Here is a 72,089-nt window from a genome sequence, read left to right as displayed (position 1 = left end):
CACCGTGAAGTGAAAGAGTATTTACAAGATCTAATCAACAGAGGTTGGGTCCAAAAGTCGAAGTTGTCTTATTTCTCTCCTATCGTTTGTGGTAGGAAGAAGGACAGTACGTTGAGACTCTGCTGTGATTACCGGGAACTAAACTGAAAGTCAGTAGTGTACCTGATTGGCATCCAATACCAAAGATTCAAGATATGCTGGATAGCCTATCAGGAAGTACCTTGTTCTCTGTCCTCGATCAGGGTAAAGCATACCATCAAGGGTTTGTTGAAGAGTCCAGTAGACCCTTGACAGCATTCATCACACCGTGGGGATTATATGAGTGGATCCGTATACCGTTTGGGCTCAGTTCAGCTCCAGCAGAATTTCAGAGGAGCATGGAGACCTGTTTGGAAGGATTGAGGGACGATATCTGCCAGCCGTACTTGGATGACAATGTGGTACACAGCAAAACCTTCCGGGAGCATGTTGAACACATGAGGACCGTATTACAGCAGTATCAACAACACGGAGTTAAGTTGACCCCAAAGAATTGTGAACTGTTCAAAAGGCTAGTCCGATTTCTTGGGAAAATTGTGTCCGTAAAAGCGGAAAAGGATATACCATGGACCCAGCAGAAATCGCTCAGGTACTGGCCTTAAAATCAAGCAACCCTCTACTGTCGGGGAGTTGAGGCAGATCTTAGGATTCCTCTACTACTATCGTACTTACGTTCGTAACTTCTTGAGGATTGCCGCCCTGCTATACCTCCTCTTGAGGGGGATGACAAAGTCAACAAGACCCACGGAGAAAAAGAACGCGGGTAGGACCGGGCTTAAAAGAAACAACGCCGTTTCGTCCCAACAGCCCATTCTCTGGACAGCAGACCACCAGGAGGTATTGGAAGAACTAGTAGACTACCTGGTAAAACCACCCATCTTGGGATATCCTGATTTCAACTTACCATTTATTCTTCATTGTGACGCTTCTCAAGTTGGACTGCGAGCTGCCCTGTATCAGCATTAAGATGGAAAATTGAGAGTCATCGGTTACGGTTCTAGAACGTTGACAGACGTCGAGAAGAATTACCATCTACATTCCGGAAAATTGGAGTTCCTGATATTAAAATGGGCTATCTGTGAATGATTTAGAGATTATCTCTAATACAGCAAAGAGTTTGAGGTAAGCATTGACATGAACCGTTGATGGTGGAAACCACCATAAAAGCGAGAGAACAAGATCACCCCCTGTCCATTCAACAACTACCAAAAGGGAAAATCCGTAAAGAACAATGGGAGATCAGATAATTGGTAGAATACTACTTTATGTGGACCAAAATCGGTTTCCAAGTAAACGGGAGAGATAATGAGTCACCGGCAGTATCTGTTTTAGTTAAAGAATGGACGAAGCTCTACCTCAGTGAAGACGGTATCCTGTATCGTAAAGGAGGACAAAACCGGCAGTTGGTACTACCCAGAGTATTCCGTAGGTTGGTCTTCAAAGAACTCCATGAAAACATGGGACACCTGGGAGTGGAAAGGACAACCGACTTGATCCATGAACATTTCTTCTGGCCATACATGCAGAGAAATATTGAGAGGTACGTGACCAGGAAGTGTGGGTGTCTGAAAGATAAACGTCCCAACACATCAACCCGGGCACCTATGGGCAACAACCAAACTACGTATCCGTTTGAAATCGACTTTCTACATCTCGAGACGTGCAAGGGTGGTTACGAATACATATTGGTGGTGTGGACCATTTTACTCGATTTGCCAAGCATATGCCACCACCAATAAAGCTGGTCGAACAGAAGCAGAGAAGATCTTCAATGATTTTGCTCTTTACCAAGCTAGGAAAGTACTGATGTTTTAATCAGACATTATTGTCGATGTTGCGCACTTTAACAGTTGAAAAGAAGAAACACTGGAAGAGTTCTGTCAAAAATGGTACATGCCTATAACTGTACAAAGAGCTATGCAACGGGTTACTCACCCTTCTTCCTATTGTATGAACGATCACCAAGACTGCCAATCGACATCATGTTCAATACTCTGGTGTCAGAGAATTACAAAACTTATCCGGAGTACCTTCAGAAATGGAAGGAACGGATGGCAGAGGCATACAACATAGCGTCCAAAGTGGTTGCGCAAAGACAGAGCAAGAGTAAGGAGTACTATGATCGAAAATGTTATGGAGCAGAATTGGCACCGGGAAGCCGGGTGCAAGTCAAGAATGTACGTGAGAAAGGTGGTCCAGGAATACTTCGTTCCTATTGGGAAGACATGGTGTATGTGTTCGTAAAGAGGAAAGCCGATGACAGTCCAGTGTATGAAATCCGATTGGAAAGAGGGGACAAGAAAATCAGAATAGTCCATCAGAATTTATTACTACCCTGTGATTATCTCCCACCACAACAAGACTTCCCAGAAGCAGACCGACATCGACCGAGATCGACTAAGGGACCACCACAGACTGAAGCTCCGAAGGTGGATGTGACCTTGAAAGTTCCGATGAGGAAGAGCACACGGTTGTACTTCTCGGACCATCCTCAGGAGAGTGAACTAAGTCCCGAGGCTCTAGAGTTTGTACCAAGGAGTACAGATGAAGTCCAATTCAGATCTGATGATCGAATACCGATCACTGAAGAGACCGATCGACACTCCGGAGGAGCGGAATTACCAGATCGTATGGAAACAGGCGATTCAAGAGAAGTACAGGAACTTCCAGAGGCAGATCCAAGACCATCTGAAGAAGCACGGGAAATGAATGCGGTGGAAGAAACTCCTGTAACCGAAAAACTCGTATCTGAGGAACAACCCACCAGGAGGATGTCGACTCGAGAAGTGAGGAGGCCCGTGATGCTGACGTACGAGACACTTGGTGAACCGAGTCAAGTGCCAAGGACTGTCGACTGGAAACAGGTATCTCTGCCTGTGAACCAGGTAAGCCCACTGGAGTGGTATTCACCACCGAGCGGCAGTATGGAAGATGTTGCCTGGTGGAAAGTCTTGTTTTCATGCTTGTCTCGCATGAGAGAATCATTGGATGCTTCACACCACTGTGAGCGAGCCCTTATTCTGTATACTGTATATACACTACACAGTACCACTTCTCCTGTCCTATATACTGGGAGTAATTCTCAGTATCTGTATTATTCTGTATATATATTACAAGCCCAGGGGATGGGGATGACTCGACGCCCGGGCCTTGTTGCCTGGTCTTGGGGATGTCGCGGTAGTCGGCTCCCGGGCTTGTTCCCTGGGCCTCTCTTTTAAAGGGTGGATAATTATGTGAAAGTTCGTGACGCCACCTGTGGTGTCTGGTGAGGATCACAAGCGCTGCGGCAGTCCACTGAGGCCGGTGTTAAGGCAGCTTGGGTGGTGTAGCTCCCCACAGGTGGAGCTGGGCCTCAGGGAAGCGTAGATGTAGGGATGCAGGACAAAGGGGACCCAGCCGGGTCAGAGCAAGAATGGGAGCACACACGAAAGTCACTTCTGTACCTTTACTGGTGTTAGTTCAGGAACAACCCGGAGCACTGTAGGGTGAGGGGTGCATGTCTGGATTCTCCCCAGTGAGCAGTTATAGGGCCTCCTGTTTCTTGCCTTTGTGTAGTAAGTTTCTGACCTGCCTGAAGCTAGGCCTAACTTTGTCTCTGTCCTGCACCGGCTGACTTTGTGGTAGGGCCTTCTCCTACACACTCCCTGCTTGCGGGTCCTCCGTGTCTCCTGGCTCTGTTACTTATCAGCTTTTGGGTGATCCTGGGACCTGAAGTCTTCCAGGGGTCTCCGGTTGTCTCTACAGGGGGGTATACGGCCCTGTAGACGCGGACCCAGTGTCCGGTATTTGTTTCTGGGGTGAGCTTGCAAAACTCCTCTGCCCCCAATGCTATTCACTCCTCTAGCCTTTGGCCTACGCGGGGCCCTCACTAGGCTATACACACTAGCGGCAGTTTGCTGCGCTTCACCGCTCTTACTGCGTCGGCACACCTTAAGCTCACTAACCTGAGCTATTTGAGTCTAGACTTGCAGGAGCCTGGTGCTGCACTGCTGAACTATTAGCTGTGTTCTCTAGACTAAACTGCTGTGCTCTGTGGCTGCAGCAGACTAACAGGCTGTGCTTGCAGGAGCTTCCTGCTCTGTTCCTGAAACTGAAACTAGACTGTTCTGCTCTGACTGTGAGCAGGAACTGAACTGAGCTGCCTAACTCCACCCTCCCTATATATGTCCCTATCCGGGCTCCCTCTCATGGTCTGAGGTAGGGTGGAGGTGTGTGTATGCTCTGAGGACCTCTTGTGGAGAAATCTGTCTATGCACCCCTCTGGGATCTGTGGCACTATTGCGCAGCAGGGCGCCACATTCCCCCCTAGCAAAGCTCAGCACTCCCGGGCTGAAGTACATTTTTATCAAACAACAAACATAACAATAAACAATCTTCCCTTTATGGGAGGCACATTTTCTTAAACGTTGCATAAAACATGAATAAATATATATATATATACATTGCTAAATAAGTAGGCAGTGAGCAACCAGAAAGTCCAAGTATCTTCCGGAGAGGTTGCTCAAAGGGGCACTCCAGGGAGTGCAAATATGTACAAAGAAAGTCTTTGGGCTGCACAGCCACAGAGTTCTTAGGTACCCATACGGGTAATGGGAAATAAATGGGGTAAGTGTCCATATCACTTGGATTGTCCATTAGGAAAAATATGAATTAACTGCATATAAAGGCAATAAATACACAAGATAATATACAATACTATACAATGCTATACAACACACTACAATACCCCAGGGGTAACTATCTACATTTGTCAGTGTCTCTACTTTACTCAGTGTACCTGACAGGGGGTTGACCTCTTGTGGTACGTGTTGATCTGCGTAGTGCGGTGGTTTGCGTGGTGTCTGAATCAGCACTATCAGCTACCCTGTCTGTCCTACGTGTGGGTAGGTTGTAAAACTGCCTTAACCTCTCTATGGGACTGGCAAGTGTACCATTGGCTGGGCCTTCCTGCTCCGCTCCTGCCAGGGATCCTTCATCCGGGGATTCTTCTGGAGTTGGCTCTTCTGCGGCACTTACAGGTTCAACTTGCTGTGGAGGGTCTTCTGGCTGTTGGAAGAATTGGAGTACTGGGATTATGACTGCTCCTCCTATTTGAGGCCAATCTGCCGGGAAGTCTCCTAAGTCAGTATGGATTACTGCTTCTTCAGGTTCCTCCTAGATGGTGAGAGGCAATTCTTCTTGGGGTTTTAGCAGATCTGGATGTGGCGCCCCTGAGGGTTCGACCGCCACAGGAATGCTGCACTTCTTCAATGGAGTGTGGTGTTCCTCCTCTGAGGTAAGGCCAGTGTGATGGTTGTGACCTAGCCTTTTGCATCCAACACCACATTTTCTCCACCAGAGGGAGCTAGTATGCACTAGGTGCTGCTCCCCTGGTTACAGGGAGACTGGGGAACACAAAGTGGTAGGAACCAGTTAGTGGGTGTGGGTGGAGGAACAACTAGTGCGTGAGACTTAAAATCTAGGAGTGAAGAGAATGCCATCTTTGGTCCTGGTCCGGTCCTTTTTCTGTCTCTTTGGTCCATCAGTCTAGCTTTGCTAGTCTGTCGGCTGTCTCTGTGCTGTCAAACTACTGTGTGTAATGTGACTTCCCTCCGGGAGCGCAGATCCTGTGTGGGCCTGCACCGGCAAGGGACACAACCCTCGTACCCTGATCTTGGGACGAGAGGTAGGTTGCAGGCAAGGAATGTCTCAACCCGGCCGAGGACCAGGATCAAGAAGGCCCGGGAGCTTTAGAGTGTGGCTCCCTATCAAATGGGTCCCGGGGAGGATGCAGAAGGAGCGGAGTACGCCACCTGTCCTCACCTACCTGATCTATTCAGAGGGATTCCGGCTGCAAGAGGGGTACCGGCCCCTGACACCCGACCTCGTACTCTACGTCCAGGACGGGAAAGCTCGGTTAGGCCCTGAGGATCCCACCGGGCGTCGGTTGGAGAGGAATTGCCACCCGAGCCCTACACCTGAGAGGAGCTCAGAGGGAGACCCGGCCTATCTACACACGCACAGATGGGAAAGGATGAAGTCTGTAGTGCAGGAACACTCTGGTCTAGGGTCGCTACCGAACACTGGACTTCCTCGGAGGTAGTCGGACCCCCGTCCCTGGTGGCCGCAGGACTCCGCGAGGAGCAGGGAGTCGCCTTCCTGCTAACATCTCTGAGTGAGTAAAGCCTTGAAAGTTCACCCCTATGGCCTCCGGACTGTTCATTACGCACCATACCACGCGACGCTGTGCCCGTACTCCCCGCGCTACTACTACCCCCTCTTCATCCTGTTTGCCTGCCCTGAGGCCTTGCTCCGCCTGTGGGGAGCAGTAATAACTTTAGCCGCCATGACACCGGGCCTCGGCGGACTGCAGCGGCGCTGGTGATCCTTCACCAGACACCACAAGTGGCGTAGTCGTTAATCAGCCACTCAACCCGGACAAGCCCACACCATCTCTTTCTAATGTGACGGCCCTGAGCACGGGTCGGGCCCGGGCCACGGCTGCACCCCATCTCTCCATCACAGGGCCCGACACTGAGTCCCCCAACACCCAGGGTAAAACACGGGCTTTCTGAGTAGAGGCGTCACATGGACACAACTTCAGGTGGTCCCTAGATACTGTTGCAGTTGTTCTTCCTCCATCTTTGCTGATCAAACATGTCTTCCTGTTATCAAATCTTGAATTCAACACAGTGTAGGGTTCTCTCTCCCACTGGTCATCAAGTTTGTGGTTTCTCCTCTTTCTTTTTAGCACTACTTCACCAGGTGTGAAGGGTTCTGCTGGTGCACTTCTGTTGTATTGTGCTTCCTGTTTATCCCTCACCCGAGTGAGACTGTCTTCGACACATGCTTGTACTCTTCTGTACTGCTCCTGTCTGGTCGTGTCTCAGTCTTCAGTGGTCATATCTGCTTCTGGTTCTACAACACCAAGCTCCAGGTCCATGGGCAACTTTCCTGGTCTTGCTCGCGTGAGATAGGCTGGAGTACAATTGGTGGAACTCACAGGTATGTGATTGTACAGATCTACCACGTCAGGTAGTAGGTCTGGCCACTGATTTCTCTCCTCAAGTGGTAAGATCTTCAGCAGGTCGATGACGATGTTGTTCATCTTTTCACAGAGACCATTGGTTTGTGGGTGGTACGGTGTAGTTCTTATCTTTTTACACCCGTAAAGATGGCTGAACTCCTTGAACAACTCAGCCTCGAAGGCTGGGCCTTGGTCAGTCAGCACCTGCTCAGTGTATCCATGGGGTCTGCAGAAATACGCTTGGAACGTTTTTGCTGCTGTCTCTGCCATCAGGTCTTTGACGGGGGCGACCACCAGGAACCTGGAGTCGTGATCCACCATGGTCAGGGCAAAGGAGTATCCTGACCTGCTGGGTGACAGCTTGACATGGTCCAGGGCCACTATCTCCAGGGGTCCAGTCGTCTTGATGGGTTGCAGGGGCGCCTTCTGGCTGCTGTAGTCTTTTCTTCTGAGGCTACAGGGTCCACAGTCTATGAACCACCTCTCAATGGAGATGCGCATTCCCACCCAGTAGAATCAACACTTCAACAGGGTTTCTAGCTTTTTCCAGCCAAAGTGCCCCGCCTGATCATGGTAGGCCTCCAACACCATCTGGATGTCCGTCTTGGGGACCACTATCTGCCATACCATCTCATGGGTTTTTGGATTGACGTACCTCCGGCACAGCTTCTCACGGTAGATAAACAGACGGCTCCTCTCGATCCACAGCTGCTTTGCTTGCAGAGACGCATCCTTCTCCAGGGAGGAACCTTCTTGGGTTATCAGCTCCTTGATACGGCTGACAACTGGGTCGCTGTCCTGGGTCTCTTTACAGCTGTGGTGAGGCAAAGGGTTTAACGTCTTACCACGCTGCCTCCTGGAGGCTCGTTGCTCGTGGATCATCCCATTCCGGTGAAAGGCAGGTAGTTCAGTCTCTTCCAAGTCATCCACTTCTTCTTCTGTGTCTGACTGATGAGGCATCCTAGTCAGGGCATCAGCGTTGGCGTTCTTGTGGCCCGCCCGGTACTTTATAGTGAACTGGTAGTTTGACAGCCGAGCCATCCATCGCTGTTCCATGGCTCCTAGCTTGGCTGTTTCAAGATGGGTCAAGGGGTTATTGTCAGTGTAGGCAGTGAACTTGCTGGAGGCTAAGTAGTGCTTGAACCTTTCAGTGATGGCCCAGACCAAGGCCAGGAACTCTAACTTGAAGCTGCTATAGTTCTCTGGGTTCCTTTCAGTCGGGCGGAGCTTCCTGCTTGCATACACAATGACTTTCTCCTGGCCATTCTGCTTCTGACTTAGAACAGCTTCCAGTCCTTTCGTTGCTGGCATCAGTATACAGCAGGAAGGGTTGGCTGTAGTCAGGGTAGGCTAGGATCTCGTCGCCTGTCAGGATCTCCTTCATTTCTTGAAATGATTCAGCCTGTTCTTTACCCCAGTGGAACGGGGGATTTCTGCCTTTGGGGGACTGTCCCACCAGGAGGTCTTGCAGAGGCGCTGCTTTCTTAGTGTAGTCTTTTACAAACCTCCGGTAGTATCCTATCAGTAGCAGGAACTGACGCACCTCCTTGAGGTTCTTCGGCTCCGGCCACTTCTGGATGGCAGTGACCTTCTCCGGGTCTGGTGCTACCCCTTCTGGACTGACAATGTGCCCCAGGTACTGTACCTTTCTCTTGAGCAGGTGGCATTTGGAGGGCTTCAACTTCATCCCATACCGGGACAGTGACTCAAATACCTCTGCCAGGTGCTTCAAGTGGTCCTCATACGTCTTGGAGTACACTATCACGTCATCCAGGTAGAGTAACACAGTCTCAAAGTTGCGGTGTCCCAGGCAGCACTCCATCAATCTCTGGAATGTTCCGGGGGCGTTGCAGAGTCCAAACGGCATACTGTTGAACTCGCAGAGTCCCATCGGGGTGGTGAAGGCCATCTTCTCCCGATCCTCCTCAGCCACAGCTACTTGCCAGTGCCCACTAGTGAGGTCAAAGGTGGAAATGTAATTTGCTGACTTTAAGGCAGCCAGGGATTCCTCAATACGTGGTAAAGGGTATACATCTTTATATGTAATGCGATTTACTTGTCTGTAATCTAAACACATTCTCATGCTTCCGTCCTTTTTCCTGACCAAAACTAGGGGAGCTGCCCAGGGACTACAACTATCCCTTACTACCCCTGCCTTCTTCATGTCATGCAACATCTCCTTGGCTTTCTGGTAGTGTGCTGGAGGTATAGGCCTGTACCGTTCCTTAATGGGGGGATGGTTGCCTGTGGGGATGTGATGTTGTACCCCCTTAATCCTCCTAAAGTCAAGTGGGTGTTTGCTGAATACCTGCGCGTATTCCTGGACCACCCGGTGTACCCCCTGTTTCTGGTGAGCTGGAGTGGTGTCTGTCCCAACATGGATCTGTTGACACCAATCCTCCACCTGGGTTGCCGGGTCATTATCCTCCACTTGGTCTGGGGAGGTTAAGAACTCCGCCGTATGAATAGAGTTGTTATTTACAGCATGTAACTTGGCAACAGTGGCATAACGTGGTAATCTGACCTCGTCTTCCCCATAGTTGAGAAGACGGATGAGCACCCTCCCATTGCGTACATCCACTACCCCTCTGGCAGTTAAGAGTGTAGGTCTGTGCTCTGAGCTAAGGGGTTCTACTACCGCCTGGTAACTCAGTCCTTTAAGACCTATTGCTGCTCTACACCAAATAAGCATTTCACTCATTGGGGGAATCACAATGGGTATGGGGTCTGTTACCCGCACATTACCAATCTCACCACCGGTTAGCTTTACTTGCTGCTGGTACATCAGGGCTCGGATCTCCTTCTGGATCGCTCTCTCCTGCCCTGGTCTGGCAATGTCAGCGAGCTGTTGGAGTAAAAACACAACCTCCTCCAAACAGTTACCAACAATGTTAGTGCCTAGTACCATATTTAGTCCTGAGTCATCAGAGACAGTCTCTGCTATAATGAGTCCCTGGTCCTTCAACTCCACTCTCCCCACCTTTACCATCACATTCTTAACCCCAACTAGGTTAAGGGGAAGGCCGTTAGAGGCATATACTGAAAAGTCTGGGTTTGGGGGTTGGAGACTGTCCATGGACCAGTATCTCTTGTAAAGGACATCAGGCATAATTGTCACCTGAGATCCAGTGTCCAGCAGGGCAGGTATCGCAATGCCATCCAGGATTATGGACAGGAAAGGTCTTCCTCCCACGAGCCTGCTGTGCCAGTCTGAGGGGCCTGTTGAGTCTATTCCTGGGTGTTGGCCCTCAGACCCAGGGTTTGCTCGTTTAAAGGACACTTGTGCACTGTGTGGCCTGCCTTCTGGCAGCGGTGGCAGACAAACTCTTGTTGAGGGTGGCGCTGGTTGTTGGTCCTTCCACGGGGTGGCGTTGTCCTCCTCCGGGGCGGCGACGTCCTCCTCCTTCCTCTCATCCAGGGGACATCCTTAGGGCAGTTGGCTAGCAGGATCTTTCCCTACATCTCTGGCTCCGTCCGTAGCTGCAGGGCACTCATTACAGTGGCCAGGTTTTTGGTCAGCTGGAGCACTTCTGAGCCCAGACAGTCCAGCTCAGTAGGGGGCGCTGCTTGCACTTTGGCTTCAGCAGCCAGCGGGGAAAAGGTGGGTGCTGCTGTCGTTGGAGTGGCTTCACCCTGGTAACGTTGGATTGCAGTATCTGCTGTTTCCAGGGGTTGCAGTCCCTTTATAGCCATGTCCTTAAGGGTGTCAAAGGTTGCATCTGGATGATCCAAGGACCACCAACGCACAGTCCTGCTCTCTGCTTGGGACCTCAGCCCCCGGAAAAAATTGTTCTTTTAGCATTTTACTTTCATCAGTTATGCTGGTTGGACTAACCTGTTTCAGAGCTCACAGGGCCCCTTGTAAACGGCAGGCATAGTCCTGAACACTGTCCTCCGGTTTCTGAGAGCAGTGGTAGAACCTCATCCGGAGGTCTGCCTCAGTGCGGTCCTCAAAGACAGTCTGTAACTTTTTAAAGATTACGGACACTGACTCCTGGTCTGCGACCGACCAAGTTTCTACTTCTCTCTCCGCAGCACCAATTGTCCCACAACAACTGCAGCTCTTTGTTTGCCCGTTATAGAATACATGTCCAGTATGAGTATGCTGCATATTTTTCGCTTAAATCCAGACAGGGTGTCTGGCTTGCCGCTGTACTGGGGGAGCCACTTTGCTCCAGGCATGTACTGTAAAGTCAATGGTACAATGGGGGCTACAGGACCCGGTGATGGAGCGGCTATTCCATCCTGCGCGGCGGTGGCCGCGGATGCATCATCGGGGCTGTCAGCCTGGGCCGCGGCGTCGGGCTGTTGCTGCAACATCTTGGCGCACCCCTAGCGAACTGGGGCCTACCTTCTTTCTGTAGGCCACAGCTCCGCAGGTGACGGACTCTTTGTAGGACCTTGCGTCGCTTGCGTTCCACGTCAGCGCGCTCGTTGGGGCTTCCTGCCAGGACCTGACGCTGCGTCAGTGCGTGCCCTGGGTTTCGCGCTTTTACTCCGTTCTTCTTCCCACGAAGCAACAGGAAAAATGGCGGACAATGGTGGGAAACCTCTGAAATGGCGGGAAATCTTCACCACAGTAAGTTTTACAGTCTTTTAAGGCGCACAATACCCGGTGGCAACGGTCACAACCCCTTCCGTTGCCGCGGGCACGCAATCCTGTTTGTGACGCCAGGAAAGAGATGACGAGCCCAGGGGATGGGGATGACTTGGCGCCCGGGCCTTGTTGCCTGGTCTTGGGGATGTCGCGGTAGTCTGTATATTCTGTATATACATTGTTCAGTACCACTTCTCCTGTCCTGTATACTGGGTGTAATTCTCAGTATGTGTAATATTCTGTATATGTACATTACACAGTGCCAATTCTCCTGTCCTGCATAGTGGATGTAATTCTCAGTATCTGCATTATTCTGTATATACATTGCACAGTACCACTTCTCCTGTCCTGTATATATATACTGCACAGTACCACTTCTCCTGTCCTGTATATGACGAGCCCAGGGGATGGGGACGACTCGGCGCCCGGGCCTTGTTGCCTGGTCTTGGGGATGTCGCGGTAGTCGGCTCCCGGGCCCGTACCCTGGGCCTCTCTTTAAAAGGGTGGATATTTATGTGAAAGTTCGTGACGCCACCTGTGGTGTCTGGTAAGGATCACCAGCGCTGCGGCAGTCCGCTGTAGAGATGCAGGACAGAGGGGACCCAGCCGGGTCTGGCGAAGGATAGGCAAACACACACAGTTCACTTCAGTACCTTTTACTGGTGGAAATTCAGGCACATTCCGGAGCACTGTAGGGTGAAGGGTGCATATCAGGATCCTCCCCAGTGAGCAGGTATAGGGCCTCCTGTTTCTCGCCTTTGTGTAGTAAGTTTCTGACCTGCCTGGAGCTAGGCCTAACTTTGTCTCTGTCCTGCACCGGCTGATCTTGTGGTAGGGCCTTCTCTTGGAGATCACTCTCCCTGCTTGCGGGGCCTCCGTGTCTCCTGGCTCTGGTATGTATCAGCTCTTGGGTGATCCTGGGACCTGAAGTCTTCCAGGGAATCCGGTTGTCTCTACAGGGGAATATATGGCCCTGTAGACGCGGACCCGGTGTCCGGTATATGCTTCTGGGGTGAGCTTGCAAAGCTCCTCTGCCCCCAATGCTACTCACTCCACTAGCCTTTGGCCTACTCGGGGCCCTCACTAGGCTATACACACTAGTAGCTGGCAGGCTGCGCTTCACCGTTCTTATGGCGTCGGCACACCTTAAGCTCTAACTGAGCTCACTGAGTCTTCACTCTAGACTCTGAACTGTTCTCAAGACTGTTCTAGTTCACTTTCTACTCAGAACTCTGGAGTAGACTGCTCTGCAGACTTATCTGATCTCACTGCCTAACTCCACCCTCCGTATATATATCCCTATCCGGGCTCCCTCTGGTGGTCTGAGGTAGGTTGGAGGTGTGTGTATGCTCTGAGGACCTCTTGTGGAGAAATCCGTCCATGCACCCCTCTGGGATCTGTGGCACTATTGCGCAGCAGGGCGCCACATATAGTGAATGTAATTCTCAGTATCTGTATTATTCTGTCTATCTACCCTGCACAGTCCAACTTCTCCTGTCCTGTATAGTGGATGTAATTCTCAGTATCTATACTGTTCTGTATATATACACTGCACAGTACCACTTCTCTTGTCCTGTATACTGGGTGTAATTCTCAGTATCTGTATTATTCTTTATATATACACTGCACAGTACCACTTCTCCTGTCCTGTATAGTGGATGAAATTCTCAGTATCTGTATTATTCTGAATATATACACTGCACAGTACTACTTCTCCTGTCCTGTATAGTGAATGTAATTCTCAGTATTTGTATTATTCTGTATATATGACGTGCCCCCTGGGCCGTGGGGTACTCGGTGCAGGCCCGGTCGATGCTGGGGGATGACACAGTGGCGGTGACCCGGTCCGTGACCCAGGGCGGTCAATAAAAGGGGATTCGTGAAAGGAAATTAAGTTTTTTTATATAAATTGTTCATAACGCCACCTGTGGTATGCGGCTATATGGAGCCGCCGCTGCGGTGCAGGTCCTCTGGAGCTGGTGGTGACGCAGCCGAGTTGGTTCAGCTCTCCACAGGCAGAGCTAAGCTCCAGGGCGATGCAGGGATGATTTAATGAGGTAGATGTTGCTGTGCGGTGTGGTGTGGTGCAGGTGATGGCACAGATAATAATTCTAGGACACAGTGGGGTGCAGTCTTCAGATTTACTCACAGTTGTCAGACTCCAGGTTCCCAGTACCAGGGTAACCTCCCACGCCATCCTGTGTTTACCAAGGCAGGGATTCTGCAATCTCCCAGGTGTTTCGGGAGTACATAACGGGACCCCATTGTGTGTGCCTGATTTAGTTGCGGTTGTGAGCAGCTGCACCCTGAAAGTACAGTAGCCTCCGGTTTCTAGCTGAGCCTTGTAGTTCTCCACTAATTAGGGGCCGGTCCCCTTTGCGGCCTGATCCCTCCACGTTCCTGTAGATTCGGGCGCACGGGTGGCTTCTGCACTCGCCGTGCCCCTGGGATCCTCTCACTCCTGAAGCCTTCCCTCTGCTCCTGTCCTCTTTCAGCCTGTCCTCCTGGGCCTCTCAAGTCAGGCCCTCTCCTCTCTCCTCTCCTCTGAGCAGAGCTCCTACAGAGCTCCTGCTCCCACTACTTCTCCTCAGACTGAACTCTCTCTCCCAAGATGGTTCCCCTTTTTATACTCCTACTCAAAGTGCTCCCGTGACTGCTTCCTCCAGCCACACCCACTACATGGTTCCCCCTCTCTCAGTTCCCCCCACTTCCAACCAGGGACAGGGCTCAGCATAAGCCAGTGCATCTTGCTCCATCTGCTGCTCTGGAATGGTGTAGTGTTGGATGCAGGTTGGTGGGTCCCGGGCAGTACTCCCTCCTTACGTGAGAGTGGGGCGCCACACCTCTGGTTGAGATGCAGTACCTCTGTGGCGACTGAACCCGCAGGGGCGGCACATACCCCCCTGGTAAAACACAGCACGTCCGCGGGCTGGAACAGAGTAAAAATAAGGTATTTTAGACATACAAAATTTTTTTGAATGTATTCACTTAGAAGAACTTCATAACTTTTCTTCCCTTTATGGGAGGCTCTTTCTTTAAATGTTACAGGTTTTTTTTATCAAAACATTATAAAACTTTCTCCAATAAAATTTTCTTTACATCAATAAAACATTTTTCATATAAAACAATTTTCAGCTCAATACAGTGAGATCCATAACCGGGTGTCCATCTCATTGAAGAAGGTGCAATTTGAGGGACCCGTCCTAAAACCTTCAACGTAGGCCCTGGGCGTGGCTGCAGGGCATAGGTGATCCAGCTGTTGGACCACGTCTTCGGCCACGCCAAACAGGTTTTTGTTCTGCGGTCTGTATAAAACCAATAAGAAGCACTTTAAGAAGTGCAAACTATTTACAGTTAAAAGTTTTTGGCTGCTCACTGTCCTCAGCCTAACAGTGCTCGACACTGCTCGGTACTCGCCCGAGCATCTCACTACTCGGGATGTTCGGCGAGCACCGAGCATTTTCGGGTTACTCAGGCGGGAGCTCGGGTCTCCGCCCTGCATGTTTGGCGCTCTTTACGGAGCCAATGAACATGCAGGGATTGCCAGCCAGTCACTGTAATGCCACAGCCATGTTGGTTGTGGGCATTACAGTGATTGGCTGGCCGCACAGTGTCACCTCGAGTATTTAAAACCGGGCGCCGCCATCTTGGACACAGTCGCTCCGGATCAGATAGTGTAGGGAGAGTGCTGCTGAGGTAGGGAGAGATTTATACTGTGAAATAGGTAGTGTAGGGTCTGTAAAGCCTGCAAAATCAAACAAACAGTCCTTCTGAGGACTAATATCCATCCCAGATATCAGGCAGGCAGGCTGTATAGGAGACGCAGTGGTTATACCAGCAAACACTGCATTACAGTCCTGTGTGCTCCTGCTGCTCAAATTGCTAGACTTAGCCCCAGGTCTCAGGGGCCAGGAAAAAAACTTTTTTTTTCATCTAAATCCTCTTTTTTTTTTTTTCCTCAGTCAGGACTGTACAAATATCCGTCTTATTAACCTATTGGTATCCCCCCCCCCAAAAAAAAAATATATCTGTTTAAAAGAGTCTGGTTTCGGCCAGATAACTAGAACTGTGGTTTTGCAGTGCCACGCTCAAATCTCTGTATTATCCACTTTTTTGCCTTTTTTCCATAAAAAAAAAAATATTTAAAAAAGTCTGGTGTACGCCAGGAAATTAGAACTGTGGTTTTCCTCTTCCATGGTTCAAATCTGGGGGTTATCCACCTTTTGCCTTTTTTCCATAATAAAAAACAGTTTGAGTGTCTCGCTGACTGTTCAGCCACAAATATATCTGTTTAAAAGATTCTGGTGTAGGCCAGAGAACTAGAACTGTGGTTTTCCTCTTCCACGGTTCAAATCTGGGTGTAATCCACCTTTTTGCCTTTTTTACATAAAAAAAAACAGTTTGAGTGTCTCGCTGACTGTTCAGACACAAATATACTGTATGTGTTTAAAAGATTCTGGTGTAGACCAGAGAACTAGAACTGTGGTTTTCCTCTTCCACGGTTCTAATCTCCTTATTATTACCCTTTTGCCATTGATAATGCGAGTGTAAGCTATTTTACTTAATTTACAATGGGCAAGGCGCGTGGCAAGGGACGTGGAACTGGACGTTCTGGTGATGGTGCGTGCAGAAGACAGGGCCATGGCCAAGGTGAAAATGTGCCACAACCAACAGTCACATCTTCTCGCTCCCAGTTCTTGACCGAATTACTACAGAAGCACACAACAACACCACTATTGCGAACTGATCAGTGTGAACAGGTTATTAATTGGATAGCAGATAATATTTCCAGTCACCTGGGCACCACCACCTCCGGTCTGTCTTCCACACGGTCAAGTCTTAGCAGCCGTGAGTCTCGACCGCATACTCCTCCTCACCCTGATGCTCCTTTCTCCCACCATGCCGAGTGTCGTCAGACAGCAACTGATCCCACAGTTGGACACTCTGAAGAGCTGTTCACTGGTCCATTTCCATATTTGGGCCCCTCGCCTGCTCCGCTTGAAGTGGTGAAAGAGGAGATCCCATGTAGTGATTGCCAAATATTTGAACAGCCACGGCCACCGGAAAGGCGACGCTGGCAATTTGTCACAAGAGGTGGACGATGACGATACACAATTGCCACGAAGTGAGGAGGAGGACCCTGGTGCGGAAGTGGAAAAGGAGGAGGTGGTGGATGATCTAGTAACTGACCCAACATGGCAGGAGGACAAGCAGAGCGAGGCCAGCAGCACACAGGGTGAGGGAGGCAGAGTACCCCAACAGGCAGGAAGAAGCAGTGTGGTGGCCGCAGACAGAAGGCGGGAAACTGCTCCCTGTAACACCAACACGAGGGACGTTGCCAGTACAACCGGTAGGTATTCCAGAGTCTGGAATTTTTTTAAAGACTCTGCTGATAACCCCAAAAAGGCCATTTGAACCACCTGCCAGGCCAGCATCAGCAGGGGTGACAAAACTACCAGCCTGACCACCACCAGCATGATCAGGCACAAGTCAGCAAAGCACCCGACTTTGTGTGGCGAACCCCAGGGTCCACGACCAGTGTCAGCAGGTGTCACCACTGCTTCTTCCGCTGTTGTGCGTGTAAGAGAACCCCCTGTTGTGCGTGCAAGGCTATCCCCTGTCCATACTGCATGTAAAGATGCCCCCTCCCCTCAGTCTTCACTTGTTATGGCAGTTTCTCAAGAAACAGTATCCACGTCCACGTCCCACCGCAGCGTTCAATTGTCCATATCCCAGACCTTTGAACGAAAGCGCAAATTCGCAGCCAAAGCCCCACAGGGCCACAGTCCTAAATTCGCACATTTCACGGCTGCTTGCTTTGGAAATGCTGCCTTTTAGGCTGCTGGAGACGGAATCCTTCCGCAGCCTTATTGCGGTGGCCGTCCCTCGGTACTCGGTCCCCAGCCGACACTATTTTCCCTTGTGTGGCATCCCCGCACTACACAAGCACTTGTCCCAAAACATCTGCCGTGCCCTCAACAACGCAGTTTCTGGGAGAGTCCACCTGACAACGGACACGTGGACAAGTGCTTGTGGCCAGGGACGGTACATCTCCCTGACGGCACACTGGGTAAACATAGTGGAAGCCGGGACCCAGTCGGACCTTGGGACGGAACTCATCCTCCCCACACCGAGGATTGCGGGCCCTATGTCAGTCAGAGTTGCCCCCACAGTGTACAGCTCCTGCGTATCATCCTCCTCCTCCTCGTGTTCAACCTCCATCTCAGATATCACCACATCAGTTACAAGCTGGAAGCACTGCAGTACTGCCTCAGCCAATTGGCAACAGGCTGTGCTGAAACTCATAAGCTTAGGTGATAAACCTCACACTGCTTGTGAGTTGTGGACAGCTGTGAAAGAGCAGGCAGATCTGTGGCTGAGACCGCTGAACCTACATCCAGGCATGGTCATGTGTGACAATGGCCGTAACCTGGTGGCAGCTCTGAGGCGAGGCGAGATCACACACGTACCATGCCTGGCTCATGTGCTTAACCTCGTGGCTCAGCGGTTTCTTAAATCATACCCCGAGTTGCCAAATCTGCTCGTCAAAGTAGGCCGCCTGTCAGCTCATTTTCGGAAGTTGGCTACAGCTTCCGCCGCCCTTGCTGTCTTGCAGCAGAGTTTGCAGCTTCCGTCACACCGACTGGTGTGTTGTTATGCACATGCCCGGACTGACTGGCGTGTGTGTGATTAGTGATCCGAGGAGTGCCTGGAGGGCATAACCAAGTATCAACCCGATCCGACCAAGGTCGCACGGTGGCTCCGTCGACTCCGTGCACTAGGGAGGAACCGAGCAGAGGGACCAGGTGCTACTCCAGGTCAGACCCCGGACACGGCTGTTGACTCACACCGGGGAATGCAGGAACAGGCAGGTTAGGCTGGCATACAGACAGGTGGGTATTGGCAGGCACGGCTAGTATGCAGACAGGTATGTACTGGCAAGCACGGCTGGTATGCAGACAGGTGGGTACTGGCAAGCACGGCTGGTATGCAGACAGGTGGGTACTGGCAAGCACGGCTGGTATGCAGACAGGGGGGTACTGGCAAGCACGGCTGGTATACAGACAGGGAGGTACTGGCAAGCACGCCTGGTATGCAGACAGGCAGATACTAGCAGGTTGGAGCGCAGGCTGGATAGGGACCAGTACAGACTGGGACACAGGAACAGAGCCGCAGATGCGGTAGACAAACAGAGCAGAGCAAAACCACAGGCGCGGTGTACAAGGCAGAGCAGAGCGAAACCGCCGGAGCAGTGGACAAGGCAGAGCAGAGCGAATCCGCCGGAGCGGTGGACAAGGCAGAGCAGAGCAAAACCGCCGGAGCGGTGGACAAGCAGAGCAGAGCAAAACCGCCGGAGCGGTGGACAAGGCAGAGCAGAGCGAAACCGCTGGAGCGGTGGACAAGGCAGAGCAGAAAGGAATCGCTGGTGCGGTGAGCAAGCATAGCAGAGAGAAACCGCTGGTACGGTGAGCAAGCAGAGCAGAGAGAAACCGCTGGTGCGGTGAGCAAGCAGAGCAGAGTGAAACCGCTGGTGCGGTGAGCAAGCAGAGCAGAGTGAAACCGCTGGTGCGGTGAGCAAGCAGAGCAGAGTGAAACCACAGGTGCGGTGAGCAAGCAGGGAAGAGCGAAACCACAAGTGCGGTGAGCAAGCAGGGCAGAGCGAAACCGCTAGTGCGGTAAGCAAGCAGAGCAGGGCGAAACCGCAGGTGAGGTGAGCCAGCAGAGCAGAGAGAAACCGCTGGTGCAGTGAGCAAGCAGAGCAGAGCGAAACCGCTAGTGCGGTGAGCAAGCAGAGCGAAACCACAGGTGCGGTGAGCAAGCAGAGCAGAGAGAAACCGCTGGTGTGGGTGGAGCAAGCAGAGCAGAGAGAAACCGCTGGTGCGGTGAGCAAGCAGAGCAGAACAGGGCAGAAGGCGCAGGTAGAGAGGACAGAGCTCTGTTCACATGGAACAGACTGGAAAATACAGGAAGATGGTTAGAACACAGGAGGTACAGTACAGACCAAAAGTTTGGACACACCTTCTCATTTAAAGATTTTTCTGTATTTTCATGACTATGAAAATTGTACATTCACACTGAAGGCATCAAAACTATGAATTAACACATGTGGAATTATATACTTAACAAAAAAGTGTGAAACAGCTGAAAATATGTCTTATATTCTAGGTTCTTCAAAGTAGCCACCTTTTGCTTTGATGACTGCTTTGCACACTCTTGGCATTCTCTTGATGAGCTTCAAGAGGTAGTCACCGGAAATGGTTTTCACTTCACAGGTGTGCCCTGTCAGGTTTAATAAGTGGGATTTCTTGCCTTATAAATGGGGTTGAGACCATCAGTTGTGTTGTGCAGAAGTCTGGTGGATACACAACTGATAGTCCTACTGAATAGACAGTTAGAATTTGTATTATGGCAAGAAAAAAGCAGCTAAGTAAAGAAAAACGAGTGGCCATCATTACTTTAAGAAATGAAGGTCAGTCAGTGCGAAAAATTGGGAAAACTTTGAAAGTGTCCCCAAGTGCAGTTGCAAAAACCATCAAGCACTACAAAGAAACTGGCTCACATGAGGACCGCCCCAGGAAAGGAAGACCAAGAGTCACCTCTGCTTCTGAGGATAAGTTTACCCGAGTCACTAGCCTCAGAAATCGCAGGTTAACAGCAGCTCAGATTAGAGACCAGGTCAATGCCACACAGAGTTCTAGCAGCAGACACATCTCTACAACAACTGTTAAGAGGAGACTTTGTGCAGCAGGCCTTCACGGTAAAATAGCTGCTAGGAAACCACTGCTAAGGACAGGCAACAAGCAGAAGAGACTTGTTTGGGCTAAAGAACACAAGGAATGGACATTAGACCAGTGGAAATCTGTGCTTTGGTCTGATGAGTCCAAATTTGAGATCTTTGGTTCCCACCACTGTGTCTTTGTGCGATGCAGAAAAGGTGAACGGATGGACTCTACATGCCTTGTTCCCACCGTGAAGCATGGAGGAGGAGGTGTGATGGTGTGGGGGGGCTTTGCTGGTGACACTGTTGGGGATTTATTCAAAATTGAAGGCATACTGAACCAGCATGGCTACCACAGCATCTTGCAGCGGCATGATATTCCATCCGGTTTGCGTTTAGTTGGACCATCATTTATTTTTCAACAGGACAATAACCACAAACACACCTCCAGGCTGTGTAAGGGCTATATGACCAAGAGGGAGAGTGATGGGGGGCTACGCCAGATGACCTGGCCTCCACAGTCACCAGACCTGAACCCAATCGAGATGGTTTGGGGTGAGCTGGACCGCAGAGTGAAGGCAAAAGGGCCAACAAGTGCTAAGCATCTCTGGGAACTCCTTCAAGATTGTTGGAAGACCATTTCCGGTGTCTACCTCTTGAAGCTCATCAAGAGAATGCCAAGAATGTGCAAAGCAGTCATCAAAGCAAAAGGTGGCTACTGTGAAGAACCTAGAATATAAGACATATTTTCAGCTGTTTCACACTTTTTTGTGAAGTATATAATTCCACATGTGGTAATTCATAGTTTTGATGCCTTCAGTGTGAATGTACCATTTTCATAGTCATGAAAATACATAAAAATCTTTAAATGAGAAGGTGTGTCCAAACTTTTGGTCTGTACTGTAGATGCGGAGGAAGGGAAAAGGGACAAGCAGAACCAGATACACACAAGGTACTTACAATGAAGTAGCGAGTGGACACAAAACTCACAAACAGAAGTACAGAGACAATGAGTTGGAGTTAGGTGCAGGTTCAGACACTGCAGGAAGAGGGAAGGTACGGACATAGAGACAAACAGGTAACAGGCTAGGAGACAGTTCAGACAGGAACTTACACTGGAACGAGATACAGGAATGAGCCTGGGTATGTGGCCCCCAGGGTGGCAGGAAACAGACTAGAAGTCACAGATACAAGTATCAGGCCTGGGTATGCGGCCCCCAGGGTGGCAGGAAACAGACTAAAAGTCACAGATACAGGTAACAGGCCTGGGTATGCAGCCCCCAGGGTGGCAGAAACAGACAAGATGCAGAACAGGACCTGGCAACTCAGAGGCAAGGAGGACACTGATAGTTAATGTTGCTCAGGCACCTCCTTCTGGGTGGAGGGGGTTTAAATATCCAGTGACTCACAGCAATAGGCTGGGGACGCATTAGGAGTGCGCTCACTGCAGCTATAAGAATCAGGAAGTAACCGGGCTGCCGCCCTAAGAAATCAGACAAGAGACATGCACACAGCCTGTACTGGAGCAAAGTTTGCAGGCTGAACTGATGGGTAAGATTGTGGTCTTGCTTAGTGGAAGGTGGTGCATTATGCAAGCACGCCGCCAGGGATGTTACATGTGTGATGTCCCCACACGTGGGAACTGTACCCTCCACATGTTGCAAAGGATTTGTGAGCAGAAGAGAGCAGTTGTAAAGTACCAGCTGCAAGAAGGCTGTCGATATTCAGGTCAGACTCCACACATAAGACCTTAGGAGTGGACCTGGATGTCTGACATATGTACCATCCTGACAAACTTTGAGGAGTCCACCAAGATGGTGAGTGGCGATGACGCCATCATTAGCGTCAGCATCCCACTAGTCTGTCTTTTGCAACGCTCTCTGCAAAGAATTAAAGAGGAGACATTGCAGCCAGAGTATGATGAGATGGATCAAGAAGCCGTAGCGGGTGATTACACACAGCCCAGCCTCATCTCATCCCAATGTGCATTGGGGGACAATGAGGGAGAGGAGGAGGAGGAGGAGGAAGAAGAGGAGGTGTTATCATACGCTGTAGACGGTAGTACCTGTACAACTGTCATACCGTCGGTTCAGCGTAGTTGGCCTGAGGACAGGGGGGAGGAGAAGGAGGAGGAAGAGGAGAGCATGGTCAGTCGTCATCTTGGTGAGGACACGGAAGTCTTGCCCGTTACCAGTCTGTCACGCATGGCTGACTTTATGTTACGCTTCCTTAACCGTGACCCTCACATTGTCAAAATGTTGAGTGACAGTCATTACTGGTTGGTGACACTTTTAGACCCCCGCTACAAGGAGAACTTTCACTCTCTTATTCCTGAGGTGGAGAGGTCTACAAAAATGGGGCAGTACCAGAAGGCCCTTGCTGCAGAACTGTTAAAAAAATTCCCATCTGAACACGCTAGCAACAGAGGTCACAGTTCGTTGCCCAACCAAGGCGTACAGGCGAGAGAGAGACGCAACGCCAATCCAGCAGAGGCAGGGGAAACACTGTCAACGTTCTGGGACAGTTTTCTGAGACACGCCCAGCTTACAGGCCCTGAGGCGCGAGGTACTCTCACAAGGAGTGGAAAGTTTCAAAAGATGGTGAGGGAGTACCTTGCCGACCGTACCACCATCCTCCTTGATTCCTCTGTGCCTTTTAATTATTGGGTATCCAAGCTGGACACTTGGAATGAACTCTCTCTGTACGCCTTGAAGGTCTTGGCCTGCCCTGCCGCTAGCGTGTTATCGGAGCGTATTTTTAGTGCCGCAGCGGGAATTATAACTGATAAGCGCACTCGCCTGTCAACTGACAATGCTGACAAGCTGACCCTTATCAAAATGAACAAGGGCTGGATTGGGCCAGACTTCTCATCACCACCAAATGACAGCAGAGTAACAAAGTTAAATCCACTGTGTTATTTCGGGAGGTGTATTCCCATGCACCGCTTCACACCCACACATGGGTATACGCTTCCTCATTTCGTCTGTTTTTTGCTCTTCTCCTTATCCTCAGCCTCCTCCACCACTATACCACCAGGGTGATCGTGGTCCGTGTTGCCAGCACTGCAAGTTGCTCCGTCCTAATTTTTGGCAGCTTTTGCTTGAAAAGCATAGGCAAAGACTATGCGAGACCCACTCCTCAATAATGGGAATAATGTTTTTAATATGCTGTACTGCATGGCTCTTGTAAGGCGCATTGCCACTTCCTTCGTCCTAATTTTTGGCAGCTTTTGCTTGGAAGGCATAGGCAAAGACTATGGGAGACCCACTCCCCAATAATGAGAAAGATGTTTTTAATATGCTGTACTGCATGGCTCTTGTAAGGGGCATTAAAATCGTCTTGTTAAGCTACTGTGACCTCCACGTCTCTTCTAAAGGTCATTGATATTGTCTTTTTATTCCACTGGGACCTCCACCACTCTTCCAAGGGGCATTAAAACCGTCTTATTAAGCTACTGTGAGCTCCACGTCTCTTCCAAGCGGCATTAAAAGCGTCTTGTTAAACCACTCTGAACTCCACAGCTCTTCTAAGGGTCATTGAAATGTTGTTTTTAATTACCTCTAACCTCCACGACTCTTCCAACGGGCATTGCATTTGCTCCTAATTTTAGTCCGCTTTTGATTTTCAATGCATAGGCGAACAGTAAGGGAGACCCACTCCCTAATAATGGGTAGAAGGTTTTTAGTACGCTGTACTCCATGTCTGTTTCAAGGGGCATTGCAATTCCTCATAATTTTTGGAAAGCCTTCCATTCACTGCTTAGGCCAATAGTGCACAGGAGACCCAGTTGCTATAAATGGAAAAAAAGGTTTAGTTAAGGCCCTCTGACCTCCATGTCATTTCCAAGGGGCATTGGAGTGCCTCAAAATTTATGGTTGGCATTCCACTCACTGTATGCCCTATAACTGTGTAGCGAAACCGCTCCTTTTGGTACAGAAACATATCCTACAAGACATATCTGGTTGACTGGCCTGATATTGATGTGAATGGTCCCTGTTCCTCCTGCTCTTTCTCCTTTGCCACTACCTCATCCATCATTTATCACTTGAAGCTTTGTTTTAACAGGAGTCATAGAACTGGGATAGTAGCAGGAAAACATCCAGCAATCCTCGGAGGAGGTAGGATATGCGCCAAAACGCTGACCACCTCAGGCCTAGCCGCTACTACATACATGCGCTTGCATTCCAAGAAAACAAAGCAGATGCTAACTTCTATCATCCTCATCATGCTCCTCACCTTGGCACTCTTAACTCCCCTGATGGAGAAGCCAGGGCCCACCGGAGGAGTCTAGTTCTCTGGTGGGCTCGTCCAATGCTGCCCTAAAGCTGGCCGGGCTAAGAAAAGTGTGTGGGGGGAAGATGACAGGAGAAATAGGGGCGGCAGGGGACCGTTTATGAACACTGGGCCACCCCCAGGCGGCTGGGGACCGTGTGTGGACACCCGGCCGCGGGGCGGCTGGGGACCAAGTGTGGACACCCGGCCGCCAGACGACTGAGTATGGATACCAGGCCGCCAACGCAGCCATGATGTGGTTTCCAGATTCCGCCTCGACATGCCTAAAAGGCCCAATTTCAAGTGCAAGCAAGCAGTATGGTATTTCAGCCTTTGCAGGCTGCATACTTGCGCTTGCATTGCAAGGAATAGGAGAGGTACAATTGAACACTGCCCTGGGACAAGGACTTGAACGGGGATAGTTGCAAGTCTGCAACGACAGGTGCAGGGTGGGAGGCATCTTCGCATGTACCATGAACAGGGGGTTGGCATGCACACACTACAGTGGAATAGGCTGTCCTTCCCACTAAATGCACTGGGGAGGGCACAGGTAATGTTTTGGTATGCGCGCTTAATCTGATGTATAAGGCACACCGGGACAAATAGGGGCGGCTGGGGACTGAGTATGGATACCTCGCTGCCGAAGCAGCCATGAGGTAGTGGCCAGCTTCGGCCTCCTCCAAACTAAAAGGCCCCATTTCAAGTGCAAGCTAGCAGTATGGCATTGCAGCCTGGGGGTGGGTGGGTGGCAGGCTGCACACTTACGCTTGCATTCCAAGAAAACAAAGCAGATGCTAACTTCTATCATCCTCATCATGCTCCTCACCTTGGCACTCTCAACTCCCCTGACGGAGAAGCCAGGGCCCATCGGAGGAGTCTGGTTCTCTGGTGGGCTCGTCCAATGCTGCCCTAAAGCAGACCGGGCTAAGAAAAGTGTGTGTGGGGAAGTTGACAGGAGAAATAGGGGAGGCTGGGGACCATTTATGGACACTCGGGCGCCCCCAGGCGGCTGGGGACCGTGTGGGGACACCTGGCCGCGGGGCGGCTGGGGACCGAGTATGGACACCCGGCCGCCGGGCGGCTGGGGACTGAGTATGGATTCCAGGCCGCCAACGCAGCCATGACGTGGTGGCCAGATTACGCCTCCACATGCCTAAAAGGCCCAATTTCAAGTGCAAGCAAGCAGTATGGTATTGCAGCCTGGGGGTGGGTGGTTGGTTGGCTGCATATTTGCGCTTGCATTGCAAGGAATGGGGGAGGTACAATTGAACACTGCCCTGGGACAAGGACTTGCACTGGGATAGTTGCAAGTCTGCATCTTCTGATGCAGCAAGGATGACTTCTGAAGGGCACACTTTTAGGCAGTGACCTGGGTATCAGAGATGCTTCCAGGGGTCTTCCCCATGCTGTTCCCATGTCTTTTCAGCACTGTATGCATGTGCATGTGTCACACAGCATATGGCCGGATAAGGTTGTAAAATGTTAAAATGACATTTCCTGGTGAATGCATTTGTCACGGTTGAAAGCAATACAAAAGTGCAAAAACGCATAAAAAAATGCTACTTGTGAACATAGCCCAAGGTGTGGAGGAGTATTTTTGTTTTTGGTTATTTATTTTACCTTATACACAAGTCTTTACCCTGGAAAAGAAATTCCTTAACATATTTCACAGGAAAAGTTTCACTTTCGTTTTTGAACGTTTTATTATGAGCCTGTAAAAGTGGCTTAATACCTCTGACCACGTTGTTGACAGCAGTGACCTGGGGGTCAGAATTGCTTCCTGGGGCGATCCCCATGCTGTCCCCATGTCATTCTCACTATCGTTTTGGGCACTTGTTAGGTTTTTAAAAGACTGCCGGGGGTGCCGCCGCAAAAATGCTTGGGTCTCCCATAGACTAACATTGGGCTCGTTGCTCGGGTCGAGCACCCGAGTATCACGGCGAGCTCGGCCCGAGCTTCGAGCACCCGAGCATTTTAGTGCTCGCTCAACACTAGATTTGACCTTTCTATAGAGAGAAAACATGGCATGGATAGCATCATCCATTGGATATTAAGTTGCAGGGGTTAGAATTTCCTTGCAGTAATGTAAGTGAATGATGCCGAAAATATGTCTCACATAAATATCGCATTGATGAAAACCCCAATATTCTGTGGTTCAATATTCTAAGGCTCACATTGGCTTCAAAACGTCTGGGACCCGTGCTTTGATCACAGGAAACCGCTGCACTTCACTTCTGAATAAATGAATCCCAATCGGGGTGTCTGGTTCCCAGAGTAGATCTTTTGTTGTAATTACCTGGTCACTGCAGGATGTTCCTACTTTAACGGAGCCTGAAGTGTCAGTTAATTCTCACTTCCCCAGTTATAATTAATCCCATATGTTCAATGTGAGGGTGATATGTCCCTTCTCTGGAGATGTCTTTATGGATTTTCATTTTTCTCTACAACAGTAGTGTAATCATTACTACAGTAATTTCCCCTATATATCCACTTAATTTCTGAAACTATACTACCGTATTTTTTGGACTATAAGACGCACTTTTTTCCTCCAAAATTTTGGAGGAAAATGGGGGGTGAATATTATAGTCAGAATGTTGGGGGGGTGTATATTTATGTGTGGTGTGGGGGGGAGCGGTATCGGTGGAGGAGCGGGGCACAGGAGGCAGCAGCCGCCTGCTGCAGCCTACACTGTCCCCGCTGCTAAAGAAAATGAATATTCACTGCTCCCCACACCCATGGGTGTGTGGAGGGGTGAATATTCATGCCCTTTAATGAGCGGGCACAGGAGATAGCCAGCAGCAGCAGGAGCTACAGCGCGGCTCCGCTGTGTGCCGGCTATGAAAGAGAGTGAAGTCACTGCTCCCCGTGCACACAGTCCCGGCATGGGTGTGGCACCCCAGAGGGTCCGGTTGCCACAGTGGTATTGCCTCCCTCAAAAGAGGTACAGCCATGTCTGGAAGCAAGCAAGGGTCCTTTTAGTCAGGTACACTACACATGCAACACTTCCTGGCTCCAGACCAGCAAGGGGAGGGTCCTCCCCTTGGCAACTGGGATCTGGAGGCGGGGTTAGTTAGTCTTAGTGTCAGAGAGTTGAGTTTAGGACATCTAGGAGAGAGGAGCTAGGGACTGGAGCTGAGGTAGCTCGTCCTAGCTGAGTTACACAGAGAACCGGACACCGGAGTCCGAGGCTGTGGGGCACTGCAGGCCCAGCAGCAGATACCGCAGGGCAGGAGATTGCAGGTCTCCTGGCCCCCATCAGACGCCCGGAGGCTCAGCAGCACAGAAGGACCAGCACCGCCACGAGAGAGCGACGCATCCACAAGGCCCGAGCTGCCAGCCATACGGGTGAGCACAGAACGTTACACTCAGGGACGTGGGCCACAGCACAGCTACAAGCAGCAGGGCCAAAGAGTATAGTGAGAAGGGGAGGCCTACAACTTCACCTGGCAAGGAGGACTCTATGTTTGCTTCCAGGCTGGCCGGACTCTTACTTCCAGCCAGTACTCCAGTCCAGGCTTGTCTAATTGTCATCAGTAAAGACCCTGGGACTGCACTACACTGACTCAGTGGTTATTACTGACACCCTGCACAACCACCATCATCCACACACTGCCCTGAAGCTAACTGTTCCTGTGGGGAGTCATACCACCCTTGCTGCCAAACCACCAGCTTCAGAGGACTGTTCCGCAGCTGCGGCCTCCATTAGCCGCACTCCACAGGTGGCGTAGTCGGACATTAAAACCTATACATATAATTCCCCTTGGATTGACCGCCCTGGGTCACGGACCGGGTCACCGCCACTGTGACTACAACCCCCAGCATCTACCGGCCCGGCACCAGGTACCCCACGGCCCAGGGGGCGCGTCATGGGGAGCAGTGACTTCCGGCAGCTGATCTCTCCTTGTCAGCTGCGCATGGCAGTGACATCATACGCGGCTCACATGGAGAGATCAGTGCAGGCAGACAGGATGCAGCGCTGGAGGAGAGAAGAAAGGTGAGTAGGAGTGTTTATTTTTTTTTAATGTGCAGCATGATGGGGATTAGGGGTGCCATGCATACCAGGATAGGGATTAGGGGTGCCATGCATACCAGGACAGGGATGAAGGGTACCATGCATACCAGCACAGGGATTAGGGGTGCCATGCATACCAGGACAGGGATGAGGGGTACCATGCATACCAGGACAGGGATTAGGGGTGCCATGCATACCAGGACAGGGATGAGGGGTACCATACATACCAGGACAGGGATGAGGGGTACCATGCATACCAGGACAGGGATGATGGGTGCCATGCATATCAGGATAGGGATGAGGGGTGCCATGCATACCAGGATGGGGATTGCTGTGCCATGCATACCAGGATGGGAATTGCTGTGCCATGCATACCAGGATGGGGATTGCTGTGACATGCATACCAGGATAGGGATGAGGGGTGCCATGCATACCAGGACAGGGATGAGGGGTGCCATGCATACCAGGATAAGGATGAGGGGTTCCATGCATACCAAGATGGAGGGATGCCAGGCATACCAGGATGGGGATGGGGACCACATATAAAAGGAAGGGGGGGGGGGGGGCATATATACCAGGATGGGGGATATTGTCAGAATTGGGGGACATTACCCCTATACCAGTGTCAGCAGAAGACCCCCTCCCCCTTAAAAGTGCATCATGACCACATTTTTTGCTTACATTTTTTTTTTAAATTTTCCTCCTCTAAAACCTAGGTGTGTCTTATGGTCCGGTGTGTCTTATAGTCCGAAAAATACGGTAATTATAATTTACAATGCAAAGGTCCATAAAAATAATTCCTGAGTGCCCGCAACTGACGTTAACTGTCATTCTAATAGTAAAAAACACTGTAGTGTAATAGTTACTACAGTAATTTACACTAAGTTTCTAAAACTGTACTAATTATAAAGTACAATTTGGATGCCAGTAAAAACAATTACTATGTGCCCACAACTGACACTAACTGTAATTTAATACGGACTCTGATCAGTGGTGTGCAATACTGACCAGAGCCCTACGGCAGCAGGTTGCACACACATCGGGGTGCGTATAAAGCGACAAAGAAATATCACAATGTATAAAAAACAAAAATAACCTGTAATAAAAATTGAGTGCAGATACCGATAACTAATGTGCGTCACTGATCAGCGTTTTGTGATTGCAGGAGTAAAAATAAAAAATGTTAAAGAATAAAAGTTCTGGCGAAAAACTGATTAGTGCTCAGCGGCCACAAAACAAACACACTGAAGTGACGTGAAGAAAAAAAATGCGCTGGCCCTGCCCTTTTGGCACAAAAATGGGGCTCAGTGGCAGCTGGACAAGGAAGAAGCATGGGGGAGGGGAGGAGGAATTTAAGGGTTTAGGAGGGGAAGATATTGTGGTGATCACAATAGTAAATCATACACATCAGCAGGAGGCGCTGGATAAACAACAGCAGCACAGACTCTGGGGGAGGAGCAGCAGCAGTACTACAAGTCCTAACTGGCCAACAGCGGGACAAAGGTTTCGAAAACCACTCTACACCTCGTTCTTGATTATAATAGAGATATGCAGAGCTTGATCAATATTTTAAATGTAACTATTTGAATGTGATTGGTCAGTCTGCGCAGATCGACCAATCGCAGCGGGTGGGACTATTGCCCGGGCACTGAGGGTCCTCAGAGTGATTGGTTCTGTTACTGACAGCATCATTCACCACTGACTACCAATATTAGAAGCATTTTAGTTTGGCATGCAAAACTTCTGTAATCGGCCGGTTGCATTTGACTGGTCCAATCACAGCGATCACTGATGCAGGGGAGGGGGGAAACAGCATAACGTCCCCCTGGGCATTCAGGGAAGATGGCTTGCTGATGGGGACAGCTGCCTTCTTAACCAATCACCGTTTCTTTTGACACTGTAATAGTTCTCCCGTCGAACGCAACGGTACGTCCGGGAAATCACTTCAAAATGGGATGTACCACCTCTAGAAAAAAACATCCATTACCAACTGAACAAAAATGGTTGCAAATTGGAAAGGAAAGTGTGCATCAGTTTTTGCTCTGTTTGAAATGGACCCATTTTTTAATATTGGATCTATTACAAATAGATGGCAACTGGACATGTGAACAGAACCTAAGGTCATTTTGTATGAAGCTGAACAGTCCCTGATGTCTCCTATAGGAGACAATAGCACCAGATAATATGGAGCTGATAAGAGTAATTGGCTACACACGGTCACATGATGGGTGACACAATATTTACGTCAATGACATCTGCACCCCCCACCCTCCACAATGACCATGCGAGTCTACTCACTGGTCTCAGCAACCCAGTGTAACCCCTTCTTATGTACAGCACCATGGAATCAATGGTGCTATATAAAGAAATAATAATAATAAGTTTGATTTGTTCCTCAAATCGAGGAACATTTCACTGCTAATGAAGACACGGCTCGTACATACCGTATTTTGCGGATTACAAGACACACCTGTTTATAGGACGCACCCCAAATTTTGGAGAGGAAAATAGGAAAAAAATATTTTTTTAAAAATGTGGTGCGTGTTATAATTTGCTTTTACAGTAGCTTACCTGGGGGGCAGCGGTGGTGGAGCTGGGTCTCAGGTGACAGGGTCGATGTTGGCGGCGGCAGGAGATATTGTGGGCTCCAGGCTGGTAAGACAGGGTGTTCGATGGCTGTGCGCCGCAGGCCAGTGAGACAAGGTGCTTGGCAGTGCTGGGGCTCTTCCGGATTTTGTGAAAGCCCGAAGTCCTGCACTTTCCATACTTTCTAATGCGGTAGACTCTGGGAAAATGTCCGCCAGAGGCAGCGCATGCGTAATTGAAATCTCGGGAGCCCGCAGCCATCACCCTAATCCTGCCTCTGCCAGAAGCTTCCGGTAACAGCGACCCTGGGACCCCGCTCCACCACAGCCACAATTCGGATTATAAAACGCACCCCAATTTTCCCCCAAAATTGTGGGGGGAAAAAAGTGCATCTTACAATACGACAAAAATGGTAGTTTGGTCTTTTTGGTGATAACATACGGTGGCGAAACCTGGACAATAAAGAAACAAGACAGAAGAAGATTTGACGCCTTCAAAATGTGGTGCTAGAGTAGGAAACTATCAATACCATGGATGGCAAGAAGAACAAACAAATACATTTTGAAACAAATCAAGCCAGACATGTCACTCAAAGCAAGGATCACCAAGCTACGACTTGCCTATTTTGGACACTTCATACGAAGAGAGCAATCACTGGAGAAGGACATCATTGTTGGAAGAATAAAAGGAACAAGGCGAAGAGGAAGAGCAGCAACTCGATGGCTTGATACTATCAAGATAATGGCAGACAACCCTGGTGGCCCTATCTAGGCTTGCACAAGATCGATCTTCCTACAGAGCATTCATCCAGCAAGTCGCCATGACTCGAGACCAAGCCAAAGGCAGTTAAAAAAAAAAGATAATTAACACCGTCTTATGTGGATCTTTCGGATTGCCTCTAAATTATGAATACATTTGGAGCTTTTGTAAGCCTAGCTAGAGGCTATTCTCCATTGTTGCAGTGTATAAGAGGATCCCAGCCTTTCTTATTTCACCATCTCGTGATCTTTACCCTTTCCCTCCCTAAACTAGATTTGGTCATATGATTAACAAAGGACTTTAGGGAAACCTTTCCAGCTTTACAGGAATTTGTAAAATTGGGACAATGTGGGTGGTTTAACTGGCAAGGCCCGACTATGGTTTCCTTCAAAAACATCTAATCAATTAATGGTATGTAACTTGAAACTCCATCTTTAACAAAGTCTGCTTATGCATCCTTTAGGCTAGGCCTACAAAGCGTCTTTAGACAAGAAGCCAAAAACACTTGTGGGACTTACATTAAAGCTTATGACTACACTGGGTTGTGTCACACAGCATCAGAATGCAACATCGTATCGATTGATAAATCAATGGAGTCACATTGCAACCGTCAAAAAATAGTTGTGCATCAGCAAGTTGCAGACAAGTTACACAAATTCTTTTGGTAGCTAGACCTGAGTCACTTTGTAGCCCTCTCCACTGGGGGCAAAGTCATATTCAACTTGTGACGTGCAACAAAAAGTTTCATCAGAGTTGGATTTTTTTTGTGATGATTGTTCAAGGCAACAATCAGTAGATGTGCTGTACATGGTAAACGGTGATCTTCATGTTGCTGCATGGAGTAGACATCTAGTCCAAGCCTTATAGGAGACAACAACCTTTTTCAACCTCCAGGAACTAGGTTTATAAGGGGATGGTATGCTTGTAACCATGAGGTAATATGCTGAAAGGGCAAAACTTTGTGGCACGGTTCAATTTGAGTGGCCCATCAATGTGCTCAATAGCAATTTGCATGTTTTTAAGCTGGTCACACATTGACAAAACACTTGGTGACTGACAGATCCTCCTTTTAACCATCAAGAGCATGTATATTTTTCCATGTAGAGAAGAGAATAAACAATAGTCAGAAATAAAATAGCGACCATGTTGAAATCATTTCCCAGCTTACATCTGCTGTCAGATGACCAACACACATTGAATGGGCAGCTGCTTCTGCTAGAATTGCTGGTTTGGGTTGGCATTCATCTAATGCGCACTCCCTTTAAGTAGTATAGGTTCAAATTGTATGGTAAGAAGAGTACTTTATGGTTTTGTAAAGCAAAAGTAAAATTAAATCCACAGACACCCCTTATCAGTACAAATAAATTTTACTAAATTCTATACCATGACAAGTTAGAGAATTCAGGGTGAGATACATGTATCATGTGATTAAGTTAATCAGATTTTAAAAATTAAATTAACATCTTAAGAAACAGTATAATGTATGAAAACTACTAGAATATAGTTAAAACAGTTGAAATTGAAACTGTAAAAATAAAAAGTCAAACTACCAAATGAGGACATTTGGTATAGATATCAGTCAACAAAAAGGTCGAAATGCAAAATCACATCATTAGGAACATTTTCTGACTGCACCGTGATTTGCATTATTAGGTTATGTTCCCATGTAGTGTAAACACAGCAGATTTTCCATTGCCGTATTACAGTACGAGCATTGTGAATAAGATTTAAAGGGAATCTGCAGGACTTCAATCCCCAAAAATAATAAAGGGGTATAATAAAATCCCCTTTTATTATACCCACATACATTGCAGTCCAATGGGCGTTTCTGGTTTTCATCTAATGCCTCCTTTCCTCTTATGATCACCGTCCTCCTTCACTGCTTCATGTGAATGATGCATACCGTGTCATGCACATAGTGTCCTCCATCACGCTCCTGCGCAGGCGCACTTCTCTCTGCCCTGCAGAGGGCAAAGGAAAGTACTGTATTGCACATGAGCCGGGAAAGGCCAAAGTGTGCCGATGTCCGGTAAGTAAAGCAGGTGTATGCGCACTACAGTACTTTCCTCTGTCCTCAGTAGGGCAGAGTGAAGTGCACATGCGCAGGAGCACCATATGGGACACTATGTGGATGAAGTAGGATACGAGGACGGCGATTGTGACAAGAGAGGACGGATAAAGACCAGCGAAGTCAATGGGACTGGACCTCAGGGGGGTATAATTTAAAGTTATTTTTATGATGTGCAGGGTGGATTGGGGACTTACATACAGCATTCTAGAATACTGAACAAGAGGATTTAAAGGGGTATTCCCATCTCCAAGACCCTATCTCAATATGTAGTAGGTGTAATAATAATAATATTAGCAAATACCTCCAATTAGAAATGTAGTATAGTATTTTTGATTCGCTAGGTCTCTTACCTCATGTGCAGGCATCGCAGGACCTTCGGTATCCATGGTTACGGCCATTAACTAGCTAACTAACTGTGACTTTATCAGTGGACATAACCATGGATACCTAAGGTCCTACGACGCCTGCACATGAGGAAAGAGAGACAGTGAATCAGAAAAAATATACTACATTTCTAATTGGAGGCATTTACTATTATTATTATTATTACACCTACTACATATTGGGATAGGATCTTGGAGATGGGAATACCCCTTTAAAGGTGGTGGCCATACTTTATATTGGGAAAACCTGATGATAGGTTCCGTTTAAGCAGTGTATAGTAATTATTTGGGTTTTTAACTGCAGTAATAAGTGGAACTATATGTCAGTATTAGGTGGGTTCTCAAGTGAATAGGAGCTGATGTGAAGTACTTGTTAGTATACTGCCAGTTCAACTCCATTCAATATGTACATCCAGCCACCAAATGGAGTTGATGACAGCTGATCAGCGGAGATGCCGGGTGTTGGGTACCCACCGATCTGGTATTGATGACCTATCCTAAGTGAATGACCAGAGAAACCCTTCCTCAATCAAGCTAGAAATGGGTTTAGTACAGTTAATATGGATTTCCATATGTGTTAAAGGGAACGAACAATTAGACTGAAATTGTAACTACAGGATATTATTCAGCAGTCAATTTTATAAAGGTTCTGCAATTGTATCCTTTATTTCCAGTTATACTGTAATGTCCGCAATGTAAGTACACTAATATGCAGAGGTGTAGCTTTCCTTCCTCTGGGCCAAAATGTAATTTTGCTCCTCTACCCCTGTATCTAAATACACTTGCCAAGGCACAGTGGCTTGTTGGCTCCCTCCATGGCAGTCAAAGCAAATATTCCCCACTACACCTCAGCTATAAAGAACTTATTAACAGAGGAGACATTTAGTACATAGGTCTTCAATCTTTTTAACTTACGAGCAAGTAGAGCCACACTCGATATGGAAATAGTCTATTGAGGATATGACGTAACTCTTCCATAGTATTAGCTGTTGATAAAATAAACTTGACGCTAGTGTCAAAGCTAAAAAAAAAAATGACGATATCTCTGATCCCACCAGGATATAAAGTACTTCGAGCCATTGGTTGGGGAACACTGATTTAGTGTCAGTATTATAACAATAGGAATGTATGTGATTTTGTATCAAACTACATTAGTGTTTTCACCAGATAGATTGGTAAAAAGAAACCTTAGAAGAAGTAGAAATATTCTTTTTTTTATTAACCTGCATATCTTGAATAACAGTTTTTTTTATATACATATTATGATTGTAATCCATATTTACCACAGTAACTAAAAAAAAATATGAAAAAAAAGAGTACAAAATTTCCCTTAGAAGTTTGTGTTACCTCTTAGAAGTATGAGACATTGTGGTTTATTTTTCTTCATGTACCTTTACTGCTTTTGGATAGTACTTTATAAATATGTTTTTCACAATATCTATTGTGTTCCCAGTGGGAGTTGAACTATATTGCTTGCCATTGTAGATGAATGCCTTCTCTACGCTGAATACAGCCTGATTGAATTTTTCTTGGTGGAAGGGTTGATCTGTATTCAGGCTTTCAATCAGGCACCAAAGAAATAGACTCCAGCGTTCAGAATAATAATCCTGAACTAGCCCACCAAATTGTTTGTTAGCATAGTCCAAAATGTTGCCAGTTGGACCCCAAAGAGTGATCTGGTTACGAGCATTCATGTCATAAAGGAAAGCCTCTTCTGGAGTTACTGCCATTTTACTGGCATCTTTCAACCATCTGCCAAGCAAAAACTGGGGTTGACTGGAAAGGAGATCATCAAGTTCAGGGAGAAGGTCGTAAACTAATACACCACCTGCAGTCATAAGTTTTTCAAGATCTTCACTCTCATAAAATGTTTTGATGTCTATATAATATTGAGTCACCAACTGCTGCACAGCTTCTCTAGTTACATCCACCAGATCATAAAGAAACGTGGTACTCTTTGACAGGGAGGGAGCAGCAAAATGCATAAACTTCCAAGCTTCAAAGAGGTAGCTTTGATTGTAGCAGACTTCTGTGTTCATTTTAAGAGATGGTCGTCTTACTAGAGGGGCGTGATTATGGTCTTTCCAATGTTGGGTACAGTTGTAGACACTTCTAAGAAGAAGCTGCCATGCAGTCAGAGCATTGAGGTTCTTCTGCCCATAACGTCTAGTGGAATAACCTAAGATCCACTCAGTAAGGTTAAGGGGCTCGGATCTCCAACCTATCTCGTTCATCAGTTCATATATCATGTCATTCTGTTCAATCCCTTCTGGGGTCAGTCCTGTTCCAACCATGGTGGAGCCATTGAATTTCATGGCCTCAAAGGGCCCAGAATTGACAGTGTCAACATTTCCATATAAACCATGGTTGCCACCAAAGTTATGCAACATGCACCAAATAAATGGTTGCCCAAAGAAAGACTTTGTTGATTGATAAACAGGCGAAGTCTCTGCAAACAAGTCAAGGACAATTATTTTACCAATGGGTGCCCCGTGAAGTAGTGCGCGAATCTGTGCTGGCTTCCAGAATGAAGGATTGTTAACAAACAACCAGCCCTGCAATAACCAGATTGCTCCAGGATCCACTAAAAACAGATAAAAACAAAATGTTAGTTTAAGATGTAAAAAACACTGATGGCCGCCATACACATTAGATAGCTGATGGAACAAATGATCATTCGGCCAACAGTTATCTCTTCCGACTCCCCCAGACACATGAACATTTAGCTCAGCCAAATAGATATTAGTTATCAATGGGGAAAGTAGAGAAAGCCTCTGCCAGACAACTCTGACAGCAGCTTATCTCCTGAATAATGAAAGGTTCGGGAGAATAAAAATCTAATTGCCTGACTTATCTCTCCCGAAATCATGTGTCAGGGAGAGTGGGGAGGCCGCCATACTCACTCATTTGACTGTTAGTGATCCCGCCAATATTGGCGCATTCGGGCAATTTTAGTCTAATGTGTACAGAGGCCTTAAGTGTAGTATGTATTGCATAAGGTGATTGAGTAATGACATAATATCTCATATGTTACATATTAGTTATATTTTATCATCTTGCAATTAACAATGTGGTCTAATGCTTCTTGATCCTGGGCTTTAAGGAAGGCAGATTTTTCTCTTTACTAAACCAATACCAATGACCATGCCGAAAAGTACACTCAAATACAGGTAAAAATATACTTTTTACTACTGGTCAACTTTGCCTAGAAAAATGAATCTTTGGGGACAGAATCATTAAGCAGTTTTTACCAGAATTCTAGCATAAAACGGCTTGAAATGTCACAACATTTTTGTGCAAATCCAGGTCGAAAATGTCCATTGGGTGGTCCCAAGCCAAGCAAGTGCTCCAGCTGTCATCACTAAAGCCTCCATTACTCATTCCCATGGGTGTTGATTGACAGCATGTCAGTCTGGACACATTGAAGTCACCGCAGTGCAGGCAAAATCAAGTAACAAGGAGGAGGAAGCTTTTGGCAGATTTTATTGACAACATCCATGGCACTTGCTTTGCTTAGAACCACCCACCAGTCACTGGGCAGATGATTGAGAAACTGATTCTATATTTTTAAAAAAATGTTTTTATAAGTAGAATAAAATCCATTTTACAGCTGAAGTTTTGCTTATGGTTCTTCTTGTCGTTGTGTTCTCGGTTTTAGAACTGGGAAGGACCAGTGAAGTTGTGATCTATATATTGGCCCTGTGGATTTTAAAGAACTTAGGCTGGCCCTCAGGTATGAGTGTGAAATATCAATATGCAATGGTGGAAAAGTTCTCACATTGTGCATACCTATTGATAAATGTGACTGTTTTATGTCTGGCTAACTTCACGGTATTTGCTGCAAGGAGGACTTTAAAGGGAACCGGTTATGTTGAAAATGGTATCTGAGCTGCAGGCAGGATATTATACAGAGGAGTAGCTGATCAGATTGTTATAGATTTTACGGGGAAAATATTCCGTAAAAATTCTATTTTATTCATGGAATTCTGGTGTTTGTAGACATATGAGTCCAGTGGGCGGTCCTATTCAGTGATTGACAGTCTTCTCTGTATGACTGTCAGTCACTAGTAGGACTGTCCACTGGACTCATATGTATACAAGCACCAAGAACTTTAATGGATAAAGTTTCTCCTTTATGCCACACTAGTCATTGATCAGACTGCGTATACAACATGACAGGTTCCTTTGAATGTGAAAAGTGTTTTGCTGTATTGGGAATTTATCTGTATGTACTAAAATGGGAAAACAAATATATATCCTGCTTTTCAAATCTCATAAATATAGTAACTTAAAAAGGGTTATAGAACTATATTGGGCCTAGTAAATGAAATCTGAGATTACAGGCTCCCCTGGTGTAGAAAGGTGTTGTACATGCTTCTAATATTGCTGACCTAGCCCAAGGATAGGTCATCAATGTCATATCAGTGGGTGTCCAGCATCGCTACTAATCAGTTATTTTCAGCTCCAGCTTTTAAGAGTTGAAAACAGCTGACTGCGGAGGATGCTGTCTGTAAAACCACCACAATCTGATACTAATGATCTATCCTAAGGAAAACCCCTTTAGTATCTTTAATTCTTGAGTGGTACACGAGATAAAAAAAAAAAGAAAAAAAGAATATACTAATTAGTAGGTTAAACTCATACCATTAACCATGGACTTAAAGATGGCACTACTGATTGAAGACAAATAGGCTGGATCACAAGAGGTTGGGGTCATCTCGTTGAATGTATCTGCATTATAAATATGGTCAGTTCCAAATTCCCGAATTATCTCAGTCATAAAGAGCCCTCCAATCTTCTGGAAAAGGGGATCCTCCGGGTCTAGTACATAACTGCACGAGTATGTACAATTGAAGTTGCTCCATCCACCAAGTCTTGTCACATTGATTTTAGGAAATATTCTGTAAAAACAATAAAAGTAAAATGAGGAAATTGAACTTTGACCACCCTTTATAGCGTTTTTAATGCCGTGAGTGTGAAAAACGAGAAACAAGAATGAAAGGGAACCTGATTGGAAAAAGAAGACATGGCGTCCATAGGTGGACTTTCTCAGTGTGTAGAAAGAGTCAAAGCCAGGTATGGCAGTCCTTGTTGGCACTACAAGATGAATGGACCATTGGGGCTAATCCCCATCTCAGAGCAAAGAGATAGACGGGATAACAATATATACACGAGTCTTCCCTTTGCAACATGTTAAAATTCCATTAGGTACCTCAACTATCTTACCAGTCATTCTTAAAAAGTTTGTATAGCAACATTTCACAGTCATACTATCATTATTAAATGAGTTGCCCCTTTGGGGACATTTTTTTTTTTACTTAAATGCATGTTTTTAGGACTTGTCCTGAGTTTTACAATCAGGACAGTTTAACAGTAGAGTTTTATCTGTCTTTTTCTGAGCTCTTCTCAGCAGATTTACGACGACAGACCACATCAAAGTTCAATGAGCAGGGAAACTAAGAACCTGTAAAAACGAAACGGTTGAAAACATTTAATGAAGCAAAAAATAATTTTTAGCCCCAAATATATGCACTTAAGAAAAAAAATGTCTGCAAAAGTGGACAACCCTTTAATTATATACATTACTTTATCTTGTCATTTGGCCATATCTGTTATTTCAGAGCAGTGTAGAATAGACAACTCAACAATAAGTGATGAATTACCTTAGCAGACCTTGTGGGATGTGTCCAGCAAATGCAGGCAGCACCGTGATCATTCCGAGAGATCTCATACTCTCTACAATCTTGTTCTAAGATTTAACATGAAATAAATGCATTTATCATCAGGTTCAATTATGCTCGAAGGGTTATCAAAACCCGGCTCAGTGGTTAGCACTGTTGCTTTGCAGCACTGGGGTCCTGGGTTCAAATCCCACCAAGGACAATATCTGCAAGGAGTTTGTATGTTCTCCCCATGTTTGTGTGGATTTCCTCCGGGTTCTCCCGTTTCCTCCCACACTCCAAAGACATACTGATAGGGAACCTAGATTGTGAGCCCCAATAGGGACAGTGTCCATAATGTCTGCAAATTGTCTGAATTGTAAAGCGATGCGGAATATATGTTGGTGCCATATAAATAAAAAGATTATTATCAAAACCTGATACAGTCATGGCAAATAGTTAGGGCAAGTGACGTTATCACTTTATGATCAGCGGGATCAGGCTTGTGAGACCCCCACTAGCGCTGCTTTATAGCTGCGGCCTCTTCATTCTTTCCCTGCGCAGCAATGCCCTAAACAACAAGGACATGACTTTAAAGAGGACACATTGCTAAATCAGTGTTACAACCTCCTCATTCTCGGGATCAGTGTGGGTCCCCGATAATAAAGTGATGATATAGTCTAGCAATAAGCAATCACTTGATCAGATCGGACTGACCCTTTGTAGCATTCCAGTCCAGTGTGCTTCATTTACTTATTAGACTGTCTGATTGTAGGTGTACACAGTCTCATTTAGACAGACCGATTTCTGCCCATAAGTGAGCATTAAAAACAGTGTTCAAGTGGATCGACTCTAGTTTACAGTCTGCTTACACTGATGTCAGTGAAGAAAGTGTCAGGCAGTGTACATTTTAATACTTAGCCTTTGTAGTGCGGCAGTGTTCACACTGTGCAGTAATGAGGCTGTGACCCAAGGAAAGTCCAACTTAAACGGCTTTATTTGGCAAAACTCACAACTTAAAAGCAAAGGCTGTCCTTCGGATCGCAGCCGGGATATCCACACAGTCCGTGTAAACCTATTGCCGTGGGAGACAGCCGCACCGTGTCACTTAGGGTGCATAAGATATGTTGCCTTCACAGGACTGTGTTCAGCTTCACACAAACTTGGAGAGCTTCCTGCTATGCTCCTAACAGTCCCAACACTGACACACCCAAACCTTTACTGCAGGTTGTTAAAAGGAAACTGTGGCCATGAGCCACTTGTAGGACCCGGGCTGGAGGGAGTGGACCGCCCCACTGCCATCCTGTAGCCCACTCCAAGAATAAAAGCCCATGCCGGTTTTTCTTAAATCCAACTTAGACAAATAGCTTGACTAAATTCAAACTTTACTTTTACTCTGCACTGCAATCTCAGCTGTGTCTGTGATTGTAATGCACTCCAGCGGGTTCAAAATGCTTCTATGCTTATCCTGGAGGATATACAGTATACTGTCATTCGCATATGATCCCTCTCACTGCTTCACATGTTGTTATTGCACTCTCCCCTTTAAAAACACATAAGTGTTAAGGGGAGTATGGGTGGAGTCAGGAGAGAAAGCCGACAGTCAAATGAGTGCCCAGCCATCAGTTATTGTATGGTGGCTACACAACTTAAGGTAGCGTCAGGCTGACAGTTATTCGCATTCACACTTCGATGAGAGGAGTAAGAGAAGTAAGTCACTGTTAGACACCATTGGCAGCGGCTTATCTTCCTTAGGAACAAAAGGATTGGACATGTTGAAATCCAATATGCCTATTCTTCTTTCTCATAGGATGGTCAGCAAGCGTTTCTCTAACGTATGTGAGTACCTTAAGCCTGAGGTTGCTTCAAGATGCTTATGATATAAGAATGCCTATATAATTATGGCTTTGGTAGATCACAATTCTTTTAAAGCTATGGAACAATTTTAAATTATTCCTAACAATACTAGTTGGGACCACATTGCATCTCCTAACCTAACAGTTTCTCTATAATATTAATCGTTAGTACATAAAATCTGGAAATAGATTAACATCAAATTTTATCACATTTCTGTTCAGTTTATTAAAAGGCTAGAACACAAATGTTCAGCTTCTGATTTTCCCCAGCCTCAGCATGTCAGCGCACATGGATTATCTACCTGCAGGGAGAGCTGATTCTGCATCCAGTTGGAGGACAACGGACCACCCCAAGTGTGAATATTTCCCATCCGACCCCAGGCAAGAAATGCAGGACCCGTGAAAAAGTCATCAATCTCCGACTGGTTTAATCCCAGAGTCAAAAATACCTAAAATTAGGGGGAAAAAATACCTTTAAGAATAACAGGTCCAATAGTCAAATAATTATCAGGTTCTACCACTTTGCCATAGCTTGTTATATGGACAAAATTTATATATAATGGATATTGGGCCAGAAATTAATAAATCAGAGATTTAATTAATAAACGGAGCTACCAACACTTCTCAAAGTATTGTATACAGTGTGTAAGGTCTTTTGGGAAGTATTTCTATATGAATTAAAAAAAAAACCTGCTCATGTCATACCCCACACATGAGCAAACACCTGGAGACCATCTGAGTCCATATAATCGAGAACAGTCCCAAAGAATAAAAAAATGCAGTAAAACATTTTATCTGAGCTAAATAAGACAGTTGTCAAGATTTGTAACAGATGTGTCTTGAATCAAGAATAATGTACCAGCCATCGGTCAGGAATTAGCAGTATCGGCCATCTACATACAATTCAGATATAATCATGTAGTGCCACCTAGTGGTAAAAAGTGGAGGTGTGTGTAACTTAGAATAATCACATAATGCCATTGTGGTCTATATATACATACATTCACACATATAATCTTTTCTCGCCATTTGATATCAGGATAGGGGGTTTTACCCGTTGCCATATGGCCTCCTGGCCTGTAAATGCGAGAGGCATGTTGATTCCATTCAGCGCCATCCAGTCTATTTCCTTCTCCCATCTAGCCCAGTCCCACCAGACAAATGAATAACTTGAGGTGCAGACATTTTGATAGTAACGAAACCTTATGAAAAAAAAGAAAGTCTGATTTACGTACGATATGATTTACGTACAGTGGAAACAGGCAGTATAGATCTGTGCGATATACACATATAGAAATCCTCAAAACAGCAAGATGCATCCCTCTATAAACAATGCATGAAACTACAAAGAACACTGAAGGAGCATATGATCCGAGAAATGTAAAAAAGTATCATTTTTATTCATAAAGTACTACGATAAAATACATTAAGGCACAAGATACAGAAAACACAGAAAGACAGCCCTGTATAACCACATGAGACAATAGTGTGTACAAAATTAAGGCTGGTAGCCAGAAATATAGTAAAAACTATTGTAGCTTTCAAGTGTAGATCTGAGCGGCAGCCATGTAAGGGTCAGCACAGTTTAGGGGAGTTAGGGTCTATGCTCATGGCAACGCTGTACCCATAGACCTTGTAGGGCAGCACACAGAGTTCAATACTACGGAGCCATACACAGTCTGTATTTTGCCATATGGTACCTCCATGAGGCATTATATGCCACCATAGAGGAAGAGACATCCATAATACAGCATACACAATATTTCCACTCATGAATTCCATGTAATTTGATGTGGACTCCATAACAATGAACATTGCCTACCAAACCCGTTATATACATCCCTAAGAGCGGTTTCATGCAACTTTTTTTATGAAAAATCACAGAATTTTTTCTTCACACTGTGTCTGGACGTTACCCATAATGTGCTTTTTTGTGGTGTTTTTCGTAAAACAATGACTAAAATGGAAAAACCAGTTACTCCGGGCTGTGGAGGGGAGAAGAAATGAAGGAGAGTCAGACACATGTTTGTATGGTACTTTCTATTTCAGCCAATTGCGCATCACGAAAACTATTGTTTGTCTAGTAATCAGTGGGGTTTATAACAGGAATACCCTTTTAAGAGTCATACCCATACTAAGGCCACGGCCCCACTATCAGTATTTGGTCAGTATTCGGTCAGTATTTTTTCTCAGGAGTGGGAAAAAAATGACGTTCTCACCTCTCCTCGTTCCACCCGATGCTCTGGTCTGCTGAGCCTGTGATGTAAAGCGCCGCATATGTCAGAACAGCGGGCGCCCTGTAATGACGTCATCGTGCCCACTGCTCTGAAACTTAGACTCCAAGGCAGAATGATGGGGGTGGAAGTGTCTGCTGACTCTCCCTACTCCAGCATTATTGCTCGCGCTGACAACTGGAGCCCCCCCTCCGGTCATCAGCGCAAGCAATGATGATGAAGGATGGAGTGTCAGCAGACGCTCACACCCCCATCGTTCTGTGCGGGCAGTGCTGGGGCGGAGGAGGAGCCTGATTCGGGTGCTGACATCGGACCCCACTGGCTCACGGGGTGCATAGCAGTGGCGAGGCCTGCCGCCACTGGCGGTATGCCACTGGCAACAGAGAAATACATCATCATAAGGGCTCATGCAGTCAACCATATTTTCAGTCTGAGTGCGATCCGACCAATTATCGGATTGCACTCGGACCAATGTTACTTTATGGGGTGCTGCACATGTCCGATTTTTTCCTCAGACAGCAGCATTCATGATTTCCATCCACTATTTGGATCGCACTCGGCCATGCAAGGAAATGAATCTGTGGGAAAAAAAACAAACAGGCTGCACTCATCTGGACAACATCTGGGTGTGGTCCAATTTTCATGGACTGACAGATATTTTTTTTCCCATCTTCTCATCTGAGAAAATCCGATCACACTCTGATCATGATACCAGAGTGTGATTAGCGTAGTCAGAAAGATTATCTCGGATAATAGAAAATACGGTAATGTTGTGGCGCCCCTGAGGGTTCAGTCGCCACAGGGGTACTGCACCTCAGATAGAGGTATGGTATCTCCTCTTTCAGGTAAAGATGGAGTACTACACAGGACCCCAAACCACACACTCAACACTACACCACTCCAGTTCTGTAGGGGGCCTAAATGCACCGTAGTGCTGCCCCGGGCCTGGATAGAGGAGTTGGGGGGAACCAAAGAGAGGGGGAACCACGTAGTGAGTGAGGGTGGAGGAAGCACTTACCTAAGCACTTAACTAGAATTCTATATAACTGGAGGCCATTTTAATAACAAGGTCTTTGGTTGTGGGCTCTTGGGACGGCAAGTCAGCACAAGGCTGCAGTCGGCTGAGGGTCCACGGTCCCCGGTCTCAGGCCTCGAGACGGGCAGCAGGGCAGAGTTATAACTGGCTCTGTCCCCGGTCAGGGTCCAAGTAAGAAGGCCCAGGAGGGGAGCAGAGGAGATAGGCTCCACAGGCGAAAGGAACCCAGGGGGTACAGACGGAGCGGAGTCGCCACCTGTATACCTCATTGTGGCTTAGCCAGAGGGACCCTGCCGCAAGAGGGGGTACCGGTCCCCGATTATCTGACTTTGTACTTCACGTCTCTGTCGGAAAACTCCGGAGGCTTAGTGGATCCCAGGGGGATACGGACGGAGCGGAGTCGCCACCTGTATGCCCTAATCTGAGTTTATCCAGAGGGACCCGGCCTTACGCCACGTTCTCACCACCAGTCACCAAAAAGGGCACACAGTCGGTCCGGGAACTACACGTTACCCACAAGGGACATCGCAGTACTCGTACGGGACCCAGTGGGGGACACAAGGTGGGAGAAGACAAGCAAGAGAGGTTCACACTAGTGTGGGGTGCTGATAGGTACTCCTGAACTACCTGGAGAGTGCTGAACCCCACCCTGGCGGCCGCAGCTCGCCGTGTGACAGCAGAGAGAAGCTTTGCAGCTGATAAAACATCAAAGTGAGTAAAGACTCGGATGACTTCAACTACTGCCTCTGTCTGTTCTTTCCTCCGCGGCACTGCACAAGCCATCGCTCTACACACCACTACTCTGCCCTGAGGCCTCGCTCCACCTGTGGGGAGTCGTACCAACTAAGCTGTCCGAACACCGGCCTCAGAGGACTGTCGCAGCGCTGGTGATCCTCACCAGACACCACGGGTGGCGTCACGAACATACCCCTTTCCTTTATCCTATAACCCAAAAACTCCCAACAAGCCTTTTTGCTGACCGCGCCGGTCACGGACCGGGCCAGCCACCGTGATATCCTACCCCCCCCCCCTCTAACCATCTAAGAAGGCCCGGGTTGCCGAGTACCCCACGGCCCGGCGGGCGCGTCAATGTGACCCTGGCCTAACACAGTACATTTATTATACATCATCAGGGTGTGCAGATCATTCTTCCACAATCAGTCACGTGCTTCTGCCCTCATCCTACCAGCACTCTCCTTGTTTAATCTGACTTTCTAGTCCTAGTTTTCTACTTGAATTCATGCGATCACACCGCAAACCCTGTATTAGTTCCATTTGCTTTTATGGACTTGTCTCTGTCCCTTCTAATCAGCACTTAGCGCTCCAACGTTCACCCATGTGTCTGCACTGGACTGTGGTTGTGCCCATACTGTGCTTGGCATCTGCTGCTGTCAGCCTTGCGGGGTAAGGGCAGCAATGAGGTTTATCCATATTGGATGACTGCATTAAGGTTTTTATTCATTTAAAGTACATTGTAACTTCTATAATGAACAATCTTAGACTTGCGTGTTTATTGAATGCTTAGTGTAAATTTATAGCTTTAAACCACAGCATTTGGAGAGGCAATATCTGTCTCCAGATGTCAATAAAATCCTTAAAAGACGTCAGGCTATTATGACCAGCAGGAGGCCAGGAAGTTACGGCTAACCCTTCCAGATGTCCCATTACTACAATGGATTTGTTAAATGAATGTGCATACCATAGTTGCAGTGCTTTGGACATATTTTTATCGTGTAAGCCCTGAAGGTTTACAGCCATTTTCAATGGGGCGGCCACAGATATAAGAGGGCCCCTGTGCAGTAACAGTAGATGGGCCCGTTGCAGTCCAATATCTCATCATAATGCACATATATGTGTCAGGGGCTTTTTGGCTCATATGCAGCTGCATTGGTTTGCCAAATCTATGTCCATCCCTTCATCCTCAACCCTCTGGAGTAGCAGAGAAATGACTACTCAGGCATTAGTGCAATGGCTAAAGTGGCTGACTGTAAGGCTAGGGCGAAACAGTGACATGTTTCGCTACAATAATTCTCAGACAAGTAGCACATAAATCGCAATTCTTATGCGGCTTGCATGGAAGAATATGGCAAGTGTGTCGCATGCGACTTACAACAGAAAATCCAACACATTAGAAAACATTTGTGAACTGGTCGCAGTCCCAAGAGGTCGCAGGTCGCAATGCGACACCGTGATTTCATGTAGCCCTAGACCAATATAACATTGCAGGGGTCTGAATCTTCTCTGGTGTTTTTAAGCACCGGACCACGCTCAGATAAAAATCAACTTTGGCAGCATAGATTTAGTGACAATTTATAGGTTAGGAATCATAAAGGTGAACTGATATGTAGATGAGTTTCAACCCAATACTCAACTTTTTTTTTAATGACGTCTTAGGCATTGACAACAGGTCATCATAAAATCCAAGGCATCCAAAGAGATTGGAGTATGCCTACACTATGTATGAATAGGTCTTTATATGTGCATAAAATGATATAACCATAGTAAAAAAATACATATATTTTTTGTTTATTTCCTTTTTTAATATAAACCATACGTCAACAAGTCTGCCTTTCATTAGATGTAACACTAGCTGACACTATGAGGGCATTCTTTACCTTCCCTCAATACCATAGAGGCACATCTGCATTAATTCAGTAAGTGACCCCATGCAATCTTTATTCCTAAATTAAAAGAAGAATGAATATACTTTGATATACTTTGGAGTTCACTTGGGGTGCTAGTCGACCTCAAGGGTTACTGATGTAAGTCATAACCCCTGCCTCCCAGGTCCATTGAATGCCATGGTAGAGATCGGGCTTTGATGTTCTCCCAGTGGACTATTAATGACGTCAGGGGCGGTGGCTGCTAAAACTTGATATCATTTGTTTTATGGATTTCTCATGGGAAACCTGTACTGCTCTCACTTCTCTGCCATCATTATTGGTAAGAGATATTATTTTATGGGAAACAAGTATTTACTAAAATTAATTCCCCTGAAGCAGATGACGCATGTGGTTATCTCTACAAGAATAGCACCAAGACACTAATTCTCAAGTTCGTGGGAACCAAAATTTAGTCCCTACCTACATTAGTCTAATTCAGATGCAATGAGTGGAACACTCCTTTAAGAGACAGCAAAGTTGATTCCTATTTTTTTAAAACAAAAATACTATCTGACAAAGAAAAATCTAAGGAGGAAGTAACGTGCATATGACTGCCTGCATTATCACGTGCAGAAAGAAGAAGGAAGTCTTGTGTCACTTCACTCGGCTACCAAAGAATTATCTACTTAAACATGTGTATCAGAAGAATTAGGATACATCTATATAAGTACACACACAAACTCTGTACCAATAAATGTGTGAAAATCAGAGGATACAAGAAATGGGTATTGTGACCCAATGGTGTGTTAAAGGGGTAATCTGGCTCTGCTTAGTTCCACATCAAGAGATGAACAGGGGCGGTGATGTTATGTCTACAAATATTTGCCGGCTTGTGTGATCGGGAGGCAGGTATCACGCACCTGTGCTATTTTAATGAATAGTTGGATTACCGCTTTAAAGGGGTTTGCCCACAAACAAAAGTAAATTTGATTAATTATTCTTATATTAAAAATAAGTTCCATAATTGAATATGTTAAAAAATGTTCCTGTGCTGAGATAATCTTATAATGTGCCCCTGTATAACGGATGTGTCTTACCGTGCAGTAACATGGTCTGACCATACCATAGCTCCTGGGCAGGGAGGAAGCAAAAGAAAGTATACAGACAGGACAGCATGGGATCACAGCTGATTCTTTGAGGTAAAACAAGCACGGAAATGTTTTTGTGGCGCCCCTGAAGGTTCAGTCGCCACAGAGGTACTGCATCTCACCCAGCTAGGTGTGGTATCCCACTCTCAGGTAAAGATGGAGTACTGCCCGGGACCCACCCACCTGAATCCAACACTACACCATTCCAGACCAGCAGGCGGGGCAAGATGCATTGGCCTATGCTGAGCCCTGTACCTGGTTGGAAGTGGGGGGGGACCAAAGGAGAGGGAACTATGTAGTGGGTGTGGGTGGAGGAAGTAGTTTAGGGGAGCACTTCAGTAGGTGTATAAAAAGGGGAGCCATGTTGAGAGAGTGTGTTCAGTCAGAGGAGGACAGTGAGAGGAGCCGGAGCTCTGCTCAGGAAGATCGGGCCTGAGTTGAGAGGCCCAGGAGGGAAGGCTGAAGAGGAAGGGAGCGGAGGAAGGCTCCAGAAGTGAGGGGATCCCAGGGGCACGGGAAGTGCGGATGCCACCTGTGCGCCCGAATCTACCAGTACGTGGAGGGATCAGGCCGCAGAGGGGACCGGCCCCTAAACTAGTGGAGAACTACAACGCTCAGCTAGAAACCGGAGGTTTCTGTACTTTCAGTGTGTAGTTGCTAATTGCCGCAACTAAATCACCGAAAAGGTAGCCACACAGGATTCAGGGGACTGCAGTTTGCCCGCCAAGATCCGAGGTTACTGGCTTGGGTCACTGGTTGCGAGGCGCAGGGCAGTAGGGTGAGAGCCAGCGCACGAAGACGACCGAGGAAGGCACACAGACTGGGGTCCCGTTACGTACTCTTGAGATACCTGGGAGTTTGCTGAACCCCTCCCTTGGTGAACACAGAACGGCGTGGGCAGTTACCCTGGCGCTGGTAACTTGGGAGTCTGAAAACCGTGAGTAAAGCTTGAAGACTGCACCCCACTGTGTCTGTGAATAATTGCTGCGCCATCACTCGCCCTGCACTACACAGCAACATCTACCTCATCTATAACATCACTGCCCCGCCCTGGAGCTTAGCTCTACCTGTGGAGAGCTGTCCCAACTCTGCTGCGTCACCATCAGCTCCAGAGGATCTGCACCGCAGTGGCGGCCCCATATAGCCGCATACCACAGGTGGCGTCACAATCATTAAACTATAAAAAGTATAGAATCCCCTTTTATTGACCGCCCTGGGTCACGGACCGGGTGACTGCCACTGTGACATCCCCTGCACCGACCGGCCCGGCACCGAGTACCCCACGGCCCAGGGGGTGCGTCATATTTTTCCATACAGAAACCTGCAGCTGTGATCCCGTGCTGTCCTGTCTGTATACTTTCTTTTGCTTCCTCCCTGCCCAGGAGCTGTGGTATGATCAGACCATGTTCCTGTACAGTCAGACACAGACATTACACAGACATTACACAGCAGGGGCACATTTATAAGATTATCTCAGCACAGGAACATTTTTTAACACACATCCAATAGTGGAATTTATTTTTATTCCAAGATCTATTGATTCTATTTGTATGGGAAAGCCCCTGTAATTTAAAGATTGCTATACATGGTCTATAGATTGCTATACATTGATAAAACATCTTTCACTTTGAACTTTTATATATGGCATTAAGCCACTGTGGAGCCATACAGGCTCCATCAGGTGTCATTGTAGAGATATTCTCCCCTAGAAACAAGGCCAAAATGTTGTTATCTTCATCCGAATTTTATAGAACAAATGCTGTAAATTTGATAGAAAATAAATGTAATCAAGAGCATATGGAGGAAAAATAAAGGGCCACATGCTTATATAGATGTCAAGCAGAGTTTTTTTTTTTTTTTAATTTCCCCATCTGGTCTTGTGCCATTTCCAGCGCTGCTACTGTTCTGCATCACGTGACCGTAGCTCTCTCTTGCTGGTTCACATCATTAGTTCCTTTCTTCTTGTAAGAATATGAAAGCCTCATTCTGAGTCTTATAGACTTAATATCCATTTTCATTACCCAATCTCAAACCTTGATCAGTTACGTATTTGCTGATGGATAGTCGTTTAATACACTGGCAGACACTGCAGGGCCCCTGTGCAAGAACAATATATGGGCACTTTGCAGTCCAATAGCTCATCATAAAGCACAATTTTCAGTGTATTAGAGTTGGAAATGGGCCCCCTTACCTCTTGGGCCTTGTAGATTACATCAATGATATGGCTTTCCCTGGTTTAATAGTCTGTTTACACAGGCAGTCTGCGCTCCAGATACGCACTGAATGATAAGTAATAAATCGTTCAGTGCAGATAGGCGGAAATTATTCTCCTCAGCATGAGTCCTTTTTAGACAGTATAATGTGCTTTCGAGAATGATGATCTTTTGTGCAGCACAAATGATCATTTCACCCGACGAATAATGAAAACACTCGTTCGTCAGGTGAAATGTTGGTCTTTTGTCAGATGATCGGCAGCCTTTTAGGCTGTGAGCCCACGATGCATTTTTTAAGCGTTCTCGCAGCGGCAAAAACGCTGCAGAAACACTTAAAAAACGCTTGGTAGAAGGCCTGCCATGTTCCCCAATGATAATCCGCATGTGCTGTGCACATGCTGCGGAAATTTCCGCTGTGGATTATCATTGCGGAAAAAAACGCAACACTACCAATTATTTTGCGGAAGCGCTGCGTTTTCGCCGCCATTGACTTGCATTGGAACGCATGGAATCTGCATCACTGCATCTGTACATGCGGAATCCAAGCGTTTCAATGTGCGGATGGTACCCGGGTGTGGAGGAGAGGAGACTCTCCTCCGGACCCAAGTACCATAGTACCTGTAAAAAAAAGAATAAAATAAAAAATAAATATTATATTTACCTACTGGCGGCCCCCGGTCTCCTTGTCTTCGCTTGCCGGCAGATCGCGGTGGACTGAAGGACCTGCGCTGACGTCATAGTCATGTGACGGCAGGTCCTTCAATGTACCGCCAGCTGCTGGCAAGCCAGGACGGAGCGAAGCAAGACTCCGGGGGCCATCGGAAGGTAAGTATAGATTTATTTTTTATTTTATACCATTCTTTGGGGTCACACTATATAAATCCATGCCGGTTGCATGGATTTATATAGTGTGACCAAGTTGTCAAGCACTTTCCAAGTGATGCTAAAATCGCTTGGAAAGCGCTTGTCAACCCGCATGCGGAAATGAAAGTGAAGAACGCTTCACATCCAGCATGTCCCTGGCAGGAAAAACGTATGTACAATCCGCATGTACAATCCGCATGTACAATCCGCATGTGTTTTTTCTGCCAGGGAGATGCAGAAACGCTCAGGAAAAATCCGGAGCATTTTTGCATCGTGGGCACATAGCCTTGGACTGCACAATTATCTAGGAACTCGCTTACAATAGCGTAGTGTAACTGGACCTTTACATTGAGAAAGTGATTTCTGCTGTTCATGGAAATGCTGTGTGAGGCGGCTGGCCATTCACAATTGTGGTCACGTGATCCAGGAAAGGAAGGGAGCAGCGCTGAAAAAAAACAGAAGGCCACGGCCCCACTATCAGTATTTGGTCAGTACTTTTTCTCAGGAGTGGAAGCCAAAACCAGGAGTGGGTGATAAATGCAGAACTGGTGACTTGTTTCTATTATACCTTTTCTCTGATTGTTCCTCACCTGGTTTTGTATCCCACTCAAGAGAAAAAATACTGACTGAATACTGACCAAATACTGATAATGAGGCCGTGGCCAAAGACGGAGACTGGTAAGTATTTTAGTGCACACACAAAATATACATTTCTGACCGCTAATGAATGGGAAAAAAAAGCGGAGCATGAAATAAGGACATGTGATACGCCCTCAATGGGTATTGTCCCATTTATTTGCCTACTTATTGCTGTTTTTATATTTCTTACCTGTTCGGTGTTTTCACAGTGATGGGTGAAGGCACTCTAGGTAGAGGTGATGGGACTTGTAGCTGGACTCCTGACCACGAAATATGGCAGCCACAGAAATATTTCAAGTAGTTGTAGAATCCTGTGGCAGCTGCTACCCCACTGCTGCCCACAACAGCCACTTTCCCAGCACCCACCGAGCTCAGCTGGTAAGTGTCCAGACCATCAATTCCAGCCAAGGATCTGTTTACTGTGACCACAAACTCATCAGCACGGTCCCCAATCAACCGATGAAGGAGATCTTGAACAGCGGCTGTCTGTACTACATCCCTGTACTGTGGTTTAAGGTGGGATAAAGTCTGGAAAACTTTTCCTGAAACCATCAGACCAAAAGAGGACAGGAGAATCAAAGCCAGCTCCGCTACGTTCATCCTTTAGTTTGCTATCAAATGCTCATGGAAGGATCTTAGTCAATGTTGTCCACCACAAGCGTGCAAGAGTTCTTCCTTAAATCCTGGATCCTTCATCCATGTCATCTATAACTTGAAGGCAACGTGAACTGAATTGTAAGAATTTGTGTTCTCCAAAGAGTTAATAGTTCAGAGCAATTACAAGTGTGGACCACTGCTGAGACTTTCCCCAGACTGGGACAAGATGCATCTGCATTACAGATCAGCTGAGGGAGACCTTTACATTTCCTGATTGTGGTAACATGAGACCCTGCGCCTCATTGGCCTCATGCAGTATGGTGCTATTGGTGGACTGTCAGACGCTGAATGATTGGACACTGCAGAGATATGATTGGTTCTTAAAGTGTCTCATTAGGCGAGGGCGATTGTTTGAACAGGTTGTAGGGACAACAATGCGGCTGGTTCTAGTTAGTTACAGGGGATTGCCTGGAGAGAGGTTTTGCAATCCTTTATGCTTAATGTATGTAGTAGCTAATCCAGACTGTCAGTTCTGGTTTTCTACACCCCGCCGTGCTGTATATAGCACAGCGGAAAAACAGGCTGGGGTTTAGCTTCATTCTTCAGGTATGTTCACACAATGTGTTTCTTTCCATGTGGAAAAGAAACCACACACGGACAGCAATCTGAGAAACGCTAGTCAATGTGTTCATTCACATGAACGTTCTGCACAGACAAATATCAGTCTGATTATGCTAATTACTGTGATCAGAGTTTGATCTTAGTGTGATCTGATTTTCTCGGATAAGGAGAAGATGGAATTAAAAATTTCTTCGTTCTGTCAGTCCTTGAAAATGGGACCGGACCCTGATGTCTTCCGAGTGAAGTCCGATTTTTTTATTTTTTATTTTTTCCCCATGGATTCATTGACTTGCATGGCTGAGTGCAATCTGAATATCGGATGCAAATCGTGCATGCTGCAATTTTTGTTCTTAGGACTGATTCAGTCCCAGGAAAAAGATCGGACATATGTACAGCCCCATAGAATAACATTGGGCCAAGTGCAATCTGGTGTTTTGGCGGCTTGCACTCGGACCGAAAATACGGTCGTTTGCACGAGCCCTTCAACTTGTTTATATATTTTAATCTGTGATCAGAAAAAATGGATACCACACAGATATCACTCTTGTGGCATCCTTTTTTAATGGATCCAACTAAATTACTAATATAGGAAGCTGTATTGGGTCTTGAGTGTATATTTATATATAATTTTTTATTTTTTTTTTATAAATGTCAAAAAAGGACATACAGATGAAAATTTGTCTTTTTTCTGGATGAAAAATTGAGGATTTTTCATACTCTAATGTGAACTTGGCCTTCAAGTGTTATATTAACTTAAAATATTTTTTAGCAATGCTAACAGCAAAGGTATATAAAAAAAATAATTTGCAGATGTGTACACAGAGGGTCCTGAGAACAGTCCTAGCTTGGTATAGTGTGAACGGTGTCTGTACAGTGGCACATGGAGCTCTTACTCTTGTCGAGTCATGGGACTAAAGGCTATGTTCCCACAGTGAGTAATTTGTGCGTTTTTGATGTTGCTGATTTCCTGCAGAATTTCTGTACCTCTTAAGTAAATTAGGTTACTTTTTTTTACATGCCTTTTTGTGGTTTGTCTTTTTGGTATGTCATGTTTTAAATAAAGCTGCTTTGTTCTTACTATTTCATGGTATTTAGCTTTGACAAAACTTTGATAGTTATGTGCAGATTACATTCGTTTTTAGTGCGTTTCCGCAGTATAAACACCAAATGCAGTTTTTACATAGGGATTTTTTGTGTGTAATGCTATTCTATAGGGAAAATCTGCACATAAAACTCTGTGTACATAAGAGAAATGGGCATAATGCTGATTTGAAACATGTATTGTAAGTCAGTTTATGCTGCATAAAAAATAGTGAGCATAAGATTTCTATAATTTCCATCCACTTTGCTAAATCTGTAAGATGCTGAATTTTACGCTACCACAGATTTCGTTAAGATTTGAAACCATCTTATAGGGTTAGTGTGACATGTAGAAGTAGTGCTGTTGCTTCAAAAGTATCCAGCAAATAGAGGGGTTAACACAGTCACAGGAGAGAGGGAGGGTTTAGCAGAGCCCCAGGGGGATTGTGGGGAAGCCGTTTACTGTCTGGCTGGAGCTGAGGAGAAAGGTGGTGTGTGTGTTCTGAATCTCACAGAAGCACCCCTGCAAGTGAAAAGGATTCAAGTCAGGAGTGAAGCTAAGCATTGGTCAGGTAGAGTTCCTGAACTAGCAGTGCAGAGTATTGTCTGGAAGAAATGGTGTCACAAGGATCATCTCCCTCTGCAAACCCTCCCCCCTCCTCTATCTCACTGTGCTGTAAAGAATGCTGTGTTCATTAATGTGCCTTTGCATTAGAACTGTGCTGTCCTGTACTACTGGTAAGACTGTGAACTACTGTGCTGCTAAGGAAACTGTACTGTTTGTCACTGGAGCCTGTTGCTCATAAGACTTAACTTGCACTGGCTGTACGGCTTCTTATTAATTGCTACTGTTCTACCGCTTATGAGGACTCTTATCAAGTGTGTCTGTGCCTAAGGGTCAATACCCCTGTGTGCCTGAGAGTAGCTGCAGCACATGATCTATGGTCGCCCTGAGTAACTGTTCCCCCAGGATTCCAAAGAATTCATGTAACCTGTCTCGCCCCTATCTGGGCCTAGCGGCGTGCGTGTAACACTATTCCCAAGATAGTAAGTTATCACCTATACCCAGTGATCCTAAAATGGTGCTCGGTTACCTGCATATTGGGCTGTGCAGATCCCTGACTTGAATGGAATGGTGGTACACTTGCTAAACATCTGCTTATTTAATTGTCTGAATGTACTAAATGGCAAAGCACTCAACTTTCTCTCTCAGTCCCATGTGCAATGAAAGGAGCAGAGGTCAAGCATGTGTACTACCTCCACTTTCATTCAATACTGGCATCCTTGGTGCTTGGGTTCCAGATACTCGTTCTCAGGATTTGTGGGGGGCCCATCAGTCAGTAAGTTATCCCTTATTTATTCACAAGGGATAACATACTATCTTGGGAATAATCCTTTAGATTATTTTAAATGTCCCTCTGGCCTATTCAACATTCTTGAAGGGAATGCGTCACAATTTTATCTTTTTTTAATGCTTGGACTTTTTCATTTTTTTTATAACTGTATAACATTAAATGGTGTAATGTTGTGTGTGTTTTTTTTAATCATATATACAGTGTATATATATATATAACTTTTTAACTGAGTCGCTGGGAGCTCCCATTTTTATTTGCTGGTGTATAATTGTCATAGCATGACACTTGCACATCATAAATACGGCGGCGCCAAGCTATACGAGATTGCAGTCACTGTCCGATCCTATGACCTATACTGTGGCTGCCTGAGCTGTGAACTGGGCAACACTGGGTGATGTGAAACAAGGGGGTGTGGACACTGAATCAAAAAGTGTTCAAACAGATTATAGGATGCGAGGGGGTTCCTGGAGATAAATCTGTTCCTAAACAGAGAAAACAGGAAAGTGAGGAAGTTTTGTTCCCTGGATCCCAGGGGATACCCTCAAGCAGTAGATGATTTTCTACTTAAATGTAGTTTCCCCTCCAATTGCTATAAATTAGTGTGACATGCAGAAGTAGTGCTGTTGCTTTAAAAGCATCCAGCAACTGTTAGAAATAACACAAGCACAGGAGACAGGAAGTGTTGTGCTCCAGAAGCATCCAGCAACTAGAGGGGTTAATGTGGCGCCCCTGTGGGTTCAGTCGCCACAGAGGTACTGCATCTCACCCAGAGGTGTGGTATCTCACTCTCAGGTAAGGAAGGAGTACTGCCCGGGACCCTAACACCTGCATCCAACACTATGCTACCCCAGACCAGCAGGAGGGGCAAGATGTGTCGCTTCCCTGCTGAGCCCTGTCCCTGGCTGGAGTGGGGGGAACCAAAGTAGGGGGGACCATGTAGTGGGTGTGGGTGGAGGAAGAAGGTCAGGGGAGCTCTTGTTAGGGATAGTATAAAGAGAGAAGCCATCTTAGGAGAGTTCAGTCAGTCAGTGGAGTCTGAGAGGAGAAGTAGAGGGAGTAGGAGCTCTGCATAGAAGGAGGGCCTAGCCAGAGAGGCCCAAGACTGAGGAGAGAGAGAGGAAGCAGGAAAGGCTCCAGGAATGTGGAAGGGACCCCAGGGGTACGGTTAGTGCTGGAGGCCACCCGTACACCTGAATCTACCAGGAGGTGGAAGGGTCAGGTCGCACAGAGGGGGACCGGTCCCTAAACTAGCAGAGTTCTTTAAGCCTCAACTAGGAAACCGGAGGCTGTAGTATTTCAGGTACTGCAGCCACAAGCCACATCTAATCACCAGAAAGGTGGCCATAGAGAACCCAGTGGACAGAGAAGACGTCGCCCGGCAAGGTCCGCGGTCACTGGATTGGAACACTAGGTGTGAGGTGCAGGGAGACGACCAGAGGGAATACACAGAAGGGGGTCCCTTTACGTACTCCGGAGAGACCTGTGAGTTTGCTGAACCCCTCCGAGTAAGCACAGAACACCGTGGGAAGTTACTCTAGTACTGGTAACTGGAAGTCTAATAAACCGTGAGTAAACCCCGAAGACTGCACCTTACTGTCTCTGTGATCATTATCTGCGCCATCCTCTGCACTACACCATAGCAGCAACATCCACACTTCCCTGGAGAGCTAAACCAACTCTGCTGCATTCACACCAGCTCCAGAGGACCTGCTCCGCAGCGGCGGCTCCCTTTAGCCGCATACCACAGGTGGCGTCACGAACTGTATATAAAAACTATAAATCCTCTGTAAATAACCCCTTTTGATTGACCGCCCTGGGTCACGGACCGGGTCACAGCCACTGTGACATCTCCCCTAGCAACGACCGGCCCAGGACCGAGTACCCCACGGCCCAGAGGGCACGTCATACTTGGCGTTACGAACAGGATATGAACCCACTCGTTATCACCAGGTATTGTGCGCCTAGAGACTGTGTTGTATACTGAATGTGGCGCCCACCCCAGAAGAACGGGCGCCATTATGTGCGAGACCAAAGACAACAAGAAACCACCTCCCATCGTGGGCTGGGTTCCAGAATGGCGCCAAAAGCGGGGCCCACCCCGAGCAGCAGTGACCATGTATGTAGATGTGTCCATCAAGATGGGGGGGCCGCCCCTAGGTGTGTCTGACAGCAAGCTGCCATGGAACCGCCCCCGAAAGGGAGAGGAGAGAAGAAACCTGGGAGACAGGGTGGAGTCTCCAGCAGTCTAGACAAACAGCACCCGGCAGGCAAGATGGAGAGAGGTCAGCCTGAAGCTCCGTCTTGTGGCCTGCAAAAGGAGTGCATCACCCCTCACCTTGGAGGGAATGCTGTTGAAACTGTCCCTGGAGGATACTGGATTCCTTCGAGATGAGGTGCAGGAGCTGGGCAGGAGAATGGAGGAGGCCCAGCAAGCTGCAATTGCTTCCTGGAGAGCGGAGCTCGTGGAGAAGATGATGACCCGGCAGCAGTTGGCGCTGCAAGTGACCGGCAGTGCCCCAGCCCCGGCGGAGCTGCTCCTGGACCAGGAGGTGTCGGGCCGAGCTGAAGCGATCGCGGGAGCAGGTAGGAGCGATATCCCTGTCCCGGACGCCGCTGGCGCTGATCCGTTCCTGGGCCCCCTGCAGGAACCTCCTTTCCCGGGCGCTTTCAACCCCTACCCTGGTGACAAGGTCGCCTACACCAGGCACAGAGGGGAACGGGGCTGGTACGCTCTCCGTGTGCACCGGGTAGAGGAGGATATGCCCCTGCAGGTTGAGGCTGATGACCCGACCGGGTCAGCCTGCAGCAATCAGGTGTTCCCCAGGAGGGAGCACCATTATTGAACTGTTCAGTTATGAGAAAAAGTTTAAAGACTGTAATTAGTTGCCTGGAAGGGTATAGCAGAGACACTGCAAGTTTAAAAAATTTGCTTTTGTGTGCATAATTACCCGGTAAGGGTACCAAAAACTGACAGGCTGAGGACTGTGAGCAGCCAAAAACTTTACTGTAAATAGTTGCACTTCTTAAAGTGCCCCTTATTGGTTTTATACAACAAGACTGACCTCAGAACAAAAACTCGTTTGGCGTGGCTGAAGACGTGGTCCAACGACGGGATCATCTATGCCCTGCAGCCACGCCCAGGGCCTACATTGGGGGTTTTCAGACGGGTCCCTCATGTTCATCAGGATTGCACCTTGTTTGGTGGAATGGATACCTGGTTACAGATTGCGCTGTAATCTGCTAAAAATGTTTTATGTGAAAAATGTTTTATGAGTATAAAGAAAAATGTTCTTTAAAAAGTTTTATATGGTAACCTGCAACGTTGAAGTAATGTGCCTCCCATAAAGGGAAGAAAAGTTGTTAGAAGAATTTTCAATGTGATGCATCTAAAAAAATTGTATGTCTAAAATGTGTTTTTACTCTGTTCCAGCCCGTGGACGTGCTGTTTTACCAGGGTGGTATGTGGCGCCCCTGCGGGTTCAGTCGCCACAGAGGTACTGCATCTCACCCAGATGTGTGGTATCTCACTCTCAGGTAAGGAAGGAGTACTGCCCGGGACCCTAACACCTGCATCCAACACTACACTACTCCAGACCAGCAGGAGGGGCAAGATCCGTCGCTTCTCTGCTGAGCCCTGTCCCTGGCTGGAGTGGGGGGAACCAAAGTAGGGGGAACCATGTAGTGGGTGTGGGTGGAGGAAGAAGGTCAGGGGAGCACTTGTTAGGGATAGTATAAAGAGAGAAGCCATCTTAGGAGAGTTCAGTCAGTGGAGTCTGAGAGGAGAAGTAGAGGGAGTAGGAGCTCTGCATAGAAGGAGGGCCTAGCCAGAGAGGCCCAAGACTGAAAAGAGAGAGAGGAGCAGGAAAGGCTCCAGGAACGTGGAAGGGACCCCAGGGGTACGGTTAGTGCTGGAGGCCACCCGTATGCCCGAATCTACCAGGAGGTGGAGGGGTCAGGTTGCACAGAGGGGACCAGTCCCTAAACTAGCAGAGTTCTTTAAGCCTCAACTAGGAAACCGGAGGCTGTAGTATTTCAGGTACTGCAGCCACAAGCCACATCTAATCACCAGAAAGGTGGCCTTAGAGGACCCAGGGGACAGAGAAGACGTTGCCCGGCAAGGTCCGCAGCCACTGGCCTGAGACACTGGGTGTGAGGTGCAGGGAGACGACCAGAGGGAATACATGGAAGGGGGTCCCGTTACGTACTCCGGAGAGACCTGGGAGTTTGCTGAACCCCTCCCTGAGTAAGCACAGAACACCGTGGGAAGTTACTCTAGTACTGGTAACTGGAAGTCTAAGAAACCGTGAGTAAACCCCGAAGACTGCACCTTACTGTCTCTGTGATCATTATCTGCGCCATCCTCTGCACTACACCATAGCAGCAACATCCACACTGCCCTGGAGCTAAGCTCTACCTGTGGAGAGCTAAACCAACTCTGCTGCATTCATACCAGCTCCAGAGGACCTGCTCCGCAGCGGCGGCTCCCTTTAGCCGCATACCACTGGTGGCGTCACGAACTGTATATAAAAACTATAAAGCCCCTGTAAATAACCCCTTTTTACTGACCGCCCTGGGTCACGGACCTTGTCATCGCCACTGTGACATCTCCCCTAGCAACGACCGGCCCGGCACCGAGTACCCCACGGCCCAGGGGGCGCGTCATTAACACAGTGACAGGAGAAGGGGAGTGTTTTAGCACAGCCCCAGGGGGATTGTGGGGAAATTGTTTAGTGTCTGGCCGGAGCCGAAGAGAAAGGTGGCTTATGATCTTCATCTCACAGAAGTCAAGGGAACAGAATTCAGGTCAGGTGGGAAGCTAAACAAAGATCAGTTAGACTCCCTGAGCTAACAGTGTGGAGTATTATCGGCCAGGAAGATAAGGACTGGAAGGAAGCCTGTCATAGAGATAATCTCCCTCATCACATCCCCCCCCCCCTCTATCTCCATGCAGGATAAAGAATGCTGTGTACTATTGAGTCCTTGTGAAGGAAAAGCCTGTGGTTGTGTATGCATTAAAACTGTGCTGTACTGTGCTACCGGATAATAGACTGTGTACTGCTGTGCTGCAAATTAGACTGTACTGTTATTACTGGAGCCTGTTGCTCAAAGAGACATTTGCATTGCATTGGCCGTGCCTCATTAAATGTTACTGTTCTACCGTTTATGAAGACTCTTGTCAGATGTGTCAGCAACTGGATCTATTGTGTGCCTGAGCTGCAGCCTATGGTCGCCCTGAGTAACGGTTCCCCCAGGATTCCAAGGCTTATCTACACAATCTATTCCAGTTATCTTGGGGACACCGGTGCTTCAGTGACGACGCACAGTTCAGTATAGGGCTGTTTAAATCTCTTCCAATATTTCACTTATAATAAAAGAATTCCTTCCATACTTCAGCAGAAGAGGCTCTTAGAGAGACCAAATGTTAGGATGAAAGGGTTATTAAGTTCTCCTGTGTAATTTAGTTCCAGTCCCCATTTTCTTGTCTAAAGCCATCTGTTAGTAGCACGTCCTCTTTTAGGGCCAAAGGTCAAAAACCACATCTTTCATGTGAATACAAAAAAAGTGTACATCAATCTGTAAAGATCAAATATCAGCTGTAATATAATGATCACTACATTACTTTCCTGGTCACCAGTTGCATGGCAATTATATTATATATATATATATATATATATATATATATATATATATATATATATATATATATATATATACAGTACAGACCAAAAGTTTGGACACACCTTCTCATTTAAAGATTTTTCTGTATTTTCATGACTTTGAAAATTGTACATTCACATTGATGGCATCAAAACTATGAATTACCACATGTGGAATTATATACTTAACAAAAAAGTGTGAAACAACTGAAATATGTCTTATATTCTAGGTTCTTCAAAGTAGCCACCTTTTGCTTTGATGACTGCTTTGCACACTCTTGGCATTCTCTTGATGAGCTTCAAGAGGTAGTCACCGGAAATGGTTTTCACTTCACAGGTGTGCCCTGTCAGGTTTAATAAGTGGGATTTCTTTCCTTATAAATGGAGTTGGGACCATCAGTTGTGTTGTGCAGAAATCAGGTGGATACACAGCTGATAGTCCTACTGAATAGACTGTTAGAATTTGTATTATGGCAAGAAAAAAGCAGCTAAGTAAAGAAAAACGAGTGGCCATCATTACTTTAAGAAATGAAGGTCAGTCAGTGCGAAAAATTGGGCAAACTTTGAAAGTGTCCACAAGTGCAGTTGCAAAAACCATCAAGCGCTACAAAAAAACTGGCTCACATGAGGACCGCCCCAGGAAAGGAAGACCAAGAGTCACCTCTGCTTCTGAGGATAAGTTTATCTGAGTCACCAGCCTCAGAAATCGCAGGTTAACAGCAGCTCAGATTAGAGACCAGGTCAATACCACACAGAGTTCTAGCAGCAGACACAGCTCTACAACAACTGTTAAGAGGAGACTTTGTGCAGCAGGCCTTCATGGTAAAATGGCTGCTAGGAAACCACTGCTAAGGACAGGCAAAAAGCAGAAGAGACTTGTTTGGGCTAAAGAACACAAGGAATGGACATTAGACCAGTGGAAATCTGTGCTTTGGTCTGATGAGTCCAAATTTGAGATCTTTGGTTCCAACCACCGTGTCTTTGTGCGACGCAGAGAAGGTGAACGGATGGACTCTACATGCCTGGTTCCCACCGTGAAGCATGGAGGAGGAGGTGTGATGGTGTGGGGGGGCTTTGCTGGTGACACTGTTGGGGATTTATTCAAAATTGAAGGCATACTGAACCAGCATTGCTACTACAGCATCTTGCAGCGGCATGCTATTCCATCCGGTTTGCGTTTAGTTGGACCATCATTTATTTTTCAACAGGACAATGACCCCAAACACACCTCCAGGCTGTGTAAGGGCTATTTGACCAAGAAGGAGAGTGATGGGGTGCTACGCCAGATGACCTGGCCTCAACAGTCACCGGACCTGAACCCAATCGAGATGGTTTGGGTTGAGCTGGACCGCAGAGTGAAGGCAAAAGGGCCAACAAGTGCTAAGCATCTCTGGGAACTACTTCAAGATTGTTGGAAGACCATTTCCAGTGACTACCTCTTGAAGCTCATCAAGAGAATGCCAAGAGTGTGCAAAGCAGTCATCAAAGCAAAAGGTGGCTACTTTGAAGAACCTAGAATATAAGACATATTTTCAGTTGTTTTACACGTTTTTGTTAACTATATAATTCCATATGTGTTAATTCATAGTTTTTATGCCTTCAGTGTGAATGTACTATTTTCATAGTCCTGAAAATACAGAAAAATCTTTAAATAAGGTGTGTCCAAACTTTTGACTCTTGGTCTGTACTGTGTGTGTGTGTGTGTGTGTGTGTGTATATGTATGTGTGTGTGTGTGTATGTGTGTATATATATATATATATATATATATATATATATATATATATATATATATATATATATTTATTTATTATGGTACGTTTGTTAAATAACTAGTGCAGAGTATGATTATCACAGGTATGGCTATCCGAGGGAAGAATAAATTATTGAGGCCATAAGGAATATGGAAGATTTAAAAATATACTGACCAAGGAGCACACCGCAACCTCTTCCACATGCTACAATGCACGTTTTGCTGCTGCTTCATCAGGGAGTGAGGTGGAGGAGAAATGGGGGGTTTTAAGTAGGGTGATCACAGCTGTATATACCTACAAATCAAGGACGTCATGTTATCGGGTGCTGACAATTACCGTTTTACCCATTTATTAAAAAAAAAAGTAATGTAAGTTATCACGCTGCGAGTGGTGACGTCAGTAAGGTTAAAGCAGTTCACAGCTGGCGGATCACCCAGAGAGGTTACCATGAGAATCGCCGGCTGTGACCTGCAGTAATTTTAAAGGGGTTGTCCAGTCCAAACCAATAAGTCTAAAGTCACTCTGTGTGACTGCAGACTTATGAATCCCCCCAGCGCACGCACTGAGCGCTGCAGGGATTTGCCGGTTTCAGACCCAGGACCAGAGGGTATGTATGAGTTATACATACTCCCAGGCAGTGGGCATGGCCTCACTCCATAAACTTGTATAGCGCAAAGCCGCGCCACATCTAGTGACGCAGCTGGCCAGTGGACGTCACCGACTAGAGGGCGCGGCCTCACTCCATAAAAGTGTATAGAGAGGGAGGCCGTGCCCACCGGCCGCGAGTATGTACAACTCGTACATACCCTCCGGTCCCGACTCAGAAACCGGCGAATCCCTGCAGCACACAGTGCGTGCGCTGGGGGAATTCATAAGTCTGCAGTCACACAGAGTGACTGCAGACTTATCGGTTTGGACCGGACAACCCCTTTAATTACATCACCACTCGTCACTGCCGTTGGTTGTCACGCCACTCAGTCTGTTCTGGTGGCCATGGTGAGCAGTCATGTTACTGATGTCACCGCTCATCACAGATTCCGGATGTAGAAGAGTCGGGGATCGTCATGAGACCTCCTTATTATGGATTTATGGCAGACCCCTGTGGATTACTTGTTTTTTTTGTAATAAATGTGTAAAAGAAAGTAATTGTCGGGGAGTGCTTTATGCAATTAAAGGACTTTTCTGTGTGTGTTTGTGTGTATGTGTTTATTTTAGCTATGGGGTTAGTAATGGGGGTGTCTGACTGACACCTCTCCATTAACAAGCCCCTGGGCTTGATGTCAGCAGACATTACACAGCTGACATCAACCCCAAAACCATTACCCCGATTGCCACTGTACGAGAGCAATCAGGAAGAGTCGAGACTAAGCGCCAGAATTGGTCAAACTAATGAATGAGGCTGGGAAAGGGGCCAATATCCATGGCTCTTCCCAGTCTATTATCAGCCCGCAGCAGTCTGCTTAGCCTTTACTGGTTGTCAAAAATAGGGGGGACCCCACGTTATTATTTTTTAGGGTTCCCCCTTTTTAATAACCAGTAAAGGCTAAGCAGAGAGCTGAGAGCTGATATTAATAGACTGGGAAGCTCCATGGATATGTTCCCCTTCCCAGACTATTAAGACCAGCTCACTGCTGTCTGCTTTCCCTTTATTGGGGGGACCCCATGCCATTTTTTTCATTGACTTATTTTTGTGCTAAATACAAGTACAGAAAACTGTATACGCAAATCACTAATTATTAGTGATGAGCGAGTATGCAACAAGCATTCCTCACATGTATTAAGGCTGTCAAACAGTCGAAAATCATGCACAGGGAGTGATTCAAACATATCACCGAGCACGCTGAAGATACTCGGTACTCGCCCGAGCATACTCGCTCATCACTACTGATTATATATTTCAGTAACTTATTTCTATCTATCTCTATCTTTGCACATCTAACACCTAAACAGCTGTCATTTGTATTCTTCATTTTGCAGAACTTGTGACACTGATGGTGCACGCGGATGGCGCCCGGATGATACACACGTACACACGGGTGGTGTCACACTGACACACAGATGACACAGACCTCAACATTACTTGTTTTTCCAGTACCGGAATCAGAAGGACGTGTGAAGTAGATTTAAGTTTGTATTCATGTCTATGATGCTGTGATCGAGGCTACAAAAATGATTGGCCACTCCAACAGCAACAGGAACCTTTCCCTGCAAGCAGAAAAAATGTAAAACCTGTCCATTTATAATGACAATGAACAAGATAAAGATCCGCAGCTCACATCATAACTACAAGATCCCAGGTACTTTTAGTTACATAGCTGGAAAAAAGACCTAGGTCCTTCATGTTTAACCTTTCTACACCAATTAAATATTTTGTCACTAAATTAACTATAACTCACAATGTTGTGTGTACTGAGGAAATTATTCAGATCTTTTTTATAAGCTGTTATAGTGTCTGCCATCACTACCTCTTGTGGTCGGGCATTCCACAGTCTGATTGTTCTGACTGTAAAGAACCCTTTCCTATTTAGATGCCGGAATCACCTTTCTTCCACCCATGAGTGCCCCCTGGTCCTTTGTATGGTCTTTAAAAGGAATAAGCCATGAGCCTTTGTATTGGCCTTGCATATACTGTATTTCTACATATAAATGAGATCTCCTCCAAGGCATCTTTTTTTCTAAGCTAAACAAGCTCAACTTTTCCAACCTCTCATCATATGAGATGTCCTGCATCCCTTGTAATAATCTAGTTGCCCGAATACACAAGTCCTTCTCCTGTTCTATAGTCCCGAGTATATTCCCATTTAATGTATATGCAGCAATAGGATTACTCCATCCTAGGTGAATTACTCTACATTTATCAACATTAAATCTCATTTGCTGAGTGTTGTTGTGTGTTGCACCACAACTAATGTAGTGTAGTTAATTATATGTACCAAATGTCCAACTGGGGATCTGTATGTGGGGGAGATAGAATGAATTCTCATCGCCACAAAATAAGAGAAAAAAGTAGATCTACCTGTGGCCAAACATTTTTGTAGCCCTGATCATCATCATTGACATGAAATGCTGGTATTGAAAGGTAACTTCACATCCCAGAGAGACAGAAGAATGTGGGAATACAAACTTATGGTGACGTTACACACATTCAAAGTAGGAATGAATGTGTCACATGGATTTGTCTTTTTATATCAATTAAGGAATGTGCTCCTCAGATCTTGTGGGAGCATCACAATCCCCGGTCAAGACTTCAATCTGAGGACAATAAAAGTTTCACACTCCTTATCTATTAACTCTTCCAATATTTCCTGCTATAGCTGTTTTTTTCTCCCCTTTACATCGCCTGCATTATTTACTGTATTATTGCTGTGTATTGTTGTGTATAAATATGTGACTCTTCAGATTTTCTGTTATACTGCGCCTGATTAAGAGACGTGAGCAGTAGGGATGGGCGGACTGCTGGCAGTTTGGGTTCTGGTACCTGACCCGAAATTTATGTAAAAGTTCAACCAGAAGTTCTCACTCTCCCTTTCTCCACAGAAAGTCCGTGTTCGGTATTCTGCCACGGACAGTAATTGTCTGGTACGAACGCTGAACATTTCACGTCTGGTTCGTCAATCTCTACTGAGCAGTCTCGAAAGCTTGCTATTTGTCACCATCTTTTCATTTAGCCATTAAAAGGTATCAGCCACTGAGGACTCTCAAATTTTAATATTTTTCTGTCTATTACGTATCCTGTATGTATTCACTTTATGAACATAATATTGCCACATCAGGTTTTGTTAATACAATGCAATTGGTCCCATGGCTCACCAGATCTAGCAGCAAACTGATTTTGTAACATGACATGGTGAGAAAAAGGGCACAGTAATATGTCATGTGTTGTTGTTCATCTGAAGTTGTTTTCTCCTAATTTTAAAGGGCCCTGTCACGTGAAAAAACGCTACAAACCTGCAGATATTGAGTTAATATGCTGGTTAATAGCGTTCCGCTACCGGGAGGAAATTAACTTTATTCCCCTACACACAGAGTGGTGACTGAAGCCGTGCCAGCGCCATTTCCATGACTGGAAGCCGAACACTACGGGGGAAGGGGGGGTGGGATTAAGTTAATTTCTGCCAGCGAACCTCTCAGTGCAGTCGCTGGGCAGGTTCAGAACGTTATTAACCTGCAGATTATCTCCATATCTGCCGGTTAATAGCATTTTTCACTTTTCAGGTTCCCTTTAAAGGGGTTTTCCACTATGCAGCAGACCCGTGAGACAACTATGTGATGTCACCGGCTGACATCGCTGGTATAGTGCCGCTGCGGAAGGTGAATAATACTCAATGTTTTTATTGTAAATGGGGCCCTAAGGTGATTAAGGTGGGGTTGTCCAGTAGTGAACAACTCCTTTAATAACTTGCAGTCCAGGTTGTGGTCAATTAATGTAGCTGTCATGAAACTGTGCGGTCATAGTCACTTGCTCTGTTTGCTAATTTAGCAAACATGAAATAATTCTAACCGAAAACATGTGACAAGTAACAAAGGCTTCCTAAGGAATATTTACACTGTCAGTAACATTTATGTCACTTGGGATTTGGCAATCAGGAAGGTTATTATTCTTGGTTATTTATTGGGCAACAGACAGTACCGTGTGGCTAGCTACCTTCATCAACATCATTGTTCTTGTGGAGATAAGCCACAGAGCAGAACTAAGGATTAATGATGAGCGAGCGTGCTTGATACTTGATCGAGCTTCGGGGTGCTCAGGTAGGCAGGGTTTATTGCCTTATAGTCCTTCTATAGGTATACTGCTGATGCAACCTAAAAACAAAAGTCCATCAGAGTTTCATATTTTCTTTTCCCTATTAATGCCAGAAAGTTTGCAGGCATATATTATATACCTAATTTAAAGTGGGCAAGCCGTGCGGTAAAGGGACGGGCAATTGGACTTGCTGGTGCATGCAGAGGCTGAAGCCTTGGGCCAGGTGAAACTGTGCCTTCTGTGGGAGCACAACAAACATTTTCATCAACGAGACCTAGCTTCCTGTCCCTTTTTGCAAGGGGGACAGGTCACAACTCCTGAAGCCAGAACAGTGCAGACTGGTGGTCGGTTGGATGGCAGATAATGCTTCCAGTATGTTTTTAGGCACCACCCTATCTTCCACACGGTTCAGTCCCAAGAGTCTGGACCACATAATCCTCACTCTGATCCTTCTTCCTCCCACCATGGTGAGTCCCAGGAGACAAGTGATCCCACACTGGGACACTCCAATGAGCTCTTTACATTTCCATTTATTGATTCTGGCCTCTCGCCCTGCACAAGAGGGACATGAGGAGATTGTGTATACCGATGTCCAAATATTTGAGCAGCCACAGTCCGAAGAAGACAACGGTGGGGAACGGCAAGAGGTAGATGATGATGAGACACCATTGCCAACAAGTGATGTTGTTAAGTCAAGTCAGGAGGACCAGCGTGCAGAAGTGGAAGACGACGTGGTGGATGATGAAGTCACTGACCCAACTTGGGAAGTTGCCATGCAGAGCAAAGACAGAAGCACAGAGAGGATGGGATCCGCAGCACCGCAACAGGCAGGAAGAAGTAGGAGGGTGGCCATAGGGAGAAGACTGGCAACTGTTCCCCTGACCACCCACACGCGGCAAGTCCCCAGGCCAAGTGTTAGGTGTTCCCCAGTCTGATGCTTTTTTAAAGAAAGTGTGGACAATGAAAGAATGGTCATTTGCAACCTGTGCCATACCAAGATGAGCAGGAGCTTGAACGCTACCAGCTTGACAACCACCAGCATGCTCAGGCACATGTCATCAAAGCACCCAACTAAGTGGGTCGAAAGCCTGGGTCCACAATCAGTGTCTGTGGGTGATACCACTGCCTCTTCCCCTGTGCTATTTGCTTGCCAATCCCCTGTCCAGGACACAAGCTCAGATACCTCCCACCCTGCACCCATCGTTGCACATTCACAAGCACCATCAGCAACCACGTCCAATACTTTGTCCCGGTGCAGCGTTCAGCTGTCCCTACCCCTGGCCTTGGAATGCAAACGGAAATACCCAGCCACCCACCCACAGGCCCAAACACTAAACGGGCACATTTCCAGACTGCTTGCCCTGGAAATGTTGCCATTTAGGCTTGTGGACACTGAGGCTTTCCGCAACTTCATGGCGGATGGTTGTCCCGCAGTACTTGGTCCCCAGCGGCCACTATTTTTCCCGGTGTGCAATCCCCGCCTTACACCAGTACGTGTCCCATAACATCACCCATGCCCTGACCAACATAGTTACTGGGAAGGTCCACTTAACAACCAACACGTGGACAAGTGCTTGGGGCCAGGGACTTTATATTACCCTGATGGAACACTTGGTGAACCTTATGGAGGCTGGGACCGAGTCGGACCCTGGAACAGCACACGTGCTACTGACGCCGAGGATTGTGGGCTCTAGTTCCATCAGGGTTTCTTCCACCTCCTACACCAGTTCCTGCACTCCCTCCTCATCCTCCATTTCCGAATTGTTATCTGTGAGCACATCGTCTATATCAGTTGCAAGCTGGAAGCACTGCCTCAGTGAAGCGGTAACCAGCTCAGCTGAAACTAATTTGTTTAGGCGACAAACACACTGCCGCACAGTTGTGGAGAGGTATAACAGACGAGACAGCTCTGTGGCTCTCGCTGCTGAACCTACAACCAGGCATGGTTGTGTGCGATAATGGTCGTAACCTGATGGTGGCTCTGAAGCTTGGCAAGCTCTCACACTTACTATGCCCGGCCCACGTGCTCATCTTAGTGGTTCAGCGGTTTCTGAAAACATACCTAGATCAGCCTCCGCATATAACAACTGATGAGTATTGAGATCTTGGTTCCTGGATGTGCGGAGATAACTCTGACATTTTGTGGAAGAAGGGGGCCCAACGTAGCCTCGCAACCCCTCCTCCCAGCCCAGGGTCCGCAGCATCGCCCCACCTCTGCCGCCGCCACCAGCTTTCTGCAGCAGCGGCCCTACCTCCTAAGACCCCGCTCCACCGCAGCTGCCCCCCCCCCCTTCCCGGTAAGCTACAGTAAAAGTGGACTATTAGATGCAAAGCCATTTAATTAAAAAAAAAAATTTCATATTTTGCTCCCCAAAATGTAGGGTGTTTTTTTTTTTACTAGGGAATGACTGAACAAGAGAAAGTTATGATACACTACATGTTATTAAGCATCAACAGATACAACAGCGCCATCTGCTGACACTGCAATGTAACTCCTCCAACGTATAATAAGTCTGTAGCTTGTTGCATGGATTTCAACACCCTTTCTCAACTGTCAATACTCATTCAATCAGTATTAACTATATCTGTCGCGCAGAATACAGCGTGGGGATCAGGGGCTGTGACCGGTGGTAAAATCGATACCGGCGGTCACAGCGCTGCGAGTTTATGCTGACAGGTGTCAGAGTGATCCCCGGGAATGTGGGGCTGTGACTGGCTGTAATATCGCTACTGCCGGTCACAACGCTGCGGGATCATGCTGACAGGTGTCAGCGTGATACCGCAGCTGTGACAGTGACCTGCGGTAAAAAGCTTACCCCAGGTCACATGCACCGGCTGATGGGGCTACTACCCCCCATCATCCGGCGCCTCCTGTCACTGTACACAAGCAAGAAGCAATCTCTCAACAGTGCGCTTGCGCGGTGAAACTGAAAGTAAAAAAAAAAGTTAAAATAAAAAATTTAAATAAAAATAAATACATTATACTCACCTACCACTTACCTATACTTTGACCCCGATGTTCTCGTCCCCTGTAAAAAATAAAAAAACACCATACAGCTTATCCCCAAAGCCATTGTCCCCTGCAATAAAGGTAAAATAATAAACCAACCTCATCCTCACCTGTTCACTGTAGTCCATATACCGAGTGTCCCACGTCAATGTCATTGATAGAACGGTCACATCTCCTGATGCGGCTGTGCGATCATGCAGTCGGCGATACACTGACAGGAGAACTATGGCTCCCGCAGTGTATTGTGAGAAACTGCAGGCTGAGGTCACTAGAGTTCAAACAGCTGATAATCAGCTGAGCGCTCCGGTGATCTCACGGCATTAGTGCTGTGTGGGAATTTTCCCTCGCAACACTAATGCCGTAAGTGAGGTTCTGGAGCTCTCAGCCGATCATCAGCTGTTTGACCTCAGCCCCAGCAGCCCAGCACTATACACTGACAGGAGTGATTCCACTCCTGTCAGTGTACAGTGCTGTCTTCTACAGCAGCAGTGACATCAGTGATTGCTGATGTCCCTGCTGTAGAAGTGACCCGGATCGCCGTGGGAAACTGGGATTACGTCATGACGGCGGACAAGT

General features: G+C 46.8%; 1 protein-coding gene across 1 annotated transcript; it reads right to left on the bottom strand.

The window, feature by feature from the left end:
- Positions 1 to 34,630: 34,630 nt before the first annotated feature.
- NAGLU (N-acetyl-alpha-glucosaminidase) lies at positions 34,631 to 53,586 on the bottom strand. The gene is made up of 6 exons (XM_073683576.1): positions 52,888 to 53,586; positions 43,015 to 43,162; positions 42,263 to 42,409; positions 40,108 to 40,193; positions 39,089 to 39,345; positions 34,631 to 37,028 (listed from the first exon to the last, which is right to left on the bottom strand). The coding sequence occupies exons 1-6, from the start codon at positions 53,295 to 53,297 to the stop codon at positions 35,818 to 35,820; spliced, it is 2,259 nt and encodes a 752-aa protein (XP_073539677.1). The 5' UTR covers positions 53,298 to 53,586; the 3' UTR covers positions 34,631 to 35,817.
- Between the last annotated feature and the right edge of the window lie 18,503 nt (positions 53,587 to 72,089).

Source organism: Phyllobates terribilis, unplaced genomic scaffold, assembly GCF_046119375.1.
Source record: "Phyllobates terribilis strain yellow unplaced genomic scaffold, ASM4611937v1 Scaffold_5__5_contigs__length_657084704, whole genome shotgun sequence".
In the NCBI taxonomy this organism is placed as follows: domain Eukaryota; kingdom Metazoa; phylum Chordata; class Amphibia; order Anura; family Dendrobatidae; genus Phyllobates; species Phyllobates terribilis.
This window is presented reverse-complemented; position numbering and strand designations above follow the sequence as displayed.

What these genes read in the sequence shown, in the direction of transcription:
- NAGLU (XM_073683576.1), bottom strand. Translation starts at nt 53,297, where the DNA reads ATGAACGTAGCGGAGCTGGCTTTGATTCTCCTGTCCTCTTTTGGTCTG. An exon ending in ACTGTGAAAACACCGAACAG is followed by an intron (nt 43,163 to 52,887) that starts GTAAGAAATATA and finishes TTTTTTCATAAG; the next exon opens with GTTTCGTTACTATCAAAATG. An exon ending in AGGAGGCCATATGGCAACGG is followed by an intron (nt 42,410 to 43,014) that starts GTAAAACCCCCT and finishes CCCTAATTTTAG; the next exon opens with GTATTTTTGACTCTGGGATT.